The 72089-nt window shown below is 36.6% G+C and overlaps 5 protein-coding genes and 2 pseudogenes across 5 annotated transcripts; 4 read left to right on the top strand and 3 right to left on the bottom strand.

The window, feature by feature from the left end:
• Window positions 1-4115: 4115 nt before the first annotated feature.
• Window positions 4116-5077, top strand: LOC131914223 (olfactory receptor 8G1-like). Its single transcript, XM_059266814.1, has one exon. It carries the CDS (start codon window positions 4142-4144, stop codon window positions 5075-5077), a length of 936 nt encoding a protein of 311 aa, XP_059122797.1. The 5' UTR covers window positions 4116-4141.
• A 5636-nt stretch (window positions 5078-10713) lies between these two features.
• On the top strand, window positions 10714-11649 carry LOC131914221 (olfactory receptor 8G17-like). The gene has a single exon (XM_059266813.1). The coding sequence runs from the start codon at window positions 10714-10716 to the stop codon at window positions 11647-11649; it is 936 nt and encodes a 311-aa protein (XP_059122796.1).
• Window positions 11650-33997: 22348 nt separating this feature from the next.
• On the top strand, window positions 33998-36734 carry LOC131914665 (olfactory receptor 10D1B-like; annotated as a pseudogene).
• A 5949-nt stretch (window positions 36735-42683) lies between these two features.
• Window positions 42684-43610, bottom strand: LOC131914220 (olfactory receptor 8D1-like). Its single transcript, XM_059266812.1, has one exon. The coding sequence runs from the start codon at window positions 43608-43610 to the stop codon at window positions 42684-42686; it is 927 nt and encodes a 308-aa protein (XP_059122795.1).
• Window positions 43611-48011: 4401 nt separating this feature from the next.
• Window positions 48012-48918, bottom strand: LOC131914664 (olfactory receptor 8D2-like; annotated as a pseudogene).
• Window positions 48919-49580: 662 nt separating this feature from the next.
• On the top strand, window positions 49581-58127 carry LOC131914218 (olfactory receptor 10D1B-like). The gene is given in 3 exon segments (XM_059266810.1): window positions 49581-49607; window positions 57176-57400; window positions 57402-58127. Coding segments are annotated over 3 exon segments (978 nt in total).
• Window positions 58128-62946: 4819 nt separating this feature from the next.
• Window positions 62947-63876, bottom strand: LOC131914219 (olfactory receptor 8D1-like). The gene has a single exon (XM_059266811.1). It carries the CDS (start codon window positions 63871-63873, stop codon window positions 62947-62949), a length of 927 nt encoding a protein of 308 aa, XP_059122794.1. The 5' UTR covers window positions 63874-63876.
• Window positions 63877-72089: the final 8213 nt, after the last annotated feature.

Below are 72089 nucleotides of genomic sequence, written 5' to 3'. Positions count from 1 at the left end.
TTACTCTGTGTCTGGCTGGTGACTCCTGACTCAGCCCTTCTCCTTCCCAGAATTCTTAGTTTGTTTGCCCCACTTATACTTCCTGCCTGGCTACTGGCCAATCAGTGTTTTATTTAACCAATTCCAGTGACAAATCTTTACAATGTACAAGAAGATTATTCCACAGCATTTCCCCATTTTTGTCTAATTAAAAAGGAAGATTTTTTTTAACTTTAACATAGTAAGGTTGTATACAACAAACACAGTTATTAAGTAAGAATTACAGTAACACTAATCCATTTGCCTTTGGCAAAATTAGAGAAAATACTTAAATATTTCTCTTATTTTGGTGAGTTTAAAGTTTTGTATCTAATTTACTTTCTATTGTAACTAATGGAAACTATAATTATAACTATTTAGTCTTCAACTCCATCAAAGACCCTAGAAGGGTGAAGTGTTACTTAGTGACAGACACATCAGGTTGCCTGGACAGTCACCGAAAGTTTCTCTGTAACGTTGAGGTATCCAATTCTGACTTGCAGGTCTAGCATATGTGACAGACTTTCTTGGGAAAGTCTTGGCAAAAGCAGTATACAGTTACCTTTCTTGTATCCTGCTGGTCCAGTTTGGACACTAACTGTCAGCAATTGAGGCAAGGGCAGTTTCTTGCTCAATAAGTCAGTTTTGCCAAAAGGAATACAAACTCCATATGGAATGTCTTTGGTTTCTATCATTCTCTTGGGAGCAGATTGGTGCTACCAGGAGCAGTCTTGTCTCACATCAAAAGAATTCTAAGGTATTAAAACATTTTAAATGCCATATTCTGTGTATCTTTGAAGTGTTTGGAGATTACCAATCTATTTGGAATATATCTCTGCACATCTAGGAAGACTAATTAACATGACTATAAGTTTGATTATTATAGATGACTATTAATCTGTATTTTAATTGTATGTTAAATTTTTGATTGAGCTGTATAAACACAATACTTTAAACAAGAGTAGCTATATATATATGTGTGTATATATATATGTATATATATACACACATATATATGATAATAAAATTGACTTTAAGCATGTATCAATAAACTGAAATCTATACCAATGTAAATTATTTGAAATTAGCAGTTGTTTTTTTGGATTAAAGTAGATCCAATAATATATCCTTTTCCCCATTATAATAATCTACCCTTTTTCTCATCATTTCTATACCATACCCCCCTCTTTTTTAGAAAGAGATTGATTATCACCAATAACAATTGATAACCAACCCCCCTTAAATGAAAACAAACATTCATAAACAATATTTTGGGAATTTTGGTGTAGTTCTCTAGACTACTTCCTATTGACTGGGGGCACTGGTAATCTTATGGGGACCCCGAGAAAATTTAGAATTATGGTCAAGTCCTGACTGGAGTATTATGTGTGGCTGGTCCATCTTAGCCAGGAGCCTTGAACTGTTTTTGGTGCAGACTCAGAGGAAACTGTAACAGAGGTGTATTGAAATGTTGGATCATCTTATTTCTTTATTGGTGTCTGGTCCTTTTGTTCTGAAAATATATAAACTTTTAAAGGTAGAATGTGTTCTGTATTAATATAAATGTAAGCTGTGTTTTGTACATAAGCCAGTCAAAGATAATTTTTTGTTTTATGTTTAGGCAGGTAAAATACATGTTAAGTGTCTTGTAGTTACTTTAGGTATATTTTCCCATGTCTGTAGTTAGAATTTTCAGGGGGTCTTCCTCAATCAAACCTGATTTTTCTTAATCCAGGATGAATCCATAGTCTCTCATTTCCTGCATAAACAAAAACATAACCTTTCCTCCAAAGTGACATACATTTTGACTTAAATTTTGGAGTCATTATATTTTTTAAATATATAGATTGTTTACTCTAGCAGCTTTTACAATTAAATGCCCATTCGCAGTTATCATTTGTTCATTAACAGTCAAAAACTCCAAAGAGAACACAATAAAGTATAAAATCCAGACTATGTATTTACCATCTTTACAAGGCTATTATATTTTTATTACTCTGTTCCCTTTTTTAAGGACTTTACTATTGTTTAATTTACCCTTTTTCCCTTCTCTCTCTCTTAAGCCGTTGCACATTTTTCAAACATACTGTGACCCACTTAGAGTTCTTTTTGTCTGAATCTGATTTTACTGCATATTTCTATTTCTTTCTGACCACATGAGCATTTAAACTGCTAAGCAGGCATGGCTAGAACTACAGAGGTGACTTTGGTGGCTGGCTCTGACCCATTTCTTTAGTTCCCTGAGTGCCTAACTTCATGGGAGAGGTACCAGTGGATGCCATGTTTATCATCCCAACCCTGGGGAATTTTAGGGTCCATACTCTCAACAAGTAGAGCATTGCCACCCACTGTTCATGAACCCCATATAAGTGTTTGGTAGCAGAGCCTCTTAAAAGAGCCTCACAGCTTTTGCCACTAATGGTGAGTCAGGAAATCTTCTCTTAAAGGAGCTGTACTTCTTTTCACTGCTAGTAAACAGAGCCCACCCAAGAAAATGCTGCTACCAGGAAGCTGTGCTTGACTTCATTCTTGTGTGACTAGAATCCTTTTTTAAGCTTTGTCAGATTTTGTGTGGACATTTTGGCCTCACATTGTGTGCCATATATAAATGGAAGTTTCTGTCCTGCCAGCAACTCCCAAATACCCAGCGGCCACTTCAGAATAATTGACTTAGAGACTTAATATTGTTTATAAATGATTGGCTAGTAGCTTGGGCTTATTACTAACTAGCTCATACATTAATCCATAGTTCTTATCCATGTTTAGCAATGTGACTTGGTACCTTTTTCAGTACAACATTCTTGTCTTCCTTCCTCTGCATCTGTCTGGCAACTCTTGACTCTGCCCTTCTCCTTCCCAGCATTCATAGTTTGGTTGCCCCACCTATGTTTTCTGATTAGCTACTGGCCAATCAGCATTTTATTTAACCAATTTGAGTGACAAATCTTTGCAATGTACAAGAGAATTATTCCACACTATGCATATACACATACATGTATACACACATACATGCGTACATACATACATATCCCACTGAGACCATTTAGTGTTGCTTATATGCATTTGGGGCTAAATACTGGGGAGGGCTATATAACCTCTTAGAGGGTTCAACCCTTCACAAGACTGTTTCTGCCTCTCTGCCTGTAACTTTTTTGTAGGGTCAAAATCCTCATGAGACTTTCCCTTCTAGTTGTCATGTCAACTGGTGTTGTCACTGTGCTGGCCTTGTTTAGGCAAACATAATTTGAGATTTTATGGGTGTAGCATCCCCGTTATTAAACAAGACACTATCTCATAGCAGACTTCCTGGTCCTCTGGTTCTTATAATCTTCCCATCTCTATCTTGTTATATTCCCTGAGTCTTATGGGTAAGTATCATGTTATAGATGCATCAACTAGGAATGGGAAACTCATAATTGGTATTTGCATTTTGACTAGTTGTGGCTATTTCGGATGATCTCCATCTGCTAGAAAAAGAAGTTTCTTTGATGTGAAAAGAGTTAATCATGTCTGCAGTTGCAAGAATAAGTATTTCAAATACATTTAGAAATATATGGGTTAAAAAAATGGCAGTACTATGTTCTCCTCCAGGGTCTATGACAACATGCAGCAGGAGTAGTGGGTTAAGTTTACCCACCAGGCCTATTATTATATAGTTTTTGAGTCCAAATAGATAGCTGTGGTTTGACACCATGATTTTAGTGCCACTATTGCACTCTTGAGGACATCTTGCCATGCTTGTAATTGTCTGTAGTTGGGTGGAATGATTGATTACTTTTCTCCCTTGGCAGCTTCCATAGTACCTTAGGATATTTTGAGATGTAGTCCTCAGAGAAGAGGTGCAAGTTTCAAGTGAAGACATTGCTGTGTGAAACCACTGAAATTCTCAAACTGCTTAGGGGCAGTATATCATGTAGTATATATCCTAAATTAAAAATGTTAATTAAATATTAAATTAAGAATGATTACTTATATATGTTTCTGTAGGTTTCATCATCATAAAGAGATTCAAATTGTACATAGCTGAGAGTCATATGCATACAGATTTTTTCTGTAAATTTAAAACAATAACTCACTGAAATAGACATACATTTCTTTCTTCTTCAGAATTTGAACAGAGGATATGGCAGCAGGAAATCATTGCACAGTGGCTGAGTTCATCTTGACTGGGCTTTCAAAGAAGACAGACCTGCAGATGCCCCTCTTCTTCCTCTTTCTAGGAATCTATGTGGTCACTGTGGTGGGGAATCTGGGCATGATCACACTGATTTGGCTCAGTTCCCATCTGCACAACCCCATGTACTATTTCCTCAGTAGTCTGTCCTTTATTGACCTCTGCCATTCCACAGTCATTGCCCCCAAAATGTTGGTGAACTTTGTGAAAGAGAAGAACATCATTTCCTATACTGGATGCATGACTCAGCTCTATTTCTTCCTTATTTTTGCTATTGCAGAGTGTCACATGTTAGCTGCAATGGCATATGACCGCTATGTTGCCATCTGTAACCCCCTGCTTTACAGTGTAACCATGTCCTATCAGATTTACATTTCCATGATCTTAGTGGTGTATATTATTGGTGTGGTTTGTGCATCAGCTCACACAGGTTTCATGATTAGAGTTCAGTTCTGTAACTTAAATGTGATCAACCACTATTTCTGTGATCTTCTTCCCCTCCTGAAGCTTGCTCACTCTAGCACATATGTTAATGAGTTGTTGATTCTATGTTTTGGTACATTTAACATTGTTGTCCCAACTTTGACTATTCTTACTTCTTACATCTTCATCATTACCAGCATCCTGCGCATCCGTTCCACTGAGGGCAGGTCCAAAGCCTTCAGTACCTGTAGCTCCCACATCTCTGCTGTTGCTATCTTCTTTGGTTCTGCTGCATTCATGTATTTACAGCCATCATCAGTAAACTCAATGGAACAAGGGAAAGTGTCATCTGTGTTTTATACCATTGTGGTGCCCATGTTGAACCCATTGATCTATAGCCTAAGGAATAAGGATGTCAGTGTTGCCCTGAAGAAAATACTAGACAGAAAATCATTCATGTAAACTAAACAAATATAACATTTATTAGTATAGAATCATCAATTGATATATGGTTTGAATCATTAATCCATTTGTCAATATTTTATTCATTAATATAGATATTTTATTATTTCACATTTGTATAACTGTCCATTACTATTTCCTATATAAAAGTGGTTACATATGCATTATAGAGATACTGAGATGGCATTAGCCTATTTACCTTATTATGTCAACCCCTTCAACTTTGTATTTCTTTGATTGTACAGTTGGTTAAGAAGTCTTGTCTTCCTTTCTTTTTTCTTTTTCTTTTTTTAAATTTTTTTTTGAGACAGGTTTTCTCTGTCTAGTTTTGGTGCCTGTCCTGGATCTCACTCTGTAGACCAGGCTGGCCTTGAACTCACAGAGAGCCACCTGGCTCTGCTTCCGGAGTGCTGGGATTAAAGGTGTGCATCATGGCCACCCAGCTGAAATTTTTCATTCTTATATTCAATGAAAAGACAGGATTTTAAATGTTTTGAAATCCTCTCCAAATATGTGAAAGAGCATGGTACTTAGAACTATGATGCTTGTAATTTCCAGTTTGGCTTATTCTTCAATGAATCTCATTTACCTTCTTTGGTATATTACTTCAGACACCTGCTTTCCATTTTAAAATCTGTTTATAGACACTCACATGCATTGAGCTTCTGCCGGATCCAGTATCCTCGTGGTTTATCCATTGATTATGAGTTTGCATGTCAATAGCTTAGCAAAACTCACCGTGACTAACACATCCAAGCAGACATTTCTGTTTATACGGCTTTTTACTATTCAGGTACTAGAATAATTCTTAAAATTTAATGAGTCCTTAAAATTTTCCTTATTCTCTCATGAAATATTTAAGGGAAGCTTCTGACATTCATAATATCCATATCCATCAATCGTTTGATATCATTCCAAGGAGCTACAACTATCTTAAAACTAAATTTAATCCATTAAATTTTTGTTAATCAAATTCTTTAAAGTTCATTTGTGTGCATGTTTTAGGGTACATTAAATAGTAATGACATTCTGACCTATTTTACATAAAGATTTAAAATTTTGGTCTTGAGCAGAATTTCTCTGGCAAAACAATCCAAGCAAGATAATATGTGAATAACTGAGTTCTGAATTTATTAAATCCCATTCATAAAGAAATCCTTAAAATGATGCTTAGTTTCCCTTAATTATTAAGCTTGTAGAAAGTTAAAATTAATAAAGTTTGACATTTCATGTTTCAACAATGGAACACCTTATACTACTGAAAATTATCCATACCCAGAGTGGAACATAATTTCACCTATGATGATATCAGGAAAGTTTATGGTATGTATTCAGTGATATATGTGTAAAATACACTGCAGTAAAGGTGGCTAATGAAAAAACAGAAAAAAATACCATATTACTAGAAAGTACAATAACCCAGCTAGTTCGAACAAGGGCAGAATATGTCCTGTCTTATTCTATTTATTTATTTATTTATTTATTTATTTATTTATTTATTTATTGTGGGGCTAGCTAAATTATTCTCCAGTTAGTCTATTATTTTTATCCACAGGATTTTGATCCTCCATTTTAAGGTTTTTCCAGGACTTTAGATGAAGGGAAGAGAGATAAGCGAAGTGACCACAGTCCTAGAGATTGTCCTGTGGGGACTCTAAAATTATGCCATATGTCAAATTTAGTACAGAATATAGTTGAACCTTACTGTCTCATCATATTTCTAAGCATTCATGATCTCTGTGGATCTAAGCTTAAGGCAAACTACTCTTTCAATCTATTGTGCATGGATGGAAATTTCACACTCACCTGTAATAATAAATACATATGTTTAGATATGTATATAAATTAATGCGTTAGTAAAAATAAATAAAAAATAAAATGTAAACCAAAAGCCCAACACTAAACTACAGGACATATAGAATGCTTGAAGATAGCCACTATACATCTAAGAAACCATCACTAACTTTCAATTGTTTCAACTATTATTCATGTAACATTTTGAGAATTTTTGAAATTTACAAAATTTCCAATATGTCACTTGTTACTGATTTACTGAATATATTAGTACAGTTCTTTCCTGAATGATAACATTATACATGCCTGTTTCCTACAAATCTTTTCTATGCAAATTAGCACCAAAGTTATATTGATTACTTTAGAACATTAATCTGGTGTGTAGTATTGAATGACATAGAGTTTTAACTATTATTTTATAGGATCTCTGTTAATCTGAGCATTTACTATTTTATTGCTTATAGAAGAATAATAAGGAACAAATTATGAAAACCAAAATAAATTTGTCATCATAGAAGATACTTAGGTTATTCTTACAAACCATTTTAATATTTTGAGAATTTGGATTGCTTTGGTTTCTATTTAGTCATGAAATAATCCAATAAATTATCTGCTTCTATCCCAATGGTGCCCCCAATCCCCTTCATTTAGACAATTCTACAGTTCTCCTGGGTTTCTTTAAATTAGGAGGAAAGCAAGGTGATTTTTATTGTTGGAGAAACTGTTAATAATATTCATGCAATCTGCCAAGCACTGAATAGATTTATTTTGTAAAAACTCTTTAAACTTATACTTAATAAGATATAACTCATCAGGAAAGACGTTCTTCCTCTAAAACCTGGTTTCCCCAGTGTGGGCTCTGTCTGTTGTGTTAGCTCGTAAGAAATATATAAAATCTCACCCACACCCACACCTACTGGTTCAGAGTAAGCATTTTAACACAGTTCTTTAGTGATCCACATACTCAAAATTTTTATTATGATGTGAAAGTATAGAAATGGCAGGAACCAATTTGAAAAATAACTAGGCAGATGGGGAATTTGTGTTGATAATTACTTACTTTTCTCATGAGCATATTTTTAGAATAATGAGAGTCCTTAGAAAATATTTATTTGCTGACATACTGTACCTGAAGAAGTTAAACTCAAGACAGTGCTTCATAGACACTCAGGTGACTGTGAATCTGCAGAGTTACAAAATAAGTGAGTCCTGGAAGACGCTGACAAGACATGTAGACTAGGCTCAAAGGTACTGTTTGTATTGAGGACTAGGCCTGGCCTTCTGAACACTAACTGTAGAATGTGAGAAGCATGCTTTTACCAATTTTAGGATTAGTGCCATTTGCAAGTGGCAGATAAAACTTGATATTGAGAATTGCAGTAGAAGTAAGGTGAGCGTGTTTGTCTCATGTGATCACATATGTTATTTAGGACACTGATGTCTGGGGCAATCACTGTCTTAACTCAGTCAGAATCTAATTATTCACGTATTCTTTTTTGTTTGTTTGTTTGTTCTTTGAGACAGGGTTTCTCTGTGTAGTTTTGGTGCCTGTCCTAGATCTTGCTTTGTAGACCAGACTGGCCTCAAACTCACAGAGATCCACCTGCCTCCTGAATGCTGTGATTAAAGGTGTGCACCACTGCTACCCAGCTTATTCTTAAACATACCTTTAAAAACCTGCAATGTGGCCGACTTGTATTACTAGAGACATAGGCAACTTTTCTTTTGGCTAGTAATGTAACTTATAGCGCAAGAAGCAAGTGTGCCATTCAGAAATTACAATATCCTGAACATGTTATAGGAGGGATGAATCCAATACATGACTATGGAGAATCACCCCACATCAACCATAGCGTTAGAATGGATATAAAAGGAAATGCATATTTACCAGATAACAAAGAAAAAGTGCTTGGTGACACTCTTGCAGGTAGACTGAACAGAAATCTAGAATATAGACAATGAAATGACTGTCACATTGTCTAGGAACTGTAACTAGCCAACCTTGTCCATCACAGATGGAGAGCCTTGTATGCATAAAGAATTTAGCAGGATCAATGTGACTGACCATTTGTGGCTTTACAAAAGAAATTAAGGGAATCTTTCTTCTAGATCTTTGAAAGTGAATTATCATCAAACTTAAGGCTCAGCATGTCCATGAGCATGTATAAGTAACTTGTTCCCCTTTAAAAATAACTAACTGACTAATTGTCTCTTATGATTATTAAAGGGTGTGTCTTCTTTTGTGCTTTCTCACATAATAAAATGTCTTACCATATCACCTTTAAATGTTTTCCAAGCATCCTACAGCTTCTGTGTTTCATCGTGCCAATGACTTTTCCTTAGCAAGAATATCCACAGAAAAAGCCATAGCCTGAAATGTAGCCTATTAGCTTTATATCAGTGCTTGCTAACCTCATGGAACACAGAAGAAATGGAAGCATGTGCAAGGTAGAGGGGTACAGCTACGGTAAATGGTGGCCCCTTAAGACCCATTGGTTCAACCATTAGTCGTCATTGTGACCTCTTGGTTTTATTCTAGTTCAGAATCACCTGAGCTGAGAAGCCACATTAGAGAAATTTTAGGTGTCATTGTGTAATAAGGTATTAGGGTAACCTAAAATAATATGGCATCATTTGTTACATTCTAAAATTTGTATTTTCATGAAAAAGTTTGCATTTCCCTTTATTTTCTCTGGGTCTATGAATTTGATTGTTTCATTGAATTGGAGGTATATTTTTAGTTTAGGATATCTTGAATTGTCCTTTCCAGATCTATGAAGAATTCTGTTGAAATTGTGATGTAATTTAAAGATTACTTTTGGTAGGATGGCCATTTTTACTATGTTAATCCTACCTACCCATGTGCATGGGAGATCTTTCCATTTTCAATTTCTGTCTTCAAATACTTGATGTTTTCAGCATACAAATCTTTCACATTATTTGTTAGAGTTATCCCAGGATATTTTTATATTGATTGAGACTATTATGAAAGATGTTGTTTTCCTGAGTTATTTCTCAGTCAACTTTTTATTTGTATATAGGAGGGCCACTGATTTATATAAGTGAATTTCATATTCAGCCACTTGACTCAAAGAGTTTATTAGCTGGAGGAGTTTTTTGGAGGAATTTTTTGAGTCACTTATGTATATAGTCATATCATCTGCCAATAAAGATGATTCAATTCTAATAATTATGAATTTTTACTTTTTGAAATAATTAATATATGTATTCATTATATAATAGAACAAGGGAACAAATCTGTAACTCTTCACTCTACATTTCTGGAGTTCTGCCTTTGATGCCCTCTAATTTATGAAAATAGAAGGGAAAAGAAGAAAACTTGGGGCACTAACATTTGCTATTCCTGAAATTTTGTCAGTAATTGTCATTTGCTTAACAATTGGTTGGACGTAGTTTACAAAAAGTTTGATTGATAAGTCTCTTCCACTTATGAGTTAGGTGGAATTGTTCTCTTCAAAATATTTTAAAATAATGACTCAACCCAGCTACTTTATTTATCCAAGTGTGTCTTTCAGTAAATGATGTGGTTTAGAAATAGTATTTATAAACACTAGGTTCAAAGGTTTGACATGTTGAAAATAGAAAATTGACAGCATAAAGTTTTTCAAAACTACAAACACAAATAAAATATTTTCTATAAAATTTTATTAATTTTGAAAATCAAGGTTAGTAAATATTAAAACTAGACAACTTCCACCTAATGAAGATGGTACAGAGAGAAGTGATCATATAGAATTTTAGGGGCCACCTGCTCCCAAAAGAAGAGCAACCATGTCTCTCAAAACACTCTATTTTTCCCTTTCAGAATCTGAACAGAGGGCATGGAAAAAAGTAATCACTCCACAGTGACCAAATTCTTTCTTGCTGGGTTAACAGACCAACCAGAGCTGCAGCTGCCCCTGTTTCTCCTCTTCCTTGGAATCTACCTGCTCACAGTGCTGGGGAACCTGGGAATGATCATCCTGATCCTGCTCAGCTCCCACTTGCACACCCCCATGTACTTCTTCCTCAGCAGTCTCTCTTTCATTGACCTATGCCAATCTACTGTCATTACCCCCAAAATGCCGGTGAACTTTGTGATGGAGAAGAATGACATCTCCTACCCTGAGTGTATGATTCAACTTTACTTCTTTCTCCTTTTTGCTATTTCTGAATGTTACATGCTGGCTGCAATGGCATATGATCGCTATGTTGCCATCTGTAGCCCCTTGCTTTACAGTATCATCATGTCTCAACAGGCCTGCCTTTCTCTTGTATTAGGAGTTTATATTATAGGTATAGTTTGTGCATCAGCTCACATAGGATGTATGTTTAGGATTCATTTCTGCAGATTTGATTTGATCAACCATTATTTCTGTGACCTTATTTTTATCCTTAAGCTCTCCTGCTCTAGTATTTATGTGAATGAATTGATGATCCTAATTTTTAGTGGAATTAATATTATTGCCCCAACCCTGACCATCCTTAGTTCTTATACTTTCATAATTATCAGCATCCTACGCATTAAATCTACTGAGGGCAGATCCAAAGCCTTCAGCACCTGCAGCTCCCACATCTTAGCTGTTGCTGTCTTTTTTGGTTCTGCTGCATTTATGTATTTGAACCCATCATCTTCCAGCTCAATGGATGAAGGGAAAGTGTCTTCTGTGTTTTACACCATCATTGTGCCCATGCTCAACCCCCTGATCTACAGTCTAAGGAATAAGGACGTCAATATTGCACTGAAGAAAATCATAGAAAGAAGACCATTCTTGTGAAAAACACAATGTGTAAAATATTTCATTAGCTCTTAATCTGTGGCTTCTACATGGTATGAATTGAATATGTTTTATTTTAGTCATTCTATGTAATTTTACTTCACCTCATGAAATTCTATGACTTTATTTTCTTTCCATGGTCTTCTTAATACTATTCCCCCTATATCCCACCTCATCTCTTCTTCTTTGGGGTCACTAACATATTTTTAGTATCTGGAATGTATTTGCTACTACCAGACCTTGATAATTTTGATATTTATTTCCACGTAATATACACATATGACAGCCAATATACAACCAACATAATTTCCTTATTAACCATTCTGTGTTTCATTCAGCATTTTCTGGTTTGATTAAAATACATCATATATATGTTTCACAAATTCCTCAGGAGTGTGTAAGACAACCACTAGCCTTCTTATGTTACTACAAAAAGTTTTAAATATATTAGCATTGAGGATTTTTTTCTGAAATAAATCATTGCACAAGTGTGATAATAATTGTTTTTATTTATCTTATCATTTTATTTTTGGGTGTACGTGTGTATGTTTGTGTGTTAATGAGAATGCCTACATATGTGTGGATGAGTGTGCACACATGCATTGGAAGGCAAAGGTTAAATTCAGGTATTGTTCCTTAAGAGCTGTCTATCTTGTTGTTAGAAAGATAACACCCACTCCCTAGATCATTGAATCTACTCTGGGAAAAAAAAAGATAAAGAAATCATAGGATAAATAGGTAGATCACTGAATCTACACTGAAGAAAAAGGGGAAGATATAAAAACGATAAAAGGTAGATTACTGAATCTATTATGAAAAGAAAAAATACTTTAAAAAGGAGCTACTTATTTTAAATAGGATAAATAATGAAATTTTTTGAGTTTATCAATGTTACTGGACTGGACATTGTTAATATATATAATGGAGTTTTTTATCTGAATCTGTCAAATGTTAATGGACTAGACATCATTAATGTAATTTTTTGCTATATATATTGTATATACTTATTGGATAGTTTTTCTTGTTTTAGTTATAAGCTTTTTTTAAAATTTTAGACAAACAGAGAGGAAATGTGGTGGTACTGTGTTCCCCAAAATATTGTGTACTTTAATAAACTTATCTGGGGTCAGAGAACAGAAAAGCCACTAGATACTTAAGATAGGCAGTGATAGCACATGCCTTTAATCCTAGAATTCCAGAGGCAGAAACCCATGTGTTCAAGGATACAGCCAAGCATGGTGACTCACACCTTTAATCTTAGAAAGCGAGCCTTTAATCCCAAGGAGTGGTGGTAGAAAGCAGAAAGGTATATAAGGCGTAAGGACCAGAAACTAGAAGCATTTGGCTGGTTAAGCATCCAGGCTTTTGAGCAGCAATTCAGCTGAGACCCATTCTGGATGAGGACTCAGAGGCCTCCAGTCTGAGGAAACAAGACCAGCTGAGAAGTTGGCCAGGTAAGGTTAGCTGTGGCTTGTTCTGTCTCTTTGACCATCCAGCATTTCACCCCAATAACTGGTCCCGGGTTTGATTTTATTAATAAGAACTTTTAAGATTCCTGCTACAACTCCCCACTGACCACAGCCTAGAACACATGATATCCAGGCAGAGCCTGTTCTTCCCAGTGTCATGGTTCTTACCCTGGTGGTCTGAAGAACAGAGACTCTGTGTATACCCTCACAGACTTCTGAAAATCCACTCGTAGAACCTGCTATCACCACTGGACTCATTATTGTGCTAAGAAGCTGAACCTTGCCCTGACTGAACTAGAAGCACTCCTTTTTTGAACTTTCATTGATTCTTTGTGGATTTTACATCATGTATCATGATCCTTGTCCCCCCGCAACATTTGCCCTTGCAACCTCTCCCCACTCGCCAAAAACAAAGGAAAAATTAAAAGAAAAAATAAAAAACCAAACAAAGCAAGCAAACAAAACAAAACAAAACAAGAAGGAGTCGGGAGAATCTTGTCATGGAAGCTGTGGTGTGGCCCAGTGATTCAGGTCATAAATTTCATTCTTTATTCCTTTCATGTGGTGTGCCCCAGTGGGTCAGGTCATACAGTCCATTCTTTATTCCTTTCATCTGTACTTGCAAATGTTCACTGTTATGAGTCATTGGTCTGGTCTGAGGCCTCTGGCTCTCTTACATCATCCATAATGGACTCTCACTGGAGGCTCTTATTGGATGACCTGTTGTTCTGTGTCATGCTGACCCTACAGTTTTGGATCTTTAGGTTCTTCCCCTTCACATGCTTCAGTAGTTCATAGATAAGGTGGATGTTGGGGTGGGCTAACTCAGAGCCCTTGTTCTGGTCCTGGGTGGTCTCTGCACTGGTCAGCCTGCCAGCTTTCCCCCATCTTCACCACCTGGGTGAGCTCTCCAGCACTGCCTCAGCCACCCTACCCAAAGCAGCCTGCAGCAAGCAGCAAGGCCAGTTCTCCTGCTCTCAGGCCCTCAGGTCAGGTTTACTCCCACTCACACCATCAGGGTTAATTCTGCTGCCTTGCCCAGGAGACATGCAGAGCCCTCTCTTCTGATTGCTGTAGGGGGATATATGAGGGAGGGCAGGGTCAGTTTGTCTGCACTCACACCCTCAGGGCTGGCTTACCTGTACCCCTGACAACAGGGGCATGCTGCCCTGGCAGGGTGCAGTGTCTGCTCTCCTATGTGCAGCATTTGTTGAGGGGGCATGGCTATTTCTCCCACTCTTGTGACACTGATGAAGGCTCTTTTTCCTCCTGTGGTATAAGCGGCTGGGGCTAGAGGGCATCTTTCCCTCATCCATGCCAGCATATGACAGATGATGAGGGTGTGGAGGCTCAGCTCCAGCTTCAAGGTTGGCTCTCCTGTGTCCTGGACAACAGGTTCAGCTTTAGTGTGCTGACCACATGAGGTACATGCCCATGGTGAGGAAGGGGGTCATCTTTCCCAATTGTGGGGTTGGGGTTGGGGACAGCTCTCCTGTTGCAGTACCCAGTGAGGGCAGGGCCATCTATCCCAAGGCCAACTCAGCAAGGCCCTTGGATTTCAACACGTATGGGAGAATCACTTTTGATCTTCCAATTGCACGTCAACACTGAGTGGCCCCAAGTCTGAACGTTAAGGACCATCTGACTGCTCAAAAAACTTCATAACTTTAAGAAATAAGAGAGATCCCGCTGGGCTGCCATGGCACATGCCTTTAATCCCAGCACTTGGGAGGCAGAGCCAGGCTCATCTCTCTGAGTTCGAGGCTAGCCTGGTCTACAGAGAGAGAGAGATCCAGGACAGGCACCAAAACTACACAGAGAAACCTTGTCTCAGAAAAAGAAAAGAAAGAAAGAAACAAGAGAGATCCCAACAACCATAACAAAAGCCTGCACAGATGTCTGATCAGAGACACTACCAAGGGCCTAACTCGAGATGCCCATGTGTTATGGGATATTCTTACATTTTGTGAAGATGTATTGAAGTGATTGGTGCAATTAAAAGCTGAAGGGTTAATAGCTAGGCAGGAGTGGGACTTCCAGCCAGAGAGAGAGAGAAACTGGGAGGAGGAATCTAGGCTCTTGATTTCTTCAGCAAACTCAGAGCAAGTTAGATGGGCCATACTAAGAAGAGGTAATGGAGCCATGTGGCAGAATGTAAATTAAAAAATAAATGAGATAATTAATTTGTAAGAACTAGTTGGGAGAAAACCTAAGAAAATGCCAAGCATTCATAATTAATAAGTCTCTGTGTCATTATATGCAGCCTGGTGGTCCAATGATAGTCTGACAAAAAAAGCTTGCTAAACCTATGTCCCATAGCAAAAACACAAACAGCACACACAAAAAAGAAAAACAAAATGCTTAACTCCATTAAAAATAATGTAGATGAAAACACAGGCAAATAATACAAAGTAGAAATTATAACCAGGGAATGCCCACATGGTTCCATTCCTGAAAAAGGGAGCAGCTAGTCCAGTCTCAGTTCCCTAGTTTAGCCCCCAGACCAGCGAAAAACTGCTGTCAGTGAGGCATTCCCCTCCTCCCTGAGTGCCGGCTCTGGCTCCCCGCCATCTCCTATCCTGCCTTCAGCTGTGACCAGCAAAGGTCGCCAGCAGGCCCTGCTTTGGAGGTGTACCAATGCCTCCTGCTGGCTGAAAAGTGCTACTACACCCCCCAAAACCATGAAAGGTAAGCTAGGCAAAGAAGCGTATTATTTCAAGTAAAAGTACTTGATAATTTTACACCTTAAAATTGACTAACAAATTTTGAGTAATTCTTTTAATATGGCTGACAACATTACCTCACTAGAATTTAAAAACCTTTTTGCCTATATGATGAATGACATTTTCCTGGAAATATACGACCTTCCTAAGGCATATCTGACCTGTACCATTTTGGCATTCATCCTAATAATTCACACAGTGTTCAAACACTGGTTTAATAACAAGAACAAAGATGAGTCATTCATTATTGGGACTGATTCAGTCTTTAAAAGATAGCAATGAAAACTTACAGAAAAAGATTCTCTTTCTGGAATTTGCTTTAAAAGATAGCAATGGAAGCTTAAAGAAAAAGATTCTCTCTCTGGAATCTGCTAACCAGGATTTACAGGCTTTCAAAGATAGCAATGAAAGCTTACAGAAAAAGATTCTTTCTCTGGAATCTGCTAATCAGGATTTACGAAACTGGCTTGTAACCAAAACTGATTTTGTTGATAATAAATATGAATATTTAATGGATAGAACATTAACTCTCCAGAGTGAAGTTGTGGCTACTCAGACACTATATAAGGAAGAAAGATTATCGTTAATTGATAAGACAAGGTCCATGGAATCATATGTTTCAGAAGAACACGAACACTTCCATGATTCCATAAGAAATCTGGAATCCCTTGCAAGAGAGGAGGTTTACTCCCTATAACAGATCCTAGGTGCTCGTTTGCAAGCCCTGAAGGAAACTCTCAATAAACATGACAAGGGACCTAATAAGCAGAAGGGCAAGACCATAGAGGTTGTAACATCTCCAAATGGCTCTCATACAATGGCTTATCCTGTTATCACCCATGAGAAGCCAGCAGATGACACACACCCTGAGCCATATATGACATATACATTACAACCAATTTCAACAAGGGACTTTAAAAATATAAAGGAAGCATTAGTTATGTATGAGATACACTCCACATATGTAAAACAGATGTTAAATTTGTGGTCTACCTCACATAGAATCATTCCAGATGACTGGCATCAGTTAATTTCAGCTGTTCTAGAGTATAGCCAGTAGTTACAGTGGAAAAGCTGGTTGAGAGAAGAGGCAAAAAATTTAGAACAACAAGGTAAACTCAGAGGTTTTGTGATCTCCCAAGATCAAATACTTGATGAGGGATGTTTTGCTGACAGGCATGTACAAGCCACTTTATGATGAGCATACAATATCCCTATGCCATACAGCAGCTCTAAATGCTTGGGGAAAAATTCCAGAACCTGGAAAACTAACTGAGGTATACACAAAGATATTTCAGGGACCGCATAAACCCTTCACTGATTTTTTACAAAGGCTGAACACAGCTATAACAAGAGCTATGTCAGATAAAGAATTAAGAAAAGTATTAACTGAGTCCTTGGCATTCGACAGTGCTAATGCAGAATGCAGAAGAATACTTACACCATTAAAGATCAGATCAGCTCCTCTGGAAGAATAGATTCAATACACTAATGGTGTTGAGTCTCTTAACTACAGTAATGAGGCTTGGATAGGAGAGACAAATCCTAGAGGTGAAAGAAGGCCCCGTAGTACCAAATATTTTAAATGTGGTACACCAGGTCATATAACTAAAAGCTGTACCTGGGGTACTCCTAGAAGTAATACTCCTTCTAGGAATAGCCTAAATAGGAGACCCCAACCACCTCCTGTATTATGTAGAAGATGTGGCAAAGGCCAACATTGGACCAGTGAGTGCAGATCAAAAATAGATGTACAAGGCAACACTTTACTGGTGGGAAATGCCTCAGAGGGCCTCTTGAAGGCCCCCAAATCAAACGTAGTATGAACATTCCCAGCCACTGTGGAAGAAATTCCTCTCCAGGACAACTGAATAAACCAATGCCTAATGTAAACACCGATACTGCAATGGATGATAAAACAGCTCTGATAGATGGATCACAGTTTACAAAGAACACAATGAAACAAATATTTTTGCAGACTTCCATAAATGAACAAAGACCAAAGCTTAGAATTCGAATTAATGGCCTGGTTATGGAGGGCCTGGTAGACATAGGTGCAGATGTGACTATAATTACACCAAAATTATGGCATCCGAATTGGCCTCTTCAAGAGGTAGATGTCCAACTTTTAGGGATTGGCACCCTATCTCAAATAAAACAGAGTTCAAGATGTGTTGAATGCATAGAGCCAAAAGGACAGAGAGGAAGGCTGAACCCATATGTAGCAAATGTAGCAGTAAATCTTTGGGGCTGAGATCTGTTATAACAGTGGAATACCCAGATTAAATTTCCTACACTCTCAGAAAAGGAATACAGACCAATGCATGTTTCTAGGAATAATATCATAACATGCTGTAAAAAACAGTCACCAACCATTCAGGCTGTATATAAACAGAGCACAACTGCTGCTGAACTCTCAGTCGTACCAATTGCCTTACCTTTAAATGGCTAACTAATAAACCTGTCTGGGTTAGACAATGGCTTTTGACAAAAGAGAAGCTACAAGCTTTAGAACAGTTGGTTCAAGAGCAGTTAAATGCTCAACACATTGAAGAATCTACCAGCCCTTGGACTTCTCCTGTATTTGTTATTAAAAAAAATCTGGTAATTGGAGAAGGCTGACAGATCTGAGAGCTATTAATAAAGTAATTCAGCCAATGGGCTCCCTACAGACTGGGATGCCCTTGCCCTATCTGCTACCCAAAGAATGGCCTATAATAGTTATTGACTTAAAAAACTATTTCTTTACCATACTCTTACAAGAAAATGATAGAGGAAAATTTGCCTTCACAGTACCTAGTTATAACAATACTCAGCCAGTCAAGAGATATCAATGGAAGGTCCTCCCACAGGGAATGTTAAACAGCCTTACCTTGTGCCAATAGTTTGTGCAAAAACCATTGGAGATAATTCGTGTAAAGTTTCCACAATCCATAATTTATCACTATATGGATGATATCCTATTAGCTGATCCAAAGTTAGACACATTAGGAAGCATGTTTGAAGAAGTAAAAAAAGTTTTGCCTTGCTGGGGACTGCAAATTGCTTCTGAAAAAAAAAAGAGGAGATTCTATTAATTACTTAGGATATAAGGTAGAGCTACAAAAAATTAGACCCCAAAAAGTACAACTAAGGAGAGATCGATTGAAGACTCTTAATGATTTTCAAAAGTTATTAGGAAGCATTTCCAACCTACTGGGTATTATGGGAATACCCAAAGATGAACTACAAAATTTGTCTAATACTCTAGAAGGGGACAAACAATTAAATAGTCCAAGAGAATTATCAACCGAAGCTGAGAAGGAATTGGCTCTAGTAGAAAAGACAATTCGAGAAGCACATGTGGATTGTGTGGATCCAGAACTTAAATGCATTCTTGTCATATTCCCCCCCAATCACCCTCCCACAGGTATTTTGATGCAGAGGGAAGATATTATATTGAAATGGATATTCCTACCATGTAAACCAAATAAGAAATTAAAGACTTATATAGAAAAGATCTCTGATTTGATTCAAAAAGGTAAATTAAGACTTTGCCAGTTGACAGGAATGGACCCAGCAGAAATTGTAGTACCTTTAACTAATGAGAAAATTTCATCACTTTATTGGTGAAATTATTTAGGCCACTCCACGTAGTTAAAAGGAGATTTATTTAATGGCGTAACTTACAAATTAAGGGATAGGTAGGTCGCGGGGTCTGGGGAAGGTGTATCACAGTCCAGCGGTGTTCTCTGGAGCTCTCCTCTGTCTACCTCCACCATCCAGCGTCCTGGAACCAAGAGAGCGTTCGCCGATCCGGATCTCGGGTCCCCAGGCGCCTCCCTTGGCCCCGCCTTGTAGGCGTGACAGTTGCCGAAGTCTCAATGGGGGTTGGAACTTCCAGAACAAAGCTGGAATGGCTACCCACTACATCTCCCCCTTTTTGTCTAAATAAGAAGGTTCTAATCTAATACAAGACTATATACAAAGGAATGGTTATCAAATATTGTCCAGGAATAATGAGGGATAATGACCTAGATAAGATGGAACTACAACCAATGCAAACAATATCAAGCAAGAAACAGATATTAAAATCCAGAGAAGTATAGAGCATAGATAAATGGTGTTGAACATTGTGTGAATTATTACGATGAATGCCAAAATGGTACAGGCCAGATATGCCTTAGGAAGGTCGTATATTTCCAGGAAGATGTTATTTATCATACAGGCAAAAAGGTTTTCAAATTCTTGTGAGGTAATGTTGTCAGCCATATTACCAGAATTATTCAAAATTTGTCAGTCAATTTTAAGGTGTAAAATTATCAGGTACTTTTACTTACCTTTCGTGGTTTTGGGGGGTGTAGTAGCACTTTTCAGCCGGCAGGTGGCGATGGTACAGCTCCAAAGCAGGGCCTGCTGGTGATCTTGGCTGACTGCAGCTCGCTGGAGTCAAGATGGCTGAGCCGAGCCGCAGCTGGCGTGCGTGCACTCAGGAAGCTGGGGAGTGCCTCTTTCGCTGGTCTCGGGGCTAAGCTAGGGAGCTGAGACCGGACTAGCTGCTCCCTTTTTCGGGAATGGAACCGTGTAGGTGTTCCCTGGTTATATGGAACTTTGCAGGCGGGTTTAGGTACCCGCTAGCCGGGGAGGAGGCTGAGGGCAGGAGCCACCCAGGCTTTTGGGATTTGCCCCACGTTGGGCGCCAGATATTGGTGAAATTATTTAGGCCACTCCACGTAGTTAAAAGGAGATTTATTTAATGGTGTAACTTACAAATTAAGGGATAGGTAGGTCGCGGGGTCTGGGGAAGGTGTATCACAGTCCAGCGGTGTTCTCTGGAGCTCTCCTCTGTCTACCTCCACCATCCAGCGTCCTGGAACCAAGAGAGCGTTCGCCGATCCGGATCTCGGGTCCCCAGGCGCCTCCCTTGGCCCCGCCTTGTAGGCGTGACAGTTGCCGAAGTCTCAATGGGGGTTGGAACTTCCAGAACAAAGCTGGAATGGCTACCCACTACATCACTTCTAAATCATTTCCATTTGGAAGTTTGTCTTCCTGGCACAAAATGGCCTACTGGGCAAAGAACTGCCCTTGCCTCGACTGCTGACAGTACAAATGCTGTCCTTTCTGGACGAGTGGGACACAAGGAAAATGACTTCTGAACTCTGCCAAGACAGGGTAAGACGGTCTTTCAGAATTCCTGCTTCTGAAAATGGTCTGTCAGATACTCTAGGCCTGTAGCCAATTTGAATGCACTAACAATGCTGAGAAACATTAGGTGACTGTCCAGGCTGCCAGCTGTCTCTGTCTACTCTTGCAAGATTCCCAAAAGTTGCTTGCATCCATCTTCCATTTCTCAGGTACCATTATATTGCTTCTCAGGTCTTTGATGGTTTGATGGGATTGAAGACTAGCAGTTATAGTTACAACTTAATATATATATATAATCTTAGATAGAACATATTAAGTACTAGATTCAGGTTCTTTAGGATAGGATATCTTTTGGAATGATCTTTGTAACATACCATTTACCTATGCTCTAGACTTCTCTGGATTTTAGTATGTGTTTCTTGCTTGATATTGTTCGCATTGATTGTAGTTCCATCTTATCTAGGTCATTATCCCTCATTACTCCTGGACAATATTTGATAACCATTCCTTTGTATAGAGTCTTGTATTAAGTTAGAACCTTCTTATTTAGAGAAAAGGAGGAGATGTAGTGGGTAGCCATGCCAGCTTTGATCTGGAAGTTCCAACCCCCATTGAGGCTTTGGTAACTGTCACGCCTACAAGGCAGGGCCAAGAGAGGGCTCTGAAGACCCAAGATCCATATGTGCCACTCTCTCTGTTCCTGGACCCTGGATGGTGGAGGTTGACTGAGAAGAGTTCTCCAGAGAACACTGCCAGACTGTGACACACCTTCCCCAGACCCTGCGACCTACCTATCCCTTCATTTGTAATTTACGCCACTAATAAACCTCCCTTTTAACTACGTGGAGTGGCCTTAATAATTTTACCAATACCATTATTTCACCAATCTTCATGATTTTGTTCACTGGTCTCACTGAGAAAATGACTGGCTTCCACCCATACTCCCTCTGTTGGATAATATTATGTCAACTTGATGCAAGCTAAAGTCATTTTAAAAGAGGGAACCTCAATTAAGAAAATGCCTCCATAGTATTGGGCTCTAGGCAAGCCTATAGAGCATTTTCTTAATTAGTAATTGATGAGGGAGCACCCTGCCCATTGTAGGTAGTGCCACCCTTGGACTGGTGGTCCTGGATTCTATAAAATAGCAGGTTGAGCAAGCCACTATGAGCGAACAAGTAAGCAGCATCCTTCAAAGGCTTCTGCATCAGCTTCTGCCTCCAGGTTCTGGCCCTGCTTGAGTTCCTGCCCTCGCTTTGATGACGAGGTGTCATATGGAACTGTGAGTAAAATAATCTCTTTCCTCCCCAACATATCTTTGGTCATGATGTTTTATCACAGAAATAGTAAAAACTGAGACACTCCCCAATGTATACATAATATGTAGTTGTTTTCATATAATTATATTTAATTTACCACAGACTCATGGACTTAAAAGGGAAGAATTACATGCCCTCTTTAAAAAGTGAGACACACATTCTTAGATAAGAACATTACAAATTATTTATAGGCTGGGAAATTTTGAAAGATGGCTGAGTACTGTGACTCATAAGGAGTCAAAGATACATGCCATTATTTCTAGAGAGGCAAACATGGCACACGTATTCTTCATATTATATCTTAATCTGAGATCCACTATTGGGAATCACTTCCAGAAGACAGGATGTCCCTGTGGCACTGAGACCTTTTGCCTCTGGCATAGTATGGTTGAGAGACTTGCACCCATAGCCACTGTTATAGTGGAGTATTACAAAGTGCTGAATAAACAGATGAGGGGATGATCATAAGGGTGCCAGGAAGACTTCTCCAAATCTAGAGGAAAAAATCTTTGAGTAATTTTTCCCTCTCTTAATGTGCTTTTATTTAATTAACTTTCTGAGGTCATGAAGGTATAATGTAAAGAGCATTAAACTTGTAGTTTGAATATTTGAGTATACCTTCTTCACTTTGTATGTGTACTAAAGTTTGCATATTAATGTCTCTATCTGGAAATTGGAGCTCAGTACCAAAATCTCAATGAGATTTTATGAGAATTCATCATGAGATCATATACCCATTATAAATTAAAACCATATTAAAAAAAACCCACAATCTTAAAAGCTACTGATTAAGACCACTATGAGGGCAGAATTAATACTCAAAGAGATATTCCTACTGTACTATTGTGGGACCAAATCTGTACACTAAGAGATATAGAAACTTGTTCAAATCACAGAAATTATTCATGGCTGAATATTATAGAACAGGATGGAATATAGCCTGTGGTAAGGATTGAGAAAGTTAATTTGTATAAAGTGTCTATTCAATGTTGGAACGTATTTCTTTTCAATGTAACTTGATTTTTTTTTTTTGGTTAGTGTCTTGCATCCTATATATAAAATTATCCTTGTTGATGGGCAGTGGTGGCACATGCCTTTAATCCCAGCACTCAGGAGGCAGAGCAGGTGGATCTCTGTGAGTTCAAGGCCAGCCTGGGCTACAGAGTGAGTTCCAGGAAAGGTACAAAGCTACACAGAGAAACCCTGTCTTGAAAAACCAAAAAAAAAAAAAAGTATTCTTGTGAGCTTGACCCATCCTAAGATCCTCTTGTTCAGGGGAGTGTGCAGCTCTTTTTTTTTTTTTTTTAGAATGTATACACATTAAAATGCAATTAAACTGTTTCTAATATAACCATTGAAACAATAACAATGCTTACTATTTTAATAATAGATTTACCACATCTAACCCAGAGGACTGTTCCTACTCATGAGCACTTGAAATCTTGGGCTAGGTGGTAGGATTAAGTAATCTTAAGCTTAAAGAGAAAAGTTGGGTGTAGCAGAAGTTTCTCTGGTCCTGCCCAGCCCCATGGTCCAACAGCTGCCTATAAAATAATCACTCAGAGGCTTATATTAATTACAAACTGGATGGCTTATGGCTCAAGCTTCTTGCTAACTAGCTCTTATAGCTTAACCCATGTCTATTAATCTATAAGTTGCCACCTGACCATGGTGTTATTGGGTTGCTGGCATCCTGCTGCTCCTTGAGCAGGGGATGCCATCTCCCCCACTCTCCTTTATCCTCTCATCATCTCTCTTGGATTTTCCTGCCTGGCTCCATCATGCCTTGGCATAGGCCAATGCACCTTTATTTATTATCCATTGGGAGCAGCATATATTCAGGTACAGAAAGATATCCCACAGCACTTCCCCTTTTCTATCTAATAAAAAAGTGTGGTTTTAACTTTAACATAGTAAGTTAATATATAACAAAGCAGTTATTGAGCAAGAATTACAGTTACAATATCCAGTCTATATATATTTGGCAAAATTAGAAAATATTCTACTATCTATCCAATTTTGTGAGTCTAAAGTTTTGTATCTAATTTTTATTTTACCATAACTAAGGAAAGCAATAATTATAACCATCTACTCTTAAACTCCATCAAAGACCCCAGAAAGATATATTACCTAAGTAAACAAGAATTGCATTGTAATCAACTTCCAAAAATCTAGAATGACAGAGACATCTGGATACCTGGACAGTCACCCAAAGTTCCTCTGCAACATTGTGACATCCATCTTTAGCCTACAGGTCTACAGTTTCTCAGTTGCTTCTCCTTGTGTCCTGCAGAATGTCTGGCAGTCTCCTCTGCAAAGCAGGAACGTGAAGGACTATCTTGCTTATTTTGGCACAATTCAGTGGTCATTTTCCTATGGGTCCTGTATGTCCAGTTTATATAACATCCTGTCACGCAGTCCTGGCAAGGGCATTTTTTTTTTTTTTTGCCCAGTGGTTAACTTTTGTCACAAAGAAAGCAAACTCCACAATGAGTTTCTTCAATGCCTATCATTCTCTTTGAAGTAATTGGTGCTGCTAGGAGCAGACATGTCTCACTGTGCAGAAAAGTCTAAGTTTTTAAAACATTTTATTGCCATATTCTGTAGGTCTTTGAAATGTTTGAAGATTACCTACCTAATTAAAATATATCTTTGTATATCTAAAAAATATAACTAACATGACTATAAATTTGACTATCATAGAAGACTAATAATTAGTCTGTATTTCTTAATTATATATTACAATTCAAATGAGTTGCATAAACATAATACCTTAAAAAGAGTAGAAATATATACACAATATAACAAAATTAAATTTAAATTTGTATCAATAAACCAAAATCCATAGTAATGTAAAATATTTCAAACAAGTGGTTGCTCTTTAAAAGTAGATTCTATAATCTACCCTTTTATCCTATCATATCTATATCCCTATATCCCCTTTTCTTCTTTAGAAAGAGACTGCATTTATAATCAACCTCCTTTGAACAAAAAGAAACACTCATGAACAATATTTTGGGAATTTGGGCACAGTTTCTCATACTACTTCCTGCTTCTTGGGGTGCTGGCAATGTTATGGTGATCCTGAGAAAGTTTGAGATATTCGTCAAGTCCTGGGAGGACCAGCTATAACCTTTGTTGATAGGTACCACCTGTTAATATCCTTGATCAAACCTGATTCATCTTAACCTAAAATAAATTTATAGCCTCTTGGTTCCTGTGGAAACAAAAGCATAGCCTTCTTTCCAAAGCAACATAATCTTAGATCCAAGTTTTGAAGTCAAGATACTTTTTAAATATATATTTTGGTTTAACTTAGCAGCCCTTACAATCAAATGTCTTTCTGCACTTAAAAATCACAAAGACAATATAATCCAGGCTCTTTGTATAATATCCATCTTTATGTTGCATATATATATATATATATATATATATATATATATATATATATATATATATACACACACATATGTATGTATATATATAATTTTCTTTTTTAAGATTTTATTTTATTTTTATGGCTATCTATAGCCTATCTCTTCTCTCTCTGAGCCTACATACCTTTTACACACATTGTAAACCATTTAGAGGTTTATTTTATCTGAATCTGTCTTTTGTGTATCTATAATCCTTTTCTGATCATTGCTTTAAACTATAGCTTGGCTAGGACTAAAGCTGTGGCTTTGGCTGCTGACTCTGCTCATATCAGCTTCCCAACATGGCAGAGGTATCTTTACTGCCGGCTCTGGGCAGTGGGTCTAGGCCTCCATCAAGCAGCATGTAGCCCAGAAACCATTTTTTTTATTAGAGAAAGCTAAATCTGCCACCCAGTATGCTGCTTAGCTTGAAGATGCCTCTGTGTGTGGCAACAGGAATCCACTATGCTGTAGGTCAAGCCTGCATGCCATGGCATCTCTGTATCATGGCTTGCCTGAGAGACATAACTAGGAAGCTGCTCTTGGCTTTATTTTAGAATCCTTTTTTAAAGCTTTCTCAAGTTATGGGTGGAAATTCTAGTCCCATGTTGGGCACTCAAACATAGCAGTAGTTTCTCCAGTCTTGCCTGGCCCCATGGTCCTGTAGCCATCTATAAAATATTCACTCAGAGGCTTATATTAATTATGAACTGGATGGCCAATGGCTCAAGCTTCTTGCTAGACAGCTCTTATGGCTTAACCCATTTCTATTAATCTATAAGTTGCCATGTGGCTGTGCCATTAGCAACCTGCTGGCATCTTGTTGCTCCTTGGGCAGCAACTGGCATTTCCTCTCATTTTCCTTTATCCTCTCATTATTTCTCTTGGATTTTTCCACCTGGCTCCATTGTGCCCTGCCATAGGTCAATGTAGCTTTGTTTACTAATCAATGCAGCTTTATTTACTAACCAATGGGAACAATATATATATATATATATATATATATATATATATATATATATATACTGTTATATATATATACTGTGAATATATATATATTCACAGCATACAGAAAGACATCTCACAGCAGTTGGAATTGTAGTATCATTTTCATTTTGTGAAGAAATCCTCTCATATCTCTAAAAGATGTCTTTTGAAAAATACTTAGAGCATCTCACTCATAGGAAACTCATTCATTAACAGGTAGTTTATTTCACTGAGATGTTTTTCTTGTTATGCTGAAATGAAATTTAAACCTTAATTGATGCAATATATCTTCACTGCTTACTTTATCAAAAGCCCACAAGATTTTTGAGATTTCAAGCCAACCCTCACTTTTTTTTCTTTTCTCAGAAAAATAGCTCACAGGAGCTACCATGGCAGAAAGATAAGAGGCATCAATTATGGAACCAGGTTTGAGTTTTAATCTTAGATCAGTTATTTCCATTTTGATGATCAATTCGTTATACCTCTGTGCTTTCAAATATATCTGTTGATCCATAAAAATTATCATAATACCTCACAAATGCTCAAACCATGTATTGTTTTTTATTAAATCAATTCCATATGGAGAGGTTGTTATCCTCATTACTGGTTTATAATATTCCTTGTGAAGTACAGTATTATTTTTTAAGAAGAAAAATAGGACACAAAATAATTAAGTAATTGACCTATTCATTAACTCCTGTTTTAAGTTGTGATGTGCATGATAAATAACTACAGAATTTCTGAAATGTTTATATGACTGAAATGGAAATATTATATTACCAAATGCAAATAATTAAACAGATAACACAGACAAAGAAAACAGCTGTCATGATGTCTCAAGGTAGACATTAGAGTCCATTTCCCAGGCTGGCACAGGAGGAGGAATTAGGTATTACCCCTGTCAAAGCTTTTTTTATTTTGGATGACCTTGTTAACTTTCCTCTAATTGGTCCCTCCGGGCTATAAATGAATGAATCAAGAATGTCTCAAGGGATATGAAAGAAGGGATCCAAGGGGAAATGAATGTGTTCAAACCTGGTAGTATGCACATGGTTATCTTATGCAAACATTGAATCGCAGCTCCTGAGGCTGAAGTGTTCTGAACTCTTCTAAGAAGCAAAGAATGTAACTTAGTCATCTTTAGAACACTGTGGAAATCCCATGCTATACAAGTCAGCACACATCTGCAATTCCAGCATCTTCTCAGAAATATTGTGGATAGTACATCCAGGAGGGCTCCACACTGAAGTCAAGACGTGATGGTGACAGCCTGTCCTGAACACTGAGGGTCGAGATGTAGTTAATAACACTTGTCTAAGACACTGGGTGTGTCCTCAATTTTTTGAAAAAAAAAAACTACCATAGTCCTGGTGGAAAAGTAAGCATTTTTATTTTTATTTTTTTCTCTTTTCCCTAAAGCCTTTTGTCCTTTCTTCACTGAAGTTCAGATACCTAAAAGAAGAAAGTTCCTAGACTTTCAGTGTTTTTTGTTTGTTTGTTTGTTTGGTTTGTTTGTTTTTGTTTTTGTTTTTGGTGAATGCTTTTTTTTTTTTTTGCTGAAGAACAAATGAAGAGAATTGGAGACTAATTTTCTTCGGCATGTGTTTTGAGGTCAAAACAAATGGTCAAAATAAATTCACTCATATATGTGAGGATCAAAATTCAAGGTCGAGTAGCTTCCCTTTATCAACAGAGTAAATTGCTGCTGCTCTCATGTAAACCCATAGAAGTGGCAGTCTACATTTTGTGACACCTGGTTCCTTCACTTTGTAGTTTATCCCTTCATAGCAGGTGCACAGTGCTATCTAACTATGGTTTTATTTGCACTTCTTTGGTAAGGATAATGGATGCCTTCTACAGTATTTATTTACATCCCTGTGTCTTACTTGATAATGTACATGTTAAAAGTAGTTTCCCAGTTTTCTTGAAGCAGCTGAGGAATTACATGATTTTTATTGAGTTAAAAATACTATAAATGTTTTTTCTATAAATGTTGGATATGCAAATTATTTTATTCATTATGAACTACTTTTTTCATTTTCTTGTTGACAAATATTTTGTTTTAATTTTTAACTTTGAATCAGTTCCAAATATACAGTATCACAAATCCCTTAATGATGTGTGAAATATATTAAATAATTTTAATTCTTTCATTTAAAGCTTAGTAACTATTAGTGCCACATTTTTAATGTTTTTTATTTAAATTTTTTTATTCATTTTATATACCAACCACATTTATTATTGCCTAATGATCTTATTTTAACTTCATTGATTTGCCAACTACTGTTTTATTTTTGTGCCAGAAGCCTACATCACTATTCTGTTACATTTTACTGGTTTCTCTCTTTAGTCTCCTGTGCTTCTTAATAGTTCTGAATTCTTTTGCTATCTTTCATGACTTTGAATAAATATTTAATTTTAAGTTAATTCAAATAACAATATTAAGAGAAAATCATGGATTATAAGTATGATTGTATGACAAACCAAGTTCACAGAAAGATGATTCTGTTAGAATTCAGATCAATTATATGTTAGAATTTCATGTTCTACAAGATACATTATATGTACTTGATCCATGTATACACACACACACACACACACACACACACACACACATACATTTATATAAGCTGTTAGTTATGAATCTATGATGATTGACTTTTTGATTATTTGTTTGTATGGATGTTTAATTATTCTAGAATTGATGTTGAAAAGACAATTCTTCATTTATATTTTTGCTAGTTTGTTAAATGTCAAATAACCATGTATTTGTACGTATGTTCCTGAACTCTATTCTGTTCTCCCTCTGCTTTCACCAATGGCATGTGATCCCAATTTATGTGACACCACAGTAGTATTAAAATCTGGTAATGTGAGCCTTAAAAACCTTTGTTTTGTAAAATTCTTTTTACTTTATAATATTTTATTTTTAATACAAATAATAGGATCAGCTTGACTAATTTTATATTAGCTTGAGAAAAACTGATTTCTTTTCAAAATTTAGTTTTTCAAACTTTGAACAAGCCTTTCCTCCATTTACAAATCCATTTGTTTTTTGACAATATTTTGTTTAAAATATGATGATCCTGCACATATTTTTCTTTTTAACTAACCACAGATTCTTTTCTCTAATAATATAATCTGAATAGTTTCCCCCCGTCTTCTTCTCCCAGGTCCTCCCTACCTCCTCTCCAATTAGGATCCACTCCCTTTCTGTCTCTCATTAGAAAAGAACAGGCTTTTAAAAGATAATAGCAAAACATAACAAAGTAAAATAAAATGAAAAACAGTTTATTGAAGTTGGATAAGACAAGCCAACAGAAAAATAAAAGATCCCCCAAAACAGGCACAAGAATCAAAGACCCACTCATTCATACATTGAGGAGTCCCATAAAATTACTAACTGAAAAAACTGTAGTATACATTGAAAGGATATTTAATTATGTTTCACAGAATACATTTTTCTGCTATAATAAGTATCATTGTTTAATTGAATATCTTTCTTATATTTGCTGATCTGAAATGCAAGAAATGTATGTCTTTTGGTTTTGTATCTACTCATCTAATTGTCTTTATTTTTTTCTAAAAATTGTTGAGTCTTTGAGCTTTATTTATCAATATGCAAACTGTTTTATTCCTTTCTACTTAGTTTCTCGCATTTTTTCCCTCTTTCTTGCAATGGATAAGATTCCGTGCATATTATTAAAGTTTTTCTTTGCTAAGTATCATATTTTAGTACCAAATAATTTTTACACTTATGTTTTAATACTTTATGTGTCTCTGCAGGGAATACCTATCCCTCCAGTCATTTCAATTTTGTATTGTAAACCTCAAGGAACACCAAGGTAGGTGTTTTAATATCTTTAATAATTCTAACATCTATACAATCTCAAAGTTGATCTATGCTCCTTTTCCCCAGAATTGATGGCATTTTCTCATTTATTTGTTTTGTACATTAAAAAGCATCTATACACCAGGCAGTGGTGTTGCTAGAGTTTTCCTGCCTGGCCCACAGTCAGGACAAATCTCTCTCACCTGCCAGTCCCACAGCCACTCAGACCCAACCAAATAAACACAGAGACTTATATTGCTTACAAACTGTATGGCTGTGGCAGGCTTCTTGCTAACTGTTCTTACAGCTTAAATTAATCCATTTCTATAAATCTATACCTTGCCACATGGCTTGTGGCTTACTGGTACTTTACATCTTCCTTGTCCTGATGGCGGCTGGCAGTGTCTCTCTGACTCAGCCTTCCACTTCCCAGAATTCTTTTCCTTGTCCCGCCTATACTTCCTGCCTAGCCAATGGCCAATCAGTGATTTATTTATTGACCAATCAGCAACACATTTGACATACAGACCATCCCACAGCACAGTGGTAGCACACATCTTTAATCTCAGTATTTGGGAGGCAGAGCCAGGTAGATCTCTGTGAGTTTGAGGCAAGCCTGATCTACAGAGCGAGATCCAGGACAGGCTCCAAAACTACACGGAGAAACCCTGTCTCAAAACAAAACAAAAAGCATCTATATACTCAAGACTATTTATGTAATGTTATAGACTTTGAGGAATACAATAACTTGTATTTGCTTTCTTGTATTAATCAATCCAATTAGAACCAAGCAAGCATTCCCTTTCCTGCCTTCTATAGACAATGATTCTAGATCAGTTTCCAAGTTTTAACGTCTTGCATTGTGTTTTTCCTTCAAATAATCCACTGGGAAATTACCATGAGTTGTAATTGATACTAAAATTCTCCAAAGTTTTGTAATAACACTTTTATACATGTATGTTTCATAAAATGAACCAGCTTTGTTCATTTGCACAATTCCTTTGTCTACATGCATATTCACACATACACACACACAAAACACACACACACACACACACACACACACACACACACACACACACACCAGGGCATGTAGCTAGAGTTTTCCTGCCTGGCCCACGGTCAGGGCAAATCTCTCTCATCCGCCAGTCCCACAGCCACTCAGACCCGACCAAGTAAACACAGAGACTTATATTAGTTACAAACTGTATGGCCGTGGCAGGCTTCTTGCTAACTGTTCTTATATCTTAAATTAATCCATTTCCATTAATCTATACCTTGCCACATGGCTCGTGGCTTACCGGGATCTTCCCATGCGGCTTGTCATGGTGGCGGCTGGCAGTGTCTCCTCTCTCCGCCTTCCATTTCCCAGAATTCTTCTCCTTGTCCCGCCTATACTTCCTGCCTAGCCAATGGCCAATCAGTGATTTATTTACTGACCAATCAGCAACACACTTGACATACAGACCATCCCACAGCACTTCCCCTTTTCTTTTCTTAAAAAGGAAGGTTTTAACCTTTACACATCTCCAAAGTCAGCTTGGTATATTTGGGAATTTGGGCGTAGTTTCTCTTACTACTTCTTGCTGGAGGGGGGCGCTGTATCTTATGGGGATACAAAGAAAATTTTAGAATTATGGAATAGTCCATGAGGGTATGTCGTCTGAGCCAGTTGCCTTGAAACCATTCTGGATGTTGGATCATCAGGGCCATGGTGTCATCAGAGACCTTTCAGGGGGTCTTGGCTGGTCAAACCTGATGTATCTTAATCTTGAACAAATCCATAGCCTCTGGCTTTTTGTGGAAACAAAATCAGAGCCTCCTTTCCAAAGCAACATATCCTTACATCCAAATTTTGAAGTCAAGGTACCTTTAAAATATACATTTTGGCATAACTTAACAGCTTTTGTAATCAAATGTTTTTCTTCAGTTACGAATATCAAATAGAACATAATCCAGATTCTCTGTGTGATAGCCATCTTTACGTGGCTTATTTTTTATATTAGCTTGAGCCTATTGCTTTAAACTGCAGCCTTCTAAGCCGCTGGCTCCGCCCACTTTAGCTTCCCAACATGGCGGTGGTCCGCTTTCCACCAGCTCTGGGACCCTTAACTCTCAGAAATAGTAGGTCTACATTTTTATCAAAGTAGCGTGTAGCCCAGAAACCTCTTTTTTTTTTTGTTTTTTTTTTGTACTAGCAAAGGCTAAATCCATCACATAGCTTAATGTGCCATTTGCAGAGGCCTCATTCCCGCCATACTGCAGGTCGAGCATGCATGCCAGGAACCCGCCATAGTAGCTCAAACATGCAGGCTGCCACTAGCTTGAAAGAGACAACTAGGAGCTGTTTTTAACTCCGTTTTAGAATCTTTTTACTCAGGTTTTAGGTGGAAACTCTTGCCCCACGTTGGGCACCATTTGTAGCTAGAGTTTTCCTGCTTGGCCCACGGTCAGGGCAAATCTCTCTCATCCGCCAGTCCCACAGCCACTCAGACCCGACCAAGTAAACACAGAGACTTATATTAGTTACAAACTGTATGGCCGTGGCAGGCTTCTTGCTAACTGTTCTTATATCTTAAATTAATCCATTTCCATTAATCTATACCTTGCCACATGGCTCGTGGCTTACCGGGATCTTCCCATGCGGCTTGTCATGATGGCGGCTGGCAGTGTCTCCTCTCTCCGCCTTCCATTTCCCAGAATTCTTCTCCTTGTCCCGCCTATACTTCCTGCCTAGCCAATGGCCAATCAGTGATTTATTTACTGACCAATCAGCAACACACTTGACATACAGACCATCCCACAGCACTTGGGCAGATACATCATTGCAGGGATTGTCTGCAAAAACTCTCTACAAATATATTTTGTTTTTATGTTGCATTCTCATTTTCCCAAACCTGTTTCTGTTTTTGTAGCACAGCTATGGAAAGCAGGAGGAAGAGAAGGGAAAGAAAAGGAGATAGTTTCCAACAGGAAAGGGCATGGGAGAAAAAGAGGAGTCCTTTATACTTTAGAAAATAAGACCCGTGTTATCAAAAATCACTTAAGTATTAGAGTGTCATTATCCTGAGTATCCATGACATAATTGATTAGAATGTTCATCTCAAAACAAACAGGAAACCAAAACCAAAACAAAAAACAAGAGTACAGTGGATGGCAAAAGCAGATATTTTTGTGTGTATGGGGTTTTTACAGATTTTATATTGTCTGCTTACTTCAGAGGCCTTAGGAAAATGATTTTTGTTTTGTATGTAAATCCAGATCTGACCTCTATTTAACTTTCTAAAAGCACTTAATTCTAAATTATAATCTAAAACTTTATTGTCTTTATGTTTCACGTACATCTGCCCCATTAAAGAAGATCAATTGTACAAAATCGAAAAACACACTTCCACCAGAGAGCATGTTGGTTTGACTTCAGGGTTCATGTCCTGGGGAGCTTGGTCTGTGTTCTGTTTTGAAATCAGATATTCTCGAAACAATGAGGAATCTCTCAGTGGTGACTCAGTTTATTTTGATGGGCATCCCACACACAGAGGGTTTGGAGACCATGCTCTTTGTTCTGTTTTTGTCTTTCTACATCTTTGCCCTGGTGGGGAACCCGCTCATACTCCTCGCAATTGTCTCCTCCACTCAACTTCACACCCCCATGTACTTCTTCCTGTGCCAGCTGTCCGTGTGTGACATATTTTTCCCTTCAGTGACTTCTCCGAAGATGCTGTTCTATCTCTCAGGAAATAGCCGGGCCATCTCCTATGCAGGCTGTGTGTGCCAGCTCTTCTTCTACCATTTCCTGGGTTGTACTGAAGGTTTTCTGTACACAGTGATGGCCTATGACCGCTTTGTGGCCATATGCTACCCTCTAAGGTACCAAATAATCATGAGCCACAGAGTGTGTGCCATCCTTGCTATGGGGACATTATTTTCTGCCTGAATTCAGGCTACGTTTTTAACCACTGTCACCTTCCAGTTGCCCTACTGTGGTCCCAGTGAGGTGGCCTATTCTTTCTGTGATATGCTTGTGTTGCTGAAGCTGGCTTGTTCAGATACATCAGCCCAGGAAATGGTGGGGTTCATCAGTGTAGGTCTCATGCCTCTCGGCTGCTTCTTCCTCATCCTCACCTCCTACAGCTGTATTGTCTATTCCATCCTGAAGATCCGCTCTGCTGAAGGTAGACACAAAGCCTTCTCTACCTGCGGTGCCCACCTCACTGCCATACTGCTTTACTTTATGCCTGTGGTCCTCATATACCTAAGGCCAACCACGAGCCCTTGTTTAGATGCAGCCATTCAAGTCTTTAACAACTTGGTTATCCCCATGCTGAATCCTTTGATCTATAGCTTGAGGAATAAGGAAGTAAAAGGTTCTCTGAAGAAAATACTACAGAAAGTAGCCTCCTTACTTGAGAAATGCTAGAGAAAGTATCAGAAATTATTACTTTAATATCACATTTCCTACAAAAGGTATTTTATTTTGTGTGACAAAGAACATATATATATTACCAGTGCCTCATTTTACAAATGGTTAGGACTTGAATACCAAGAGCAAATCACTAAAGGTTAAGTTACTAATAAATTCCTCTACCAGGAAGAATGAAATTTTTCTGAACGTTCTTTTTCTTTTCTTGCCTTGGGACCATCTTCCTATACATAGTTTCTCCACTATCATTCACATAATTATTTAATTATCTCTTCAAATGTCTGAATGGAATACATTTTCATTTCACGTTTTAGCAGTTGCTGCAAAGGAAGTTAGAGAAAATCAAACAAATGGCTTTGGGAACTTTCTTGTGATTTGAAACCAAAGCAACTGTTTAGTAAAAATGAAAAGTAGCCAAATGTCTCTGCATAGGACCTAATTCAGGTCTCCTTCAGATGAATCAGGGTTCTAGTGTGGCATAGCAAAAACATCTGATGGTCTCGGACCCGGAGTAATGAATGAAAGCTTGGAGGCTGCGATCAGGATGTTTCTGTGAATGGAAGGCTGGCTCCATTTGCTTTTTGTCTATTTATTTGGCTGTGGAATCCTCAGGACAAGCAAAAGTCCACGAAAAGTCCAATCAGCAGTTTATTTGTGGCTCTGGATACTCTGTTTACATGCAGGGTGTAGCTTTACTGTTCCTTCTCATAAAACCCTTTCTTCGTTTTTGTTTATTTTCGAGATTATAACTTAATTACAAAGTTTCCTTACTCTCTTTCCTCCTCCCTCCGAATATTACCACATGCCCTTACCCACTCTCCTTCAAATTCATGGCCTCTGTTTTCATTGTTATTGATTACTTGTATGTGTTTGTATATACATATATATTCCTAAATATACCCTGTTGAGTTCTTTCTGTGGGGTTGAGGCAGTGTAGGTTTTTCCCATTCAGTTTGAAATGGTAGTCTTAATTCTTGCTTATAAAAGAGCTTTTATTAAATAAAATAAAGAAGGCGGTAGTATTATTTTCTACTCATGCAACTAATAAATATTTTGGTGTCCTCAATCCTTTGGACCAAGGATAAGATAGTGAATAGTCAGGAAAGCAGAACATAAGAGAAGTGATGAGTGAGCTCGTACTGACATCAGTGGATGCTGGGGATGTCAAGGCTTTCTATGCCATTCTATCTTTACCTAGTTACTTAATAAGAGCGCCAAAGGAATTACAAATAATGGGTTTCAAATTATTGTTTAGAAAAAACAATATATTTAGAAAGAGTGACTGTTTTTATTCTTCTCATCACAGGTTATATCAACTTTCAACCCTCAGCACCTTGAGGATAGCAATTTTCTATTGCAATTGTTTTATGTTTGATATAAATAAGACAAAAACAAATTCTCAGGCAACTTATTAAAGGTATCCCCAAAGCTGATAACTTTATGTGTGTTGTCTTGCTCAATATTTAAATAATTATTTATGTGTATGTGTCTGTGCTAGTGTATGTCATATGTCTGTCAGTAATCAGAGAGGAAGGGCAGGAGAGGGCTTTGTCAGTAATCAGAGAGGAAGGGCAGGAGAGGGCTCAGAAACCTTGGAACTGTAGCTACAGGTGGTTGGTAGCATCCCAATGTGGGTGATGGGAACCTAACTTGGGTCACCTGGGGGAGCAGCAAATGCTTTTAGACACTACATCATCTCCCACTCCTTTATTCAACACTTTTGTAACTATACCTTTCTATGTCTAAGGCTTTAATACTAAATGTCAGAAGAACACATTTCATAATTATGCTATAAAACACTGTTCATGCACACTCACATCATGCTTTTTCAGCTCATCTTTCTGCCTTTGGATCTCTGACATATGTAACTAATGGCAATATTTTGTTTCCTTCACACTGCTATTGATTCTCTCCCCAGTAAAACATAAAGAATGCATTATGAAATTTTTCTATGCTGCTTATTGTTTTACCTAAAGAACCTCACATTATAGTAAGGAAATTTTAGAGAAAACAGAATATGGAGTTTTGAAAATAAACCATCTCTTTTATTCGTTTGAGGTCAGAGCTGTTTTGTTCATTGACCGCAGTAAGATTATCTAAAACAACTACTTTAAAACAAAAGACTAATTAGCCATTCAATTTTCGCTTTCACTCACCTAGAAGACACATGAACTGCTAACAGCAATGTATAACACTGAATAATAGCATGGATATTGGTGTTGGTAACTCTTCTAAGAAAAAGGGACAGAGGAGACATGTTTTTAATCTCTCAACTTTGTGCCCTGTAAGCTTTAAGATCATTTGTATATTATATTAAATACTCACATTACTTGATAAAAATATTCCTTAGAATCCATGTTCTCTTCAAATGTGAGTTCTGACAGGAAAATAACCTTTGCAAAAATAACATTAAATCAAAGGTATTTTCTTTTTTATACTTTATTGATTTTGTCAAAACATCAGCTGTTAAATAAAAACAATCTGAATTATTAAGAATTACTTATATTCATCCATGATTTCTTGTGTACATAGTTTCATGAAATCAAGATACATTTTAGTTCACTACATAAATAGAAAAAAAAGATGTCACAAAAAATTGAGGGATTAAGCTTCATGAAGAGCCAGGTGTATCTTAATAGATGCAGATATGCATATCATAAGTTCACAAACTTATTATTCTAACAAGTATCATTTGGTGAATATTTTCTACATAACAGACAATGAAAGGCTCTAATTATCGTGGGTACCTAAGAAGCAAGAGGTATTACTATCCAAAATTCAGTAAAGTAACCCAGAAATATCTGGGAAATTAAATACTTACCAAATGAAGTCACAAAAAATCACTTGTCATATTATAGGTATTTGTATTATGTTTTCTTTTGTTTAATTTTGAATTTTATACTTTAATTATTACATTTCTGCCTTCTATTTCTCACTTCAAGTCCTCCTACATACCCCTCCCTGCTGTTTCAAATTCAGAAAGCAAACTCCAGAGATTTACACTAAGTTCCACTAGTACATAACGTAAAATGCACAAGTCTAGAGAAAAAATGAAAAAACTGTGGACATGATTAGATGATTTTGTATACTTTGTTACTATATGTATATATTGATTGACAAATTGGAATCACAAATCACTGATCTCAATTGCTTATTGTATATCTTACATTGTACAAGTTCATGGATTCACTTGTTAGTATTTTGTTAAATGCTGGTTGGGATAATGATGAATTAGGTTCTTTCAAAATGACAAAGCCAGATTAGTCTCTACCTTCTTCTTACTACCCAGAAAGCCTTTACAACTACAAGCCCAACAGGAAGTGAAATAAAAGTTTAAAATAATCCCCTTAGCCATGCAAGTCATAAATGTTTGAGCATAACTTAGATATCTATACCACCAGCCACATTTCTGGATCAAAGCCCAAACTTCCCTATCTAAGCTTTGCAGGAAAAGTTGCATGGGGATGTCATGTTTTATAAAAAAACAAAAACAAACAAACAAAAAACACATCTTTCCCTCTGTCCTTGCATTCAGTTCATCAGTCTTTGTAATAATGGGATTCCCACATGTCGCCTATTTATGTTAGAAGATCCACCCATAAATTCTCAGTCCTATAACTTTAATTCACCTTTCACGTGTAATCAGAAGAACAATGAGGAGGGAAAAAGCAGAATCTCTCTTATGAATTGGGTGCTCTTCGGGAGTTTATCTCTTTTTCCATGTCTGCTTCCATTTACTTTGGAAAGTACTTAAGAAAAAATGTTTTCTACCTAACATCTTTTAATTATAATCTTTGGCAAATCAAGTTCATAGTGACTATAGTCCAACTCAGCAAAAACTAAAGCCACCAATAATAGTCTTCATGTAGATCTACTCCTAAAATATAAGTTTGTTTGTTAAAAATGAAACCACCATATGCATGAGAAAACTCATTGGTTTGACTTCAGTGTTTACACCTTCAAGATCTGTGTTCTGCTTTGAAGGCCATCATGTCCTAGTCGCTTCATTTAAGCCCCAAATGAAATGACTTGATTTTGTACCATGTACAAGGAACACAATGTGTATAGTAGGTAGAAGAAGGGATTCATTTTACTTTTCCTGTCACAATATATGAGCATTATTTATCCCTCAGTAACTTGGATATAACAATAGTTTCCTTTTTTTTTTTTTTTTTTTTTGGTTTTTCGAGACAGGGTTTCTCTGTGTAGCTTTGCGCCTCTCCTGGAACTCACTTGGTAGCCCAGGTTGGCCTCGAACTCACAGAGATTCGCCTGGCTCTGCCTCCCGAGTGCTGGGATTAAAGGCGTGCGCCACCACCGCCCGGCTAACAATAGTTTTCTTTAAATATATTTTTATAATTTTGTTATATTTTCCTTAAAAATTTAGATGAAGGCTTTGTAATACATCAAGCGTTTAATCTAGATCTCACATTCGCTGCTTTTCTCTAGCACTTAAATTCCTCCCAATTTTTGTATGAATAAGAATTCTTATGAAAAATTTTCTTATATAAATAATAATGTATCTTTTATAACATAACAGAGTCATCATTGTTACTGATAGTATATTTATTCATAATGCAGGAGAATAAATCTCGATTGACATTAATGATAACAAATTATATCCATAGCCATTAGTGCAGCAGAGATGAGTGGAGTCCTGTGAGTGAACCACTGTCTGCCTGTATTTTTAGTCAATATTATCTTTAAGAACAGAACTGAAGCCGGGCGGTGGTGGCGCACGCCTTTAATCCCAGCACTCGGGAGGCAGAGCCAGGCGGATCTCTGTGAGTTCAAGGCCAGCCTGGGCTAACAAGTGAGTTCCAGGAAAGGCGCAAAGCTACACAGAGAAACCCTGTCTTGAAAAACCAAAAGAAAAAACCAAAAAACCAAAACAAACAAACAAAAAGAACAGAACTGAGAGAATGAAATTAATGAACAGTAAGCACATGAAAACATATTTTGTATTTTTATCACTAGTGAGAACAAGTTCAAAAGCATAAAATATCCATACATTTGAACTGTTAAAATTAAAATAAAAACATGAAATCAGGTTTTGGCTTTAAAATAGACCAACTGCAGCTCTTATCTATAACCATTAAATGTTTAAGTTTTACCTCATTCAGAAGTAGATGGGTAGGTGTATGAATGGCTAAGAGTTTAACATACTAGACAATTAACGTAATTTACAAATATTTCAGTTAGATATTGTTTCCGTTAACATATATGTTCATAACAGCATAGAACTGATAATAACTTTATTTGTAATAGACTAAAAGACCTTGGGTGATTGACAATAACTAAGTGATAGATGGTGATAAATCCATACAATAGTATTCGAAACAATAAAAATGGGATTATTGATAAATATTTAAATTAATAATTTGTATAAAGCAAAGCTAAGAACATGTTAATAAAATATCCATTTACATGAAATTATAGGACTGCCAATCCACTGAGACAATGTGAAAATCAGCTTTTGTCTTTGGGCAGCGGTCAAAAGTCATGACTATAATCAACTATTTTTTTTATTTTGACTGCAGCAATAGTTCCAAAATTGATAAATGTGTCAAAGGTAGTCTTCGCCCTTCTTACATATGTGCAGTTTCAGGTAATTCAACTTCTTTCAATACATTTTGTATGATGGTGTATTTCACAAACATAAAACAATTAATGGCTATATACATAAAAATTAATTTGGGGACTTTGTTAGTGTATTGTCAAATGTGTAAATTAATTGTAAAAACTAGTATCTTTGTTGATTCATCTATTCAAGAATTAAGTTTTCACTTGTTCGAGTCTATTTTTGGACATTTTAGGAGTAATTGAGAGTTTGCCTAGGGAAAGATCTTCACTCATTTTGTTCAATGCATGCACCTATATTCTGTTTCCTCGTTGCTCTACCAGCAGGGCTTGTGTCTTATAGCTGGATATATTTCATACTGAATTCTGAGTGTTCATTTGTCTCTCAATCACTTACTGATGTTTTAGGTTAGTTTTATCACCGATTTCTTAGAGATTTTGGAGTATGACCTTATATTGTCTGCAGTTAAAGATTACTGTTTTCCTCCTTTCCTTATTGTTATACTCCTAGGGTATTTCTTATATCACAGCTAATTGAATTTATATTTAATAATACATAATGATGGTCTAGGGACACACTTCCTTTATATTGACTCACGGTAATCAGAAGACAAATGGAAATCACGTGATCTCACATACTCTGAATAGAAAAATGTTAAAATATATTGAACATAACTGCAAACTGAATATGCCAATCTTTTCTACTGCTGTTTTTTTTCAATTTCTCTTGATTATCTTGTACATTTGTCTTGTCCTGTCAAGGATTAATGGATGGACCTGAATCCAATCCATGTTTCTGAATCTTCCATACTAGTGAGCAGTCCAGTACCTCTCATACTGGTTTTCTTTTGAAAAATAAAATTTATACTTTGACAGTTCTGTACATGTGTACCATGCATTTTACATTTTGATTGTTCTTAACTCTAGCCTCTTTCTTCTCCCCCCTTCTCATGTCTACTCCCTTTCCCATGCTAATCCACCTTTTACATTTGAGTGTATTGATTTCTTTTTCTTTTTCTTTTTTTTTTTTTTTTTTGGTTTTTCGAGACAGGGTTTCTTTGTGTAGCTTTGCGCCTTTCCTGGAATTTACTTTGGAGACCAGGCTGGCCTCGAACTCACAGAGATCCGCCTGGCTCTGCCCCCCGAGTGCTGGGATTAAAGGCGTGTGCCACCACCGCCTGGCGAGTGTATTGATTTCTATCCCTTGTTTATGACCAGGAACATCTGTGTCCATGGAATTAGAACTCTGCATTGGAGTCTGGTGGGCACAGTGGTGATTCAAATGAAGACAGTGACTCCCTAACTCCCAGATCCCATCATGAGTTCTATAAGGAAATTTATGACTAATGATTATCTAAATAGACATAATTCCAAACTGCATTCTAAATATGTTTATACCTTTAGGCAAAAAAACCCTCCTCTTAATACTAATGAGAGAACTTTCCATTTACACTGAACAGTGGTTAATAGAGACTCAAAGCTGCCTGGGATGATGAGAATAAGTGATAGATAAGATATGAAGCCTAAACAAGTCATTTGTACTACTACACCCCCTAAGGCTCAAGAAACATTTCAGATGAGGGACAAAAGGAATGTAAGCAGTATAAGATAGGAAGAAAGGTAGTCAAAGTATATCCTGTATAACACAATCATTGTACTCATGAACTAAAAGAACCCATGACTGCTCCTACTGAGCCTAGACAAGAGAGACCCATTCACAGTTATTCATGGATAGTGGAAGGGTTCATGGGTCCACACCCCTTACTGTTGAATTAAGAACAGAGAAAGGTTTCAATAAGCAACTACTGAACATTCAAAGAGGAGACTGATGTTAGAAACAAATAAATTATCATTTCATTTATATGAAAAAAAATGATCAGTTTTCCTGTAAAAGCACTAATACCTACCTCACAAAATCATCTTCTATTTTATTGAAAAAATTGAAACAACAATATATGGTAAAGCATTTTCAAAACTATATATAGATACTGCATACAGATGTATGGCATAGAGCTTAACTGGTATACAGGATGCTCTGAGATAAATCCCATAATGACAAACTCAGATACATTATATATTATGAGAGAAATAAAAATGAATAGAAATAACATACTTTCATTAGAACAATTCTCTTCTCCCATCTATCCTTTGCCAAATGTAAGACTTATCTCCTCACCAAGAATCTGCCCAAGGCTTTCTTCACATCTTTGTTCCTCAAACTATATATTAATGGGTTCAGTACAGGGATCACTGTGGTATAAAATACAGAAGAAACCTTCTCTTGCTCTAGAGAGGTACTTGAAGAAGGCTTGAAGTACATAAAGGTGATAGACCCAAAGAAGATTCCCACAGCCATGAAGTGAGAGCTGCAGGTTCCAAAGGCTTTGGACCGGCCCTCTGATGACCTGATGCGAAGGATGTTGTTAAAGATGAAGACATAGGAGATGGCCACAGCTAGGGTGGGCACCAAGGTGTTGATTCCTCCAATGATAAATAGGAGAAGCTCATTGAGATGTGTGTTAGAGCAGGAGAGGTTGAGGAGGGGGAGAACATCACAGAAGTAATGGCTTATGATGTGGGTTTTGCAAAAGTTCAGTTTCATCATAGCACTTGTATGTGCAATGGCGGACAAAAGGCCTAGGATGAAGGCAATCAGAACTAACAGTGAGCAGAGTCTAGAAGACATGATCACATTATACAGCAATGGTTTGCAGATGGCCACATAACGATCATATGCCATGGCAGTCAGGAGGTAACCCTCAGCCACCACAAGGATCACAAAGAAAAAGAGCTGGGCCATGCATTCAGAGTAAAAGATCAAATTTTTCTTCCCAAGAAAGTTCACCAGCATTTTGGGTGTAATGACAGTGGAATAGCAGAGATCAACGAAGGATAAGCTGCAGAGGAAATAATACATGGGAGTGTGCAGCAGTGGGCTGACTGTGATGAGCAGGATCATGCCCAGGTTCCCCATGACTGTTACCACATAGATTCCCAGGAACAGGAGGAAAAGAGGCAGCAGGAGCTCTGGCTGCTGTGTTAATCCCACCAACACAAACACAGCTGCTGTAGAATGATTTCTATTACCCATCCTTTGAAGATTTCTGTGGAAGTCCAAAAAAAAAAAGTTTACTATCATACCAGCATGAACATGCCAAATTTCATATGCAACTAAAAATGACACGCAGAAGACTTTACTCCTTTTTCAAATGTAACCAAAACTTCAAAGAGAGATTAGAAAATTGCCAATGCATTCTATTCATGCATGGACCATGGGCCACTAATTATTTCCTCTAACTTTCACAGGCATATATGATGGCATCAGCAAAAGTTGTAAAGCCAGCACAGCTGCTTGACAAAGACCCAGTAAGGCGGAGCCCCTAAAGTTACCTCTGCCTTACATAGAGACTTATATTGATAGGCAAATAATTACATAGAAAGATGATAAAAGAATGAGATGTCAGGACTTCCCTTTCTTAGGAAAGTTAGCTCATGCAGAGGTACTGTGATGTCATATTACCAAAGAACAATTGAATTCCAGGATTAGACATATAAACAAATTATATAAAGATATAAAATGTAAACGTTACAGAAATTGAACACTAGCTGAAGCAGCTTTGACCTGAGGATTCTTCTTGGGTACTCTGACCAATAAGAGTTAATAATACACTGTTTGGGACATGGTAATAACCCTGAGCTGGCTTGGGGATTTTGTTTTAGTCTAGCGTCCTTGAAGCCACAAAAGCTACTAGCCTGAGAACAGGATGTCATATGCATTTAAATTTTTAAAAATTGGGTTATGGGATTAATTAGTAAAAATGGTTATAAAAGATTACTGTTTATCAATAATGATTAAACTTGAGGTAAAATGTTTGTAAAAGGTAACCCTGTTCTGTCATGGTTTATCAATGATGACTAAAAGATATGCAAGAGGAAGTAAAACACTATTCCAAAAACAAAAATGATATTGTTTATGTTTTGGAGCAACATTAATCTACCCCTGCTTACTGAATTCTCTATATATAAAGAAACACTCTGGCTGCTACTCAGTCAGGCTGCAAGAATCTTCCAACCACCATGCCTGATTCACTTCTTCCCTCAATGACATGTTACATCCTCTCAGGACCTTTCAACTGCTGGGGCTGCCACCAAGGAGGTCAGAAAGAAACAAAGAAGGACTATTTGGGGTGGATGATTAATGATCTCTCTCCTCATTGTCTGAGATGCCTCCTTCACCATAAACAAATAAGCAGCAATTTATATTTACCAAGGGATGGTATATTTAAGGTTGGATTTACCTTCGATTTCTTTCTCTTGCAGATATGTACAGGTTAGTGTGCAAGATACAGAGTCAGTAATAAATACATCCGATTGAAGTTCTTTAGGGAATCAAATGATTCAGAGTCATGAAAATTCCTGTGAGGTTCTCTGTACCATGACTGGTTAAATTTGGACTTAAATTTGGTTAAATCATTTCCTCAGATTGTGTGTCCCAGCCATAAAAAATATCAAGAAAGGATGACAGTAAAAGAGACAGGAAGACATCATCTACTGGAAAGAATGCTGAAACAACCACTCTGTGTGAGTGAACATGGTTGTTATGCCAGCTGTTCCTTTCTGAGTTATAAAACTTGTCATAAATGAAACTGGGCACTCACCTAGGTCTTGCAGAGAAAGCAAGGTTCTTAAAAATTACTTGGTTTCTTTTTCACGTAACAGATAAATTTTGTGATATTCAAATTAATGTCCCCTGCTTTCTTACATACATTAGTGTCAATGGCTGACAAACTACCAGTGTTCTAAAGCATATCACCTCTATCTTCCCAGGACCAGTAATCATGAACATAGTGTGATAGGGAGCTTTTATGTGATGCTCCTGAGACTTTAGATTTATTAGGGATACAAAACACTCATAGGTATATAAATTCCCTAGAGTCCCCAATATTTAAGAACAACCTGCAAGAATGCTTCTTGGCCTCCTGTTACCATTTGTCCCAAGAGTAATACTGACAGTTAGAAAGAAAGTCCTTGTTATGTATTAACAAGTTATCTATAAAATGCAAAATTAAATCAGATATCAATTGCTGGTTCTTGTCTAAGATTTTATTGATTTTTTTTTATACAGAAATGAATTTCTTTTGTTTAGCTTTGAGTAACTAAAAACAAAAAAGAAAAGCAAACAAACATACAAGAAACTATTTATACTTTATTTGAGTGGTCTTAAGGGAGGCACTATATCTATTAGGAGGAACTAAACAAGTTCTTAGCCAGTCGATGCTGGGTCAGACATATACATGCTATCCCTCAGTCAAAGCCCAAGCCACTGTACGTTTGAAGGTTCTTCTTCAGAAATATATCAGAGATTTGTTACTCCGCCATTAGACACAAAATTCCTCTCTTACCTCCTTAAGTCATAGCTTTTGATGTTGTTGTTTGTTTTGGGGGTAGAATTTTGGGGTAGTCCAAGGACTCAAATATGCAATTCTCATGATTCAGTATCCAGGTGTTTGGGTCGCATCAGCCTTAGTGCTTTGATTCATTTTTTTTACAGTTAATGAAAAAATATTTTCCCATCCAATGTATCCTGATTAGCGTTTCCCTTTCCTCAACTCCTCACAGTTCTTCCCATCTCCTCTCCCATTTGGACTCTTTCTGTCTCTTATTAGTAAACAAACAGGCTTCTAAGGAATAATAATAAAATAAAATAAGATAGAAAAACATGAGAATAAGACAAAATAAACAAAACGAAGGAAAAGAGTCCAAAAAAGATGCAAGAAACAGATATAGATGCAGAGACTCACTCATGTGCATGCTCAAGAATCCTATAAAAACACTAAACTGGAAGCCATAATATATCTGCAAATAAACTGTAGGGTAAAAAAAGAAAAATTCTCTCTCTCTCTGTCTCTGTCTCTCTTTCTCTCCCTCTCTCTCCTTATATATGTGTGTTTATGTATATATTAAAAATACATATGTACATTTTATAGTATAACATATTATATATGTATGTATAAAAATAAATATTAAAAAAGCCCTAACACTACATTATGAGAAAAGGACCCCAGAGGTGCCAGTGAGTGCCATTTTTTTTTCTGGTTTTCCATTGCTGGGCAGGGTAGTTTACTTCCCCAGTGAGACTCCCTTTGAGAAAACCAAATTTTCATTTATAAGTCGAGACAGCTTCTGGGTTAGGAACAGGGCATGTGTCCATTTCTCCTTTCAGCTCTAGGATACCACCTGTTACAGACTCCTACAGGCACAGAACGTACTGTTTCTGTCTCTATGAGTTCATATGGGAGTTGATCCTGTTGATACAGAGGGCCTCATTTTCTTGGAGTTCTCATCCCCTTTGGCTCTTCTGCCCTTTCTGCTTCCTCTTCCACTTCCAGAATGCTTTCCTAATGCAGTGTTCTATTCAGTGTAAAGAGACATTTATTGATGTAGCTTTTTCTCAGTTAACTTATAGAATTATTCAGTCTTAAATATCTTTTTATTTATAAGAAAACAGATTAAATTTAGCCACTCTTTACATGTACTTTTTTATCTTAAAAACAATTTGATGAGGTTGACAAACTGCTACATCCTCAGGTGAAGCATTATAAGGCTGAAAGACAACAGATGGCAAACAAGCAGCATGAATTATAAGTATTCATCATTGTAAATGAAGGATGAATTTCAGTGGATAATTTCAGTTTTTCTCAATTTAAAACCTATAGGTATACAGTGAGTTTTCAATTTGAGGGCATCATGACTTTTTTTTTTCCAATTTCACGTTTCCATGGCTTTATCGTGTCTATTCAGTGATCTTTCTTCAAACACTTTGGCTCTTTTAGCCCACTCACAGCTTACATTAGGATGCTACCTTGAACTCTGATTTTAAAGTTGTTGTAATGATTTCCTTAAATGTAGTGGCTTAAATTTACAGGAACTTGTTAAGCTACAATTCTAGAGACATGTTTAAAATTAGATTTAACCTACCCAAACTGATGGTGAAATTGCAACTCACTCCTCCTAGACATTCCAAAAGAAGAACTATACAAATAGTTCTGAGGTTCTTGAAGCACCTGGAATGCCTTGGTGTGTATGTGTGCATCACTCCAGTCTCTATCTTGTGACCATAAAGGGACAAGTATGTGTATGAGTGAGTTCATGTGTCCAATACTCAGGAAGACCTTTCTTCAAACATAGCTATGCTATTTCTACTGTATGGCAAGTGAGAGCAGTATTTGTATTATAATCAAAATATTTCAGTGTGTTTAAACCCTTCCTCTTCCATCAGTTTCTATTCCTTTGCTACATTTACAATGATTACCCTATTCATCAGTAAATTATCTTGTTTGATAATCTACAAAAATATCTCAGACATTGTCAAACATAAAATAACCATTTCTCAAGTAATGAAGACTAATTTTCTCTGGAGGAAAAAAAATAAAAAGAAACAATGATAACTTCTTAGCTTTCATTTTTTTCTCTCAATTTTATGATGACTGCCTTACCCCAATTGCCTTTTTGGTGCATTCTTTACATCCTTGTTCCTCAGGCTGTATATTAGGGGATTCAGCATTGGGATCACTGTGGTATAGAACACAGAGGACGCTTTCTCTTCTTCCATATTATTACTGGAAGGTGGTTTGGAATACATGAATGTTAATAGACCCAAAGAAAATTCCCACAGCCATAATATGGGAGCTACAGGTGCCAAAGGCTTTGGAACATTCTCCACTGGATCTGATGCAAGAATACTAGTTAGGATAAATGCATAAGACATGATGATAGCCTTTGTTGGCACTAGGGTATTAATTCCACCAATAATAAATAGCAGTATCTCATTGATATGGGTGATGGAGCAAGACAGAGCCAACAAAGACAGAGCATCACAAAAATAATGGCTGACAATATATGACCCACAGAAGGACAACATTGTCATGCGTGTGGTATGGACAGTATCCCCAAGCAAACTCAGTGAGTTTACCAAAACCATCACTATGGAACAGACTCTTTGGGACATGGCAATATTGTAAAGCAGTGGACTCCAGATGGTAATGTAGACTTCATGGACCATGGCTTTTATTAGGAAGCCTTCTTGCTTGACAAAAGTGAGGAAGAAGTAAAGCTGAGTTATGAACTTCAAAATGGAGATGTTCTTCACAATATAAAACGGACTAACATCTTAAGAATAATGGCAGAGGTGTAGGAGAGGTCAATGAAGAATAAATGATTGTGAAAAAATACATTGGAGAATAAAGTTAAGAACTGATGGTGATCAAAAGTATCATGCCCAAGTTTCCCATAACTGTGATCACGGATATTACAAGAAACAAGAGAAACAATAGGAGCTGAAGCTCTGTTCATGTCATTAGCCCTTCAAGGATGAAGTCAGTCACTGAAGAGTGGCTCATAGTAGTCTTTTTTTTTATATAAAATACCATCTATTAGAAGAAGAGAGAGAAAGTGTTGATAATCACTCTCATTCTCATTTCCCTGATTCTCTTTTGATGGATTACACCTCTGGTAGCCTCATTTTCTTCATACTTTTGCACTTCAAAGATCTTTTCTAAATTATTTTATTTTATAAAATTATAAGGATATCATTTCCCTTTCCTCCCTGAAAACACTTCCTTAGTATTCTCCTTGATCTATTTCAAACTTATAACCACCTTGTCATTATTGTCACAGGTGTATATGAATACGTTTATATATGTATAGTCATTATTCAGACCTGCTCAGTCTGTATTACGTTGCTCAGATGTATATTTTCAGGGATGATTTTTGGTATTGGATAGGAATCTTTGTGCTCTTCCATAGGTAAAACTATTTCTCCTGCTTTCCACATGACTTCATTGCCTGTGATTCTTTGTATAGCATAGAGGCCTCATGAGTTTTAAAATTATAGACAAAGACTGAATTAACATTGCATAGCCTAATTATTCTCCCCCTTATTGACTGTTCTTCAAGTTGCTTTGTTCATAGACTTAGTGCTGTAAGTACTTCAAGTTAAGAATAAGCAAAAACTCAGACCTAATTATTGTATTTGTATAATTATCATACGTGATGAAATTGTATGCCTCTCAGACTTTATTCTAGATTTGTAACCTCAGTATACAGCATTATTGTGAATGTTTTATGTTTTATATATTTGTTATTATTTTATTTATTTTTAGTTTTATGCTTATGGGTGTTTTGCCTGCATGTATGTATGTGTGTTTTGTGCATGCCTGGCCAGAGGCTAAAATGGGGCATCACATGTTGTGCAACAGGGTAGTTGGAGAATTGGTGATCAAGTTAAGACACTTGTCACTGAAGCTGAGGACTATAGTTCAAGACACAGGATTAATGAGGTAGAAGGAAAGAAATGACTCCCTCAAGTTGTACTCTGACTGCAATAGGGACACTATTATATGAACACAGACACACAGACACAGAAACACACACACACACATACACACACACACACACACACTAAATCAAAATGCAATAATAAATGTTTGAAAACATGCATGACAACAGTTCGAGCCTGTTGAACATGTAGATTCAGAGAGACTCAAGATGTTCTAAATAAAGCAACTGTGCACATTTTTGTACACATCTCCCTACAGGAAATTGGTAATATTCCTCTTGGATAAAATTTCTGCTACAGACTGTTCGATTACAGTGTGAATATCTCTTTAAATTTAGAGTAAGTCGTGAGGTTATTTTCTAAAGCAGGGGAGCAGTTTCCCAATGCACATGAAATCTCTCTGATGTCTGGCTACTCCTAGCCCACAATTGGCATTGTCAACACTATTTTAACCCACTGTAATATTTTATTTTTATATTTTCTTAATTTTGTCAAAAACAAGCTAATAAATAAAAATAATCTGAAATTATTAAGAGTTACTTTTATTTCACACATGATTTCTTGTGTACATAGTTTCATAGAATCAAGATAAATTCCAGTTCACAAGATAAATAAGAAAATATTGATATCACACAATATTGAAGGGTTATGTTATGTGAAGAGCTGGGTCTATCTTAATAGGTACAAATGGGTACATCATTTGCACACAAAATTATAACTCTAACAAGTAACATTTGGTGAATATTTTCTACATATCGGACAATAGGATGCTCTAATTATCATAAGTACCTAAAGAGCAAGAAGTATCACTATCCAAAATTTAGCAGAGTAAGATCCAAATATGTAGCATGAATCTTAGAAGGTCTTATTAATAAAACAAACCTGGAGCCAGGTATTGGGGTGAATGCTGAAAGATCAGAGAAGCAGAACAAACCACAGCTACCTCATCTCGCCACTTCCTCAGCTGACCCTGTTTCCTCAGACTGGAAACCTCTGAGTCCTCATCCAGAATGAATCTCAGCTGAACTGCTTCTCCAAAGCCTGAAAGCTTAACCAGCTAAAAGCTTCTAGTTTCTGATTTTCATGCCTTATATACCTTTCTGCTTTCTGCCATCACTCCCTAGGATTAAAGGCTCACTTTCTGGGATTAAAGGTGTGTGCCACCATGCCTGGCTGTATCCTTGAACACACAGAGATCCAGGTAGATCTCTGCCTCTGGAATGCTAGGATTAAAGGCATGTGCTACCATTGCCTATCCTCTATGTTTAATATTGTGGCTGTTCTGTTCTCTGACCCCAGATAAATTTATTAGCGTGCACATTTCGGGGAATACAATACTACTACACAAATATCTAGGGAATTAGAATTTCCCAAATTAAGTTCTGTAAAATCACTTTTTGTATTACAGGTATTTGTATTATTTTTCTTTTATTTAATTATTGTTATTATATTTTAATTATTGCATTTCTGCTTTCCCTTTCTCACTTCAAATCCTTCCTATATTCCTCCTGCTTTTTAAAATTCATAAATTTTCTTTACTAGCTGTGACGGGGTAGGACCCTGATTGGCTACCAGGCTGAATGTACTTCCTGAAGGTCAGATTGAAGCCAGACATGAGTCAACATAGGCTGGTGGAGTAATATGGAACAGAGGTCTTAGCAACCTGGCCTTTGGAAAAACAACAACAATAAAAAACTGTCCCAGTTAGGGTCAGTCCTGTTATAAGAGGGGACAACTGCTTCCTATTTCAGGTATCAGACTTCAAGTCAGTCTCATATCAGTCAATAATAACAGGTATCAGGACAGAAGGATGAGAGGCCTTGGTTCTGGAATCAGACCTGGCCTAGATCTGTCACCAACTGTGTGACTGAGTTATTAAGTATCGGTGTTTTATTTTCCTCTCCTACTCAATGAGGTGTTTTTAATTAACTGAGAAAATAATCATTGAATTTAAGAAAATAGTACAGTACCTTACAAATGCTCAATCAATATTGATCTTTGCATTAAATCATATCTACATCAAAGAGTTTATATCAACATTACTGATTTATAATTTTCCTTTGAATATATTGTTTCAACATTCTTTTTAAAGTGTCTTACTTTAAGGACATGTAGGGTGATTGAATACTGCTGTCCTATTCATTAAATTATGTTTTAAATTGCAATGTGCCTTTTAGATAGTTACAGAATCTTGAGAAATGTTTATAGAATTGAAGTGAGAGTGTTGGAGTGTTGCCCAAGGCAAGACTTTAACATGTGAGACAGGCAGTAGATGTTGTCAAGTACCTTCCAGTCTTAGATTAGTCTATCTGGCAGGCCGGCACACTGAAAAATTTTTTTTATTTCTATTTCCAAACCTGTATTGTTTAAATTTAATGAAGAATGTAGCAAACTTACATCTAATTAGTCCCTCAGGGATACCAATGACTAAATCATGAAAAATCCTCAAGGGCATCTAAAAACATTGATCTAGGTAGCAGTGAAGGTGTTCAAGACTTGATAACATGCCCATGCCATGAACATTGCTCTATAAACACCAAAGCTCAATTCCGAGGCTGAAAGACCCTGAACTTTTCTAAGTACCAAAGACTATGACTTGGGTAACATTTATAATATTGCAGAGAGTCTCATGCAGTATAAAGTGACAAGTATCTCCAGTTTCAGTGTCTTTGCAGGAACTGGGTTGGACGTCATTAGCGAGAACATCATAGGAAGTTCAGGGTGAGCCTGAGCTGGTAAGACATTATCTCAAAAAACCCAGGGCCTGGGATACAGTTCAGTGATAGGGCACTGACCTAGCAAGCTTACATACTGGGTCGAATCCTCAGCACTGGAAGAAATCCAACTTGATTCTGCAGAAAAATTGTTTCTATTTTTTTTTCTTTTTTCTAAAAGTAAGAATCTTCCAATTACTTAGTTGTTTGAAAATGTTTTATTTTTCTGAAAAATGGTTTTAATTAAGAATCTCACAGAAGCACTTTCTTCAAAACATGTTTTTACATAAGAATAAAACATCTTTTCTCATAAGCGGGTAAAAGTGGTAATCTATATTCTGTGGCATTTGGTTTTATCATTTTGTATTTAACCTTAAAATTATAAGTGCACAATAGCATCCCATTGTGATTTAACTTGCATTTTTTGACTGACGATGTTCAATATATTCTTATAACTTATTTGTATTTATTTAACAGTTTTGATTAAAACAGTCTTCAAATCAGTTCCTTGTTTTTCTTAGCTAGAGCAATCTTCTGGCTTTTTATGTTTGCATTTAAATAACTTGTATGTATACTATTTCTCATTGGATACACAATTTGTAAATATTTTCTGTGTGTGAACTAACATTTTCTTCTTTGTAAGGAAGTATACAAGATTTTTAATATTTTAACTTTTAATTATAATCAATTATAGAATTAAGTTTCCAAAATTAATGTAATTTATAAATACTCAATACCTAGAATATCTTGATGGCAACATGTATCGTATTATTAATTTATTCCCTTTATTTATTATCAGTACATTAACACTCTTACAATTATTACTGCCTAGTGACTTAATTTTAATTTTACTCATTTGTCATCTAATGAACTACTATGATGTCAGTAAGCTACCAGGAATTTCCCATTGCATTTTTTTTTGTTTGGTTTCTCTCTTCAGTCCCCTACTGATCTTTGTTGATCTGTATTCTTTTGTCCTCTTTCATGACCTCAATATAAAAAATTTTTAATTTTTAGGTGGTTTAGCTTGTTTTATTTGAAAGAAAATCATGGATTGCAATTGTGAATTGTCTGAAACTAAGATTATAATAAAATGCTTCTGTTATTTTCTAGAAGAATTGTATATTTTTAAAATGCATTTAAACCATGATGTATGTAAGTATAGTTTTGTATAAGTTGTTACAGATGATCAAGGAAAATTGAGTTTTCATTTTTATTTTCTGTATAATTGCTCAATTATTTTTCAATTAATATTGCAAAGATTATTTTGGGGCTACTTTTTTTTTTTACAGTTTGCCAAAAATAAATTAACCATGCTTATGAGAGTTATCTGAATTCTCTATTTGGTTCTGCTGAGTTATGCCCCTACGGTCTTCGGTGCACATGACCTCAATAATACAATGCTAAAGTAAGTACTTAAATCTGTTAATTATGATTGTGTAGTATGTTGTCCTTGTGGACTTCCTAACAGTGGGAATGGGGATGTCTCTGACTCTTTTTCTTGTTCTTGGAACCCTTTTCCTCCTTCCTTGTTGCTTCTTCCAGCCTCTATATGAGTTTATACTAGGGTTTATGCCTAGTCTTTTTGTAACTTGTTATGTTGTGTTTGATTGTTGTTCCTCAAAGGCCTAATATTTCCTGAAATGAAATGGAGGAGGAGTGGATCTGATGATAGAGGAGGTAGTTGGGGAGAGAACTGGGAGGAACAAAGGGAGGGGAAACTGCAGTCAGGATGTAATGTATGAGAGAAGACTAAATAAATAAGTAGTAAATACATGAAATCTGGTAGTTTGAGCTTTACAACTTTGTTTTGTATATGAAAAGGGGAAATAATTTATTGTATTTTTAATTAGAATAAAATTTTTTCTCTCTATTAGGATCATTCTGTTTTTGTGTAAGGTAGCGAATTAATTTTTATTATCATTAAAAATTCTAATATGGTTGAAGTTAAGATTGTATTGATTGTAGTTTGAATAGAGTAATTCCATGAAAGTACAATTTTCCTCCAAGTATAGGTGTCTTTTCTGACTGTTTTTTGCAAATTTTTGTTTAAAATGTACTTGAGAATGTATACATTTGGTTAGCCTTTTTTATTCAAAGCAAGTTGAATGAAGGGCTTATGTAAATTTTTATTTATTTTGTCTCTGCATCTGTGTGTGCCTGTGTATGTGTATATATGTCTATGTATGTAGTAGCATACATGCTGTATGCATGTGGACATTAGAGGACAACAAGAGGAGTAGATTTTCTCCATCTGGTATTTGGATCCTGTGGATTGAATCCATGTCTTCAGTCTAGGGAGCAAGTGCCTTTATCCCATGAACCATCTGGCTGGCCAATCTATATATCTTAAAGAAGTGGTACTCAAACTTTCTAACACTTCAACCTTTTAATATAGTTCCTCAGGTCATAGTGTATCTCAGATATAGGATATCTGATATATAAGTCCCAAAAGGGTTGTGATCACAGATTGAGCACCACTGTCTTAAAGTATGTATGTTGCTTCTATTATAACTGGATATCTTTCTTTGTTTGTATATATGCAGCAGTACAGGGTTTTGGGGGTATTGTTTTGATATATTCTGATCTTATTATTCTAATTGTATGATTTAGTTCTAGAGGCTTTTCTTTTTCTGGAATCGTTGAGACACATATAAATATGGAAATTGTTTAGTTCTGAAGCATATCCTCTTGCCTCTTTTTTATCCTTTGCTGCAATAGCTAAGACTACTAATATATATAGATATAGATATAGATATAGATATAGATATAGATATAGATATAGATATAGATATAGATATAGATGTGTGTATGTGTGTGTGTATAATCTGTTTGCTAAGCATTTGTTAATTTTCAATGCCAAATTTTTGTTTACTTGATTTTTATACTTTGGATATCTCTATTGAGTTAGGTAGGCTGTAGACTTCAAATCTACCTATCCATACCTTATGAAATGTTATAGTAGATGTTTTATTATCAAAATAATAATTTAATATCAAATGTTTTATTATCAAAGATAATATCTGTATAATATCAGAATTTATATCTCCTGATTATATTTTCTTGAAAAGTGATTGCATATTCTTACTTGCTTTCTAGGTTGCATTCAATACATTTCCTATGTTATTTAGATCTTAGAATGTATTGAAATTTTCTAGACAGTACTGACTTGTGTTAGCTTTCTTGTGTCAACCTAAACAGCATCAGACAAGTGGTTCCTCCTGTTTCTCTTTATAGGCAATGCTTCTAGAATTAGCTCTAAAACTTTTACAGTGATATATTCTTTATCTCCAAGAGTTTCACTGAAGGTTGAACAAGTGGTTTGAGTTCTCCACAGCTCTGTGATAATCTTTACTTTCGTTCTGCACATATAATACCCGGTAACAAGTCCTGACTTTGTTACACACACACACACACACACACACACACACACACACACACAGAGAGAGACAGAGAGAGACAGAGACAGAGACAGAGAGAGACAGAGAGACAGAGACAGATAGAGACAGAGACAGACAGAGAGACTGAGACAGAAACAGGCACAGAGAGACACAGAGAGGCACAGAGAGAGATGCAGAGAGAGACACAAAGAAATATACAGAGAGATGCAGAAAGAGTTGAGAAAGTAGACAAGTCAATGTAAAATTCCTCTGTCCAAAAAGTTTTTCTGAAAGTTTTGTTTCTCATGTTGTTCATACATCTTTCCAAATCTCCTAAGAGTTGTTGGGGGCACAACTGGAAAGAAGTGGGAAGAGATAGGAAGGCAGGAGAGAACAGAAAGGAATTACTGGGAGGAAGACCAACAGGGGGAAAAAAAAACTAATTATCCAACATTTTCTATAGACAAAGATACATTGCATCAGGTTCCACAGTGAAAATGTGGCTAACATTGTATATTTCAGTTTGATTATCATTAATAGTCATGCCATAATCCTATAATTTATTTTCCTTTATTTATTTTTGAGATTATAATATAATTATATCATCCCTCTCTTTCTTTTCCTCCCCCAATTCCTCTCATATACCTTTCTTTGTTATCTTTCAAACTAATAACCTCTTTTTTTCATTATTTGTTGTTATATGTAAGCCTCCTTAGCAAGTTTGTTTTCAAGGCTGATCATTTAGTATTAGGTAACCAGTCAGTGTGCTCTGCCCATGAGAAAACTGTTTTTCCCACTTGTCTTCTAGTTTTGTAAGAAGCTCCTCCCACGAAGTCTCAGTCCAGTAACTTTAACTCACTACGCTAAATCAGAAGAACAAAGAGGAAGGAAAAAGTTGAATCTCTCTTATAAATGGGGTGTTCTTCAGGAGTGTATCTCCTTCTCCATAGCTGCTTCCTGTTACTTAGCAAAGTACCTAAGAAAATGAATTGTGTTCTACCTAACATCTTAATTGTAATCTTTGGCAAACCAAGTTTGTAGTGACTAAGTCAAACTCAACAAAAACTTAAGTCCTCAATTATACTCTTCATGGATTTTTTTCTCCATGTAGTTCTGCTCCATAATATAAGGGTTATTGTTAAAAATGAAACCAATATATGTATGATAAAACTCTGTGGTCTGATTTCAATATTTGTGTCTTGGAGATCTGTGTTCTGCTTTGAAGTCATGCATTTTTGAAACCATAATGAATCTCTCTATAGTGACTCACTTTGTCCTGCTTGGCATCCCGCACACAGAGGGTCTGGAGACCATACTCTTTGTCCTGTTTTTATCTTTCTACATCTTCACCCTGGTGGGAAACCTGCTCATACTCCTTGCAATTGTATCTTCTACTAGGCTTCACACACCCATGTACTTCTTCCTGTGCCAGCTGTCCATGTGTGACATATTTTTTCCCTTCAGTTAGCTCTCCCAAGATGCTGTTCTACCTCTCAGGAAACACCCAAGTAATCTCCTATGCAGGCTGTGTGTGCCAACTCTTCTTCTACCATTTCCTGGGTTGTACTGAATGTTTTCTGTACACAGTGATGGCCTATGACCGCTTTGTGGCCATATGCCATCCTCTAAGGTACTCAACAATCATGAATCACAGAGTGTGTGCCATCCTGGCAACAGGGACTTCATTTTTTGCCTGCATTCAGGCTACCTTTCTGACCACTCTCACTTTCCAGCTGCCCTACTGTGGTCCCAATGAGGTGGACTATTACTTCTGTGACATTCCTGCTATGCTAAAACTGGCTTGCGCAGATACATCAACCCTGGAGATGGTGGGGCTCATCAGTGTGGGACTGATGCCCCTCAGCTGCTTCCTCCTCATCCTCACCTCCTACAGCTGTATCCTCTTCTCCATTCTGCAAATCCAATCTTCTGAGGGGAGGCATAGAGCTTTCTCCACCTGCAGTGCCCATCTTACTGCCATCCTCCTTGCCTTTATGCCCGTGGTCCTCATATACCTCCAGCCTACCCCCAATCCCTGGCTTAATGCAGCTGTGCAGGTCTTGAATAACCTGGTCACACCCATGCTGAATCCTTTGATCTATAGCCTGAGAAATAAAGAAGTAAAATGTTCTCTGAAGAAAGTACTACAGCAAGTGCCAATTCTGTCTAAGAAATGACAGAGAAATGCTTAGATCTTTAATAGTACTTTAATGATACTATATCTTCTTCAAAAGCTTGTCCTTTCTGTTCAAGGGTAACATAGACATCACCACTGCCTTGAAGACTTGGGGATTGGGCGCAAATTACTCAAGGTGAACTAATAAATTATTTCATCGTCAAGGACCATCTCTTTTCAGTTGTCAAAATGTCTTAATTTTTGTCCTTTGCTTGATTTATGCTCTTATCTACACAATTTGTTTTCTTTTACTTCTTCATTTTATTGCTTCCTCATTAACACATGATTTTCTATCTCCCTAATTATCTTCAATAAATGAGCTCTCATTACAATGTTTTACTTGCTTGCCATAAATGAGAAAATTTTAATCACATGGCTTTGCCATGCATTTGTGATTTCTGACACGTAACTAAGTCATGTATCCAAAACCTACTCCTGGATCTTACCTAGTCATGTTTATGGATGAAACAGAGTACTGATATGCTCAGCCACCTATAAAGCATTTGTATTTGTTTTACACCAGGAGTGGTGAAAGAGAACGTAGGCATAGTAGACAGGGAGACTATGTAAGGACACGACAGAATCTTTGTTTTCCATTTCTAGAAAATTTGAATTTTGGTTTGGAATCCTCAGCACACCTAAAGGCCCATAGAAAGTCCAAGCTGCAGCTGATTTGTCATTCATATGCTTTGCTTAGAAATGAGTGATCTTTGTGTCTTCCTGCAACTTTCCTTTCCTCCTGTTGCCATCAATGATAGACATGTAGAATCCTTGTATTTATTTATTTATTTATTTATTTATTTATTTATTTATTTATTTATTTAATCTATCATCTATCTATCTCTATCTATCTGTCATCTATCTATCTGTCTGTCTGTCTGTCTATCTATCTATTTATCTATCTGTCATCTATTTACTTTGTGTGTGTGTGTGTGTGTGTGTGTATGTGTGTGTGTGTGTGTGTGTGTGTGTGTGTGTGTGTGAATGTCTGTAACCATGAAAGAGTATATGTGTATTTGTAGGTGCTTTTGTAGTCCAGAAGATAATTTTTGGTGCCAGAGTTACAAGAATTTGAGAGATGCCAGAAGCAGATTCTGGGTTCTGAGCCATCTCTCTAGTCCATTATTTTTAAAATCATACTGATAGCTTTCATCTTTAAAAAACATTATTAAGTATGTATATAAGGAAAAGTATAATGTAGTTAAATATTTTGTTGGTGTAGTAAAGTGGAAATTGTAAGTTATTCTCCAGGATTCATGTCTTACTAGCTCTATATAAGAACAATTAATAAAAAGTAGATGGTATGATTTAGAAAGAGAGCAAGAAAGGGTACTTAGGAGGGTTTGGAGAGAGGGAAGGGATGGGGGGAGTGATGTAAGTATAACATATTATCAAAAAATTAAAATAGTATTTCCAAAAAGCATTTATAAAAAAAAAAGAATATGATAGAAACAATGTTTTCTGTTTATTGAACACATAAACATCTATGGAGTGCTTGGCATTGGATACGATAGTGACAGAAAGAAACAAAACACTAATTAGCAAATTGTTAGGGAACCAGTACTGGCACTCTGTGGATCCTAGAGATAGTAAGGCCTGGTCTAAGGCCATCTTGTCCTAGTTGCTTCATGTAAGTGCTAAATAAAATGGCTTGAATTTGTACCATGTACAAAGAACATAATGTATATAGTAAGTAGAAGAAGGCATTCATTTTACTTTTCCTGTCACAGTTTTTGAGCATTATATTTCCCTCAGTGACGGGTATAATAATAATTTCCTTAAAATATTCATTTTAATGTTTCTTATATTTTTTCTTAAAAATTTATATGAAGGCTTTGTAATATATCAAGTCTCTAACCTAGATCCCACATTTGCTGATTTCTGCAGCTCCTATATTCTTCAAAACTTTTGTAAAAACAAGAATTACTGAAAATTTTCTTATCTAAATAATAACAAGTATTTTTTAACATAACAGAGTCATCATTGTTATTGATAGTATATTTATTCATAATGAAGGAGAATAAATCTTGATTGACCTTATTAATAACAAACCATACCAATATTGAATATTTCAGCAGAGATGTGTGGGGTCCTGTGAGAGAACCCCTTTATGTTGTAGCATTAATCATTCTTATCTATAGCAACAGAACTGATAGAATAAAATAAATAAACAATAAGCACATAAAAACACATTTTGTATCTTTAACAAAGAGGAAAGCAAATTTAAAGACACAAAATATGACTACATTAGAACTAAAAAAAATTAAATAAAATATGTTATCAAGTTTGGGCTTTAAAATGGATCAACTGTAACTTTTATCCATAACTGTTCAAAGTTTAAAATTTACCTCATTCAGAAGCAGAGTTGCACTTTGAGGGATGGTTAAGAGCTCCCTTAACATAATATACAAATATTTCAACTAGGTATCTGTTCTAATTAAATAATATATATGATCATAATAGTATGGAACTGATTACAACTTTATTTATAATATACTAAAAGACCCTGAGTGATCACCAATAAATAAGTGAATAGATTTTGTTAAATCCATACAATAGTATTCTAAACAATAAAAATGGATTTATAGATAAATATTTAAATGATTATTTTGAATAAATTAAAGCTAAGAACATATAAATAAAGTTTCTATTTACATTAAATTATAAAAATGCAAATCACCAGTCCACTATGACAATATGAAAATCAGCTGTTGTCTATGGGCATAGGTCAAAAGAAGAGTCATGAAACATAATCAACTATTTGTTATTTTCACTGTAGCAATAGTTCTTAATTTAGAAGTGTGTCAAAAGTAATCTTTGTCCTTCATACATATGTTCGGTTTCACATACTTCACCCTCCCCTAGATGAGTTTGAGTATGATGAGGTTTCACTAAGTAAAAAAGAATCAGCTAGAACCATAAAAAATTATGGGAATTTTGTTAGTGTTTTGTCAAATTTGTAAATTTAGTGTGAAAACAGTATCTTTATGGGTTGACTATTCAATTTCAAGTGTTAAGTTTTCACTTACTCAAGTCTACTTCTTGAACTTTGGGAGCATTTGACAGTCTCAGATGAGATCTTCACTCCTTTTGCTCAGTGCACGCACATATGTTTTATCACCTCATTACCTTATGGCAGGGTTTATGTCCTGTAGCTAGATCTATTTTTCACTGAATTCTAAATGTTATTTTTATTCTCAATACTTTACTGAAGTCTTGACTTAGCTTGATCACTGACTCCTTAGAGATTTTGGAGGAAGCTATTACATTCTCTGGTATTAAAGATAACTATTTTCCTTCTTTCCTAATTGTTACACTCCCAAGGGATTTCTTATATCACAGCTAATTGAACAATTTATATTTAATAATAAATCATGATGGGGTAAGGATACAGTTCCTTTATTTTGTCTTTGTATAAGGAGATATTGACTCATGACAGTCAGGAGGCAAGTGAAAATCAAGTGATCTTGCATACTCCCAATAGAAAGGAAGTGTTAAAACACATTGAGCAGAACTTGCAGACTGAAACTGACAATCTCTTCGGCTACTGTTTTTTCCCTATGTTTCTCTTGATTTTCTTCTGCATTTGTCTTGTCCTCTCAAAGGATTAATGGATGGACCTAGGATCCAGTTCCATGTTTCTGAAACTTCCATATTAGTGAGCAGTTCAGTACATCTCACGTTGCACGTTTTCTTTTTGAAAAATCAAATTTGTATTTTGACAGTTCCATACATGTGTTTCATGCATTTTGCATTTTGATTGTTTTTAACTCTAGCCTCTCTCATCTCCCTCTTTCTTGTGTCTACTCTCCTTTCCCCTACTGATCTCCTTTTCACATTTGTGTCTACTGATTTCTATCTTCTACTTACTTTCAGAAATATCTGTGTCCTTGTTATTGGAACTATGTGTTGGTTTCTGATTGACACAGTGCTTGCAAAAATTGAAGATCGTGACTCTCCAACTCTCAGATTCCATTGATGGTCTGTAGATCATTTCTGTGAGAGGAAATTACTAATAATGACTATCTAAAGAGAGATAATAACAAATTTCTTTCTAAGTACTTATGTTTATACCCTTAAGCAAAAACTATTCTCAACACCAATGAAAGATGCTTCTATTTACATTGAACAGTAAATAGAGATTCATGGCTGCCTGGGATGCTGAGAATAAGTGTTAGATAAGGTCTGAGGCTTAAACAAGGCTTTGTACTATACCTTCTAAGGCTCAAGAAACATTGCAGATGAGGGACAGAAGGAATGTAAGAGGTGGAGGATAGGGAGAAAGCAGTGAATGTATAACACAGACATTGTACTCATGAAATAAAAGAAGCTGTGACTACAACTGAGCCATTTCAAAAGGCCCACACACAGTTAATCAAGGATAGTGGAACAGTTCACAGGACAAACACCTCTTACTGCTGACCTACAGACAAAGAAGCTTTAAATAAGCTTTAACAACACTTGCACGTTAGGACAAGAAGACTGGTATTAGACAAAATATTGAATTATTATCTCATTTATATGAAAAACAGGTAAGTTTTCCCACCAAAGCACTAAAATACGTGCTTTACAAAATAATTTTCCATTTTTTGGAAAAAATTGAAAAAACAATACAGAGTAAAGCATAAACATAAATATATATTGTGTGTATAGCTCTGTGTTGCACTGCTTGTCTATATACAAGTTGCTCTGAGATCAATCTCAGACCAGCAAACGTATATATGGAGTACATTATAAGGGACAAGTAAAAATGAAAGGAAAGAACGTATTTTCAGTAGAACAGTTCTCTTTTCCAGTCCACCGTTTGCCAAAAGTAAGACTTATCTCCCCACCAAGAATCTGCCTAAGGCTTTCTTCACATCTTTGTTCCTCAAACTATATATTAATGGGTTCAGCATTGGGATCACTGTGGTATAGAACACAGAAGACACCTTCTCTTGCTCTAGAGAGGTACTTGAAGAAGGCTTAAGATACATAAAGGTGATAGACCCAAAGAAGATTCCCACAGCCATGAGGTGAGAGCTGCAGGTTCCAAAGGCTTTGGACCGGCCCTCTGATGACCTGATGCGAAGGATGCTACAGAAGATGAAGACATAAGAGACAGCAACAGCTATGGTGGGCACCAAAGTGTTGATTCCTCCAATGACAAATACGAGAAGCTCATTGAGATATGTGTTAGAGCAGGAGAGGTTGAGGAGGGGGAGAGCATCACAGAAGTAATGGCTTATGATGTGGGATTTGCAGAAGCTCAGCTTCATCAGAGCACTTGTGTGTGCAATGGCACACAAAAGGCCTAGGATGAAGGCAACCAGAACTAATAGTGAACAGAGTCTTGAGGACATGATCACATTGTACAGCAGTGGTCTGCAGATGGCCACATATCGATCATATGCCATAGCAGTCAGTAGGTAACCCTCAGCCACAACAAAGATCACAAACAAAAAGAACTGAGCCATGCACTCAGAATAGAGGATCAAATTTTTCTTCCCAAGAAAGTTCACCAGCATTTTGGGTGTAATGACAGTGGAATAGCAGAGATCAACGAAGGATAAGCTACAGAGGAAATAATACATGGGAGTGTGCAGCAGTGGGCTGACTGTGATGAGCAGGATCATGCCCAGGTTCCCCACGACTGTTACCACATATATTCCCAGGAACAGGAGGAAAAGAGGCAGCAGGAGCTCTGGCTGCTGTGTTAATCCCACCAACACAAACACAGTTGCAGTAGAATGATTCCCCATGCCCATTCTTTGAAGATTTCTGTGGAAGCAGAAAATAAGACTTTAGTATACTATGATACCACCATGAACATGCCTGATCTCAAGTGCAACTAAAAATTACATTATGGAAGGCCTTATTCCTCTTCCAAATGAAACCGAAGCTTCAAAGAGAGTTTAGAAATAACCAAGGTATTGTTTTCATCTATATTTCATGGACCACTAATATATCTCCTTTAATTTTGTAAGTCAATTGTGAGTTTAGATCACAAAATGAACCTCTTCCTCATTGACATAGAAACATTTGCCTTTTGGAATTAGCATCAAAATAAAAATTTTGTTCTATGGAGAGAAGGAAGTGTTTGCTGACAGGTGAAGAGTAGAAACACTGTGTGTGTTTGCTCATGCATTTAACCACAATTCAAGGAGCTGAGACAGAGGATTGCTATTACTTTAGGAACAGTTTGGCTGCATAGGGTATAGCATTAACTTGGGTTATATTGTTAAAATCTTTCTGGAAAAAAAAGCTAAGTGATCCAACCAAACAAAAGTTCAATATATAATCAAGCAAGAATAAAAAGTAGACACAGTTGTGGAAGATTTTAAAACTGGTTCTCTGGTTGGTTTCTTTATACACAGATATCTTCAAAATACCCGCAAACAAGGAACAGATGATTCCTCAGCACCACTGAATTGAAAATAGATTTTATACCAAGCTGTACAAAAGGTAGATATGTTCATGTACAAAAATAATTGAGTCACTCCAAGAAGGAAAATTACTCTAAACTGGAGTATCCAGGTAAGACCTCCTGGATCCCTATGATGCTGGTGGAGGCTAAAAAGACAGCTGTTTCCTCATTTCACTCTGGTGAAACACAGCCTCCTGTGATATAGTTGCTTACCCCAAGTTTATTAAGGAGAGTTTCCTCCCACTTAGCTATTCTTAAAAGTGTCAGCTGCTTAGTACCCTAGTCACTAGCAAAGAAGCCATCACTTATAACCCTTAAAACTGATAGACAATCATTATAAGACAGGAGCATTTGCTGTTGAGCATACTAGGAAGAATTCTATTACTATAAACTGGTACTTTCTAGTAATTGATTCCCACAGAGCTCTTGACCTTCGATCTGAACATATAATATCACGTGCTACATTTCTTCCCTTAAGAAATATCAAAATCTAGTGTTACCACAGTTTTTCAGCACAAAATGTTTTTGGATTGAGCCATATTGGATGATAGTGTGTGTTGTTGGAGTACAGTTAGAAAAATGCACCTAAAGATAACAATGAACTCTTTCACATCCCCTCTTCTATGCCTCCCTCTTTCCTCCTTCTTTCTTCCTCATACATTCCAGGTTGTTCCCACGCACTTTACCTACTTTATGACCTTGAATTCTTTAAAACTCTTGAAGGTTTATGTATTTCTCATGTAGAAATCAAGGTTTGGATAATTTAAGAGTAGACTCAGAATTTGAACTCAGTGTATATGGTTCTAGAACAACCCTTTCACCAGTTTATATTAGAAATGATTGATATTTCCTGAAATTAGTCATCTACATTATTACAAAACTGAAATGTGAGAGATTGCCAATGTGAATCATTTCAGACATCAAAAGATGGTTCAGACTTCTAAAGCTTCTTATAAAGGGGAATTCTAGATGATGTGCGAGAGAGATATGAGGTCCCCTTGCAGTGAATGACCTGAGAATGGAGCTCATCCTAGACAGTTTAACACAGCAAGAGAACTACTGCAGTAAAGAATACTTTGTCCCAGAATTTTATCTAATTTGGGAAAAAATAGGATTGTGGAAAATAGATGTTTCTTGCACAGAGGTGCTTAAGGAAATCAAAAGCTTCAGAGTCATGGAAACTGCAATGAAGTTTTCAGTACCACAGCTGGTTAAATTTGGACTCAGAATCATTCCTTCAGATTGAGTGACATAGTCATAATAATGTATAATAAATTAACAAAATGATGACAGGAAAACAGACAGGAAGACTTTATCTACTGGAGAGAACCGTGAAATAAATACTCCCAGGTAAAGCTGAGGTATTGCATGTGAGTGAATATGGTTCGTATGCCAACTGTTCCTCTAACAGACTGTTGCCATAAATGAAACTGGGCACTTACCTAGGTACTGCACAGAAATTGAAGATTTTAGAAGTTGCTTGGTTTCTTTTTCATGTAACAAATGATTATTCATCTAATAGAATAGACTCTCAGTGTCCTGAAGGAGATCACCTTTAGTTTGCCAGGACCCATTAGTATGAGTGTCCTGTGATGTGGAGCTTTTATGTGATGCTTCTGGGACTTTGTACTTATTAGGAGTAGAAAACATTCACATGTACAAAAATCCCCTAAAGTCCCTAGAATTTAAGAACAGCTTGTAAGAATGACTTCTGGGGTTTGTGTTAACATCTGTCCCAAGAGTAAAGATGGCTGGAAAGAAAGTCCTTATTATGTATTCACAAGTTTTCTATGATTATGCAAAATTAAGGCAGATGTCAGTTGCTGTTTTCTGACTCAGATATTATTGATTTTTTTAATAATTAAAGGACTTTCTTTCGTTTGTCCTTGAGTAACTAAAAATGATACAATCAACAAAAATACAGTTTACATTTTGAGAGGTCTTGAGAGATGGCACCCTAGGAATCATTCCCACATGGCTGGGCTGGACACACCCAAGCTCTTGCCCAGGGTCAAGTCCAGACACTCTGTGCTTTTGAGGATTCTCCTTCAACATCATCTTTAGAGAATTGTCACTCCACCATTAGACACAGATACCTACACTTTCCCCCTTTCCTCCTCTCTTATATTTTTTAATAGTTTTGTTGTTGTTGTTTTTGAGGTAGAATCTTGCTGTGTAGCCCAAGGACTCAAATTTAAAATTCTATGCCTCAGTATCCAAGTGCTTGAATCACACAAGCTCTTAACTTCTTTGTTTTCTTTTTTAATTTCATTTGCTGAAAATATATTTTTCTCGTATAATATATCCTGATTATGATTTCATTTTCCCGTACTCCTCACAGCTTCTCCCCATTTTCCCATGATGGGACACACATAACAAATATTGAAATCAAACCATGGAGTTTCCTCATGGATATGTTGGTTTCATTTTAAACAAAACCCCTTTATATTATAGGAGCAGATCTACATGGAGAATTGGATGTCCTTCAGGAGTTTACCTCTTTTTGCATGTCTGCTTCCTTTTAACTTAGCAAAGTATGTAAGAAAATGAAGTGTTTTCTGAGTAACAACTTAATTATAATCTTTGGTAAATCAAGTTCATAGGGACCACAGTCCAACCAAGTAAAAACTAAGGTCTCCAATTATACAATTCACGTTTTTTTCTCTCCTTGCACATTACAAGTGTTTCTATATGCTTCACTTATATTATAACATTGAATTCTGTAAAAAAAAATAAACAAACAAACAAACAAACCCAAAGAGCTATGCATTTGTGATGTAAAAAATCCAGAATTGAATAATTTGAGTGTATTTGAGATTTGAGTCCTGGGTATATGTCTCCAGAACAATCATTTCACAAAATTATATAAGTAATGGTTGATATTTCACTGGCATTTGTCATCTAAATCATGACAAACCTGAGAGGATGAGTGATTGCCAATGTGAGTCATTTCAGATGTCAAAGGATGCTCCAGATTTCTAAAGCTTCCCATAATGGGAAATTCTAGGGGATGGGCAAGGAGTCCCTTGTAATGAACTACCTGAGGATGGAGCTCCTCCTAGACAACTTAAAACATAAAGAGAATAATTGCAGCAATGAACACTCTGTCCCAGAATTTTATCTAATTTTGAGAAAATTTGTTTTGGGGAAAACAGAAAAGGGAAAATAGATGTTTCTGGCTTTAAAGGAGCTTATCAAAAGGGATATTAAATATTTTAGGAAAACGTTAAAGATTATTCCAAAGTGTCTCCCAAAGGAAAGAACGCCTTTTGTGAACAACTTTGAGATACATGTTCTACACTATAGTCTTAAGATGATCTGTGAAGAAAAAGAACAAAAGAAACAAACAGATACTCAGGATTTCCAATGAGCCTTTCCATATTATTTGACAGTCAGAGTGAACATGTGTGTATTGAAATCACCGAATAATCCAGCTGGAAATAAAGCTGTCCAATTTCATAACCCCTGTATTCCCTATACCTTAGGAAAACAAAACGGCAAATTCGATTAAAAAGCTAAAATTGTGGATAGATTCAGATTCAGCTGAGGCTTAACTTTAAAGGATGACTTCATGACTGATCAGTTTGAGTCTTTGGACAAGCCTTTGAATAAGTTTTAAAGTGAAATAAGAATGACAGTACAACTTTCTAAGAATCCCTAAGAACGATCAATGCCAGCAATGTAAATATTCAACATATAAAATAGGAATCAATATTTCTTTTCTTTCTTTTTTTTTTTTTTTTTTTTTTTTTGGTTTTTCGAGACAGGGTTTCTCTGTGTAGCTTTGCGCCTTTCCTGGGACTCACTTGGTAGCCCGGGCTGGCCTCGAACTCACAGAGATCCACCTGGCTCTGGCTCCCGAGTGCTGGGATTAAAGGCATGCGCCACCACCGCCCCCGGCTGCGCCACCACCGCCCGGCTAATATTTCTAATGTATTAAAAAACTTGAACATGGTCATACAATGGGGAGAGGTGAAAATACACCAGCTTGAAATGAGGACTATAGATTTGTATATTTCTTCTTCATCCTAAACTCTTATCTAAATGAAAATGATGACAATATATTAACTTTTTAGACTATTTGGATTTTAAACATTTCCTAATTTTGGAAGTTCAGAGTAAGATCAGAAGTACCAAGAAGTATTCTGGAGGTCTGAGGGAAATTGTCACATTGAACAATCTTTATTTTACAGGGTATACTCTGACTAGAGCTTCTGAAACCAGGAGGAAACAAAAAAGGACTGTTTTGGGTGGATGGATTAATTGTCTCTCTCTTTATGGTCTGAGATGATTGCTTCACCATTAAGGAGGCAGGAATTTAAGTTTCCCAAGGGATGATTTATTTAAGGTTGACTTTACCCTTGCTTGTTTATTCTGAGAGATATGTGTAGATTAATGAGCAAGATACAGAGGCACTGGTAAACACATTCTACAGAGGTGCTTAAGGAAATCAAAAGCTTCAGAGTCATGGAAACTCCAGTGAGGTTCTCTGTACCACAGCTGGTTAAATTTGGACTCAGAATCATTCCTTCAGATTGTGTGACATAGTCATAAAATAGTAACAAGCGATGATGATAGGAAAAGAGACAGGAAGATATTATCTACTGGACAGAACACTGAAACAAATATTTCTAGGTAAAGCTGAGGTATTGCATATGAGTGAACATGGTCCTTATACCAATTGTTCCTCTAACAGACTGTTGCCATAAACTGGGCACTTACCTAGGAACTTCACAGAAAGAAAATTTATTAGAATTTGCTTGTTTTCTTTTTCATGTAACAGGTAATTATTATGACATTCAAACAAATGCCTCCTGTTTTCATACACACATTAGTGTCAAGAGCTAAAATTATATTTTTTGGTTCAAGTGAATTATTGATATTCATCTAATAAAACAAACTATCTGTGTCCTGATGCAGATACCCTTGAGCTTCCCAGAACCCATTAGCATGAGTGTGGTGTAATGTGGAGCTTTTATATGATGCTTCTGAGACTTTGTACTTATTTGAAGTAGGAAATATTCACATGTACACAAATCCCCTAAAGTCTCCAGCATTTAAAAACAGCCTGTAAGAATGACTTCTGTGACTCAAGTTGACAAATGTCCCAAGAGTAGTGATGGTTGAAAAGAAGGTCATATTATGTATTAGCAAGTTATCTAGGAAGATGCAAAATTAAGTCAGAATTTAATTGTTGGTTCTTGACTAAGATTTTATTTTATTTTTCATACATAAAGGAATTTCTTTTGGTTGGCTTTGAGTAACATAAGCAAAACAAAACAAAACTGTTGACAGTTAGTTTGATTAGCCTTGAGAGAGGAGATTTGTTCATGAGGAGGAAGTAAACAAGGTCTTAGGCACTTAAGGAATCATTACCATGTGGCCAAGGCAGAAACACTCAGGCTCTCCCATTGTCTCAAGAGCAGATACCCTGAGATTTTGAAGATTTTCCTTCAACAATATGTTTAGAGATTTGTCATCCCACTATTATACAGAAAATTCTTCTTGTTACCTCATTCTCTCATTATTTGTAGCTTGTTGAGGTTATTGAGGAAGAATTTTGCTGTGTAGCCCAAGGACTCAGCTTTAAAATAATCTTTCCTCAGCATCCAAGCACTTGGATCAAACACGGGCCTAATTGCTTTTGTTCTTTCTTTTAATTTCACTTACTGAAAATATATTTTTCCATATAATACATCCTGTAGGGTTTCCCTTCCCTCTGTTCCTAACAATTCCTCCCAATCTCCCCTCCTATCTGAATTCACCCCCTTGCTGTCTCACAGAAAACAAACAGGCTTCTCAGGGATAACAATAACAGGAGATAAGATTTAAAAAATCAAATAAGACAAATTAAACAAACAGAAGGAAAAGAGCCCAAGAAAGGGAACAAGAAACAGATTAGAGATACAGTGACCCACTCATTTGCATACTCAGGAATCGCATAAAACACTAAGCTGGAAGCCATAATATATATGACAAGGACCTGTATATCTGCATGATATAAATTAAAAACTAAGTTCTAAAAAGCCCTGGCACAACATTATGAGACAAGAATGACCAAAAATACAACTGAGTTCATTTTCTGATGGCATCTACTGCTGGGAAAGGGGCCTATCTTTAAGAGTAGTTTGTTTCCCAGTGAGACTCCCTTACCAAAACCAAACTTTCATTTGTAAATGGTTATCAGTTGGAGACAGCTTCTAGGCTAGAGTGAGGCATGTGTCAACTTCTCCTTTCAGCTCCAGGATACAATCTGTTGCAGACTCCTACATGCCCTGAGCATGCAGCCTCTGTCTCTATGAGTTTATTTAGAAGGCCTCTTTAACTAAGAGTTCTCCATCCTCTCTGGCTCTTCTACTCTTCCTGCCTCCTCTTCCACTTCCAGGATGCTTTCCTAATATGGTGTTTTATCTGGTGTAAAGAGACAATTTACAGATATAGTTTTTTCTTGGGTACCTTGGAGAAATCTTCAGTCATAAGTATCTTTTTATTTGTAGGAAGCCTGATTAAATTTAACCACACTAAACATGTACTTTTTCATTTGAAACACAATTTGATGAGGGTGGAAAACTGCAGCAAAAGGACTTAAGGAACACATGAAAGATGAAAAACAACAACAGATACAGATAATCTGCAGAAAACACTTTCAGTTTCTCTCAATACAAGAGGTGTAGGTGTAGAATATGCTTTCATTTCTAGGACACCTAAGGAAATCCTCCTGTGTACCTGCCCCATGGAGATTCATCCCAGAATCCAAAAGAGATGCTACAAATGGCTGGAATTCTAATCCGAGGGATATAATTGAATCTATATATGCGGAGCTCTTTCAGTCTGTTGACTTTATTGTTCTATGCAAGCTAATTCTCTGCCTCACATCTGTTCTCTTGCCTGACTTCTCACATTTCTAACCAGAGACTCCTTGAAATCCTGAGAAAAGTTAGAAAACCCTCAAGGCCATAGCACATTCTTAGAATAGACAGTAAGGAGCAGAGCCATTACCATGGTAATGCAAGGTTCCAAGGTCTCAGGACCAGAGGGAGGGGGCTCAGTGCCCAGTTCCACAAACTCTGAGACAGCTTTTTGTCAGCAGACTTGGTAAGTGAATAATTGGCAGGCTTTTCTTAGGGAGTTTTGTGTTATTAGCCTTGGTAGACACCTGCAGCTCTGACCTTGTGCATAACTGAAGTTTTAAACTTATGATCCATATACACAGGCCTTTAATCTGGTTTGAACCTGCTCTGAGGTATAATTGAACTAAATGCGCTGCAGTTTGTGTTAGACTGAGGAGTGATTATTATTTTCTGTGTTAGTCTAAGGAAAAGGAACAGAGCAGGCTTTAAGTGTCTACAGTCTCATGGGATAATGGATCTGGCGATGAAGCATATCCTAGTATATTCTCTATATATCAAAATTACACAGCTAAATGAAAAGCCATCTTCCTGACCACTCACAGATACATGTGCCCGTAAGATTAAGATTGAGATGTAATCATGAGATTACATATACATATTTTATGAAAATGCATGGTAATGGGAAGATATCATAGCTGTTATTGTA

This window comes from Peromyscus eremicus, chromosome 7 (genome assembly GCF_949786415.1).
Source record: "Peromyscus eremicus chromosome 7, PerEre_H2_v1, whole genome shotgun sequence".
NCBI lineage: Eukaryota > Metazoa > Chordata > Mammalia > Rodentia > Cricetidae > Peromyscus > Peromyscus eremicus.
This window is presented reverse-complemented; position numbering and strand designations above follow the sequence as displayed.

Coding starts and splice junctions, on each gene's coding strand:
- LOC131914219 (XM_059266811.1), bottom strand. CDS start 63,873: ATGGGCATGGGGAATCATTCTACTGCAACTGTGTTTGTGTTGGTGGGA.
- LOC131914220 (XM_059266812.1), bottom strand. CDS start 43,610: ATGGGTAATAGAAATCATTCTACAGCAGCTGTGTTTGTGTTGGTGGGA.
- LOC131914221 (XM_059266813.1), top strand. CDS start 10,714: ATGGAAAAAAGTAATCACTCCACAGTGACCAAATTCTTTCTTGCTGGG.
- LOC131914223 (XM_059266814.1), top strand. CDS start 4,142: ATGGCAGCAGGAAATCATTGCACAGTGGCTGAGTTCATCTTGACTGGG.